We start from the raw sequence: 72,089 nt of genomic DNA on the forward strand, positions 1-72,089 counted from the left end.
ATCTCATGTCGGGTACACGTACAGAGCATTGAAGACAGCTACATCCCAATTACGAGAACACTTGTAATACTAACCTCGAGCCAACCGCGAGTAATCGGTTACATATTACTAACATAGATAATAAGAAAAACTGTCAAAATATTGAACTCACGGCCTCGTCTGGCTAACGCCATAATAACGCCTGAATAAAAATATATATTTTGGAAAAAAAATTACCAACAAATCCGAACATATTTCTTGATTCACGCAAGCACTCTTCCAGCGAAAAAAATTAAACATTATTCCGCTTTTCATTTCTCAGCACTTTTTAAAACAATGTTTCAGTCAAAGGTTTCGGAGGCCCTGAAAAGGGTCGATGGATGGTTGTAGAAGCAACTGAAGATAGTTGATTTATGCTTATTGTAAAGAAACAACGCTTCAATTTATATTCTAGTGAACTTGTATTGGTAGTTATCATACACTGCATGATTACTGCACTGCATCATAAGTGTATGTGCAAGCGTTGAGCGTAAAGAAATGTTTTTGTATTTTCAAATGTCAAGTTTCTATAAGACCAGTTGCGTTTTCCGTAGTTTTTAGTTAGTTTGAATAATAAATCTGGGAAAAGCCGAAAGGAAAAGTGCTCACAGATAGAGAAAAAGGACAAATCTATGCATTTCACCAAGAAAATGTTGGAATTAGAGAAATTGCTCGTCGGATTGGACAATCCCATCAAGTAGTTCTCAATTATTTGACGAATTCTCAAGGATACGGTAAAAAGAAGAGAGTTCCACGTAAATCGAAGCTGTCTGACCGAGATAAGCGAGAAATAATTAGAACAGTTTCAAATACTTCAAAATCGCTTTTGAAAATAAAGCAATCTTTGAATTTAAATGTTTCACGGGAGACAATTCGTCAAATTTTGGCAAATTTTGGCCCTTACATAAAGATGGCTAAAAAGCTTAAAGTTCCTGATCTTACACCATCTCACATCGAAAGACGTCTGAGTTTTGCCAAAGCTCACATGAATCAACATGGTGGGACATGGTATGTCATGACAAAAAACGTTTTCAAAAGAGTAAATTTTTCTATATACTACAACGGAAAGTTCTACAATTATTTTTTGACTTTTTACTATGCTAGGTTATCTTCATGGGGAAGAAGTTCAATTTAGATGGTCCTCAAGATGGTCCCTTTAGATGGTTTCAACGGGTACTGGCGTGATATACGGAGGAAGGAACAGTATTTTTCAACCAGAAACTTTGGTGGAGGCTCGTACATGGTTTGGGCGGGATTCTGTGCTATCGGAAAACTCAAGATAGCTTTTACATCCACTTTACATAGCACGGATTACATACATGTTCTGGAATCCTCTCTCATACCGTTTTTGCGTAGATATCGTAGCAAAAAAATCACATTCCAACAAGACAATGCCGCTATTCATACCAGCAAGGGAACTTAGCAGTGGATTAAGGCCCAAAAACTTGATTTATTTTTTGAAAATCTTTGAGGAATCCTAGTACGCAGAAGTTACGCTGAGGGAAAGCAGTACACCGCTGTTGATGCAGAATTTGATAAATAGTATGCCAACACGAATTTTCCAGGTTATTAACCGAAATGGCAAAGTTACCAATTATTGAAATGTAAATCTGCTGTTTGTTTTGTATTTTTCATTGATAATGCTTATGAATTTGGAAGTGGCCTTATAGAAACTGGACAGCTGAAATGATCATATTTAATCCCAATAAATGAACAAACGACTCTTTTGAACGAAATTGATGTTGAATATACTTTATTCTAAGCATTTAACAATGTATGGAAGTATCTTGTTAAAATACTAACTGTGCTGCAACGACAAATATTCGAGATGGCCTTATACAAGTTGGACAGAGTGTATAAACCAACGCGGTACGGTATTCAATATTTCTTTTTTTGCTTTGCTTCTGGCCATCAGTGCAGGCTCTGCACTATGGTTGCTTTGTGCATATTCTGATAATGAATTCTTAGACGAAAATTTTTGCACGTCCGTTCAACACAATAGCAAAATAGAAACTGAGGTTGGCCAAGACGAGAACAATATTTATAGTGCTTTCACTGCCGGTGACAATTCTGAAACTAGCTATTGGGTCAAAAAGTAAAAAACATCACTCATAAACAATTCATCTTTTAACTTAATTTCTTAAAAATCCGTCGACCAACTGCAATTCGAAGCAAATTTTTTTCGCGCGCCGGATTCGAAGCGGTATATAAATATTTAATGTTCCTTGTTGATACATTAGTTGGTTGTTATTAACACGTTAATATTGGCGGGTAGGTCGTTTAGATAACGCTTAAAATTTCACAGTTGTTGAATTGTTTATCTCAGGAAAAATAACATTCTATTCATTATGATAGATGCCTAGAAATATTTCCTATCAATTGATGCAAACATCTTTCCGATCTATTGATAAATCTTCGAATTATAAGCATTCGAAATCATTCATTTTTTCTTACATGTTCTGTGTTTAGGTTTTCATTCTACCCTCTCCATATATTCCGTTTAGACATAATCTTACGTCAAAAGTACCGAGCCAGTCGGGCTCGAGGGTATTATGTTCTGAAAACGGAGAAGGTGCGCGTCGTTCATTCCGGGGAAAACGGACTTTTACAACCCTAACTGAAAAACGTAATCCTACATCATAAAAAAGTGATGATTTCCTAGGTTTTCGTGATTATTACACATACAAAATGGTTTAGAATAAAATAAAACCAGGTGGACCAACCAGAAGAGGCTGAGTATAGCTGATCTAGACTGTCTTCTGGAAACGGGAATATTTTTTGTGGTTTTTCATAAATGAATAGATTTCGTAAACATCGTCTCGTACAAAAGTGTGTTGTATGAGTGACAATTGCCAGAATTTCAAAATTGTTATTTTACAATAGATCGGGAGAATATGAAGGGTGATCCATGACACAAATCAGTTTTTTCATCAAAAATTCACGAATTTACGAGAAAATTTCACGAAACAAAATTTAATATTTGCTCTTTGTTCCATTGTATTTCTACGACACAAGCACAAAACATGCTGTCATTAAAAACTGCGTAACTTTTTAACCTGTCAACCGATCTACATAAAGTTGGCTGCGTTTGAAAGGTGAGATCTTTACCTTTCTAATGTTATCGACGTTCAACAGATGGCGTTAGGTATTCCATGATTTAAATAAAAAAGTCCCCTTATTTATTGAACATACTGTGTAGTGGCAAAAGACTAAGAAAACTGTAGCTACAAAAAGCCAAACAAATCTCCAAGACTAGCATGCGTTGCTATAACTGGAGCAAAGCACACCCTCAAAAGCATTGGAAGCTATCCTACACCTGTCCTACACCTTTGAGTCAACATGTTCAGCTGAAGACTAAGAAAGGCGCATTAAAGCTAAGAAGATGGAAGAAAATATTCAAGAGTGACAAAACTGGTCTCTTGAGTATCCTGAATTCTCTTACATGTTGGACCACGCTCAGAGATGAACAGTGAATGGATGTAACCTAGCACTAATTATGATATTCCGTATAGAGTGATCGAACATTCTCGTTCAGTATGGTATGAAGGTGGTCCCAACGTTCGTAATGGTTCAATCATGTTCTAATTACACTGATGGGTCGAAAATGGGAATCAAAACAGGTGCCGGAGTGTATGGTCCTAGAACAAAAATATCTGTAGGAAACTGGCTAACCGTTTTTTTCAGGCAGCAATACCTGCAATAATAGAATGTATAAATGTCTGCATCAAAGGAATATATATATAGACATGCTAGCATCTGCATCTTATCAGACTGTCAAGTGGCACTTAACCCTTTAACGGGTACTGGTAACCACCAACAAAAAATATTCTTTTGCTGCACGTGGAATATTATTTCAATATTTTGCTAAGCCAAAACCTTCTGAAGATATCTGACAATCCCCCAATTTTTTTGGGCTGCTAAAAATGTACGATATTAATTTAGGAGTCACTTTTATGTAACAAAACCACGATTTTAGAGCGCCAGCAGATAATTCGTTGAAAATGCAACAACTTGAAAAGTTTTTCACTGTAAACGTACTAATTAGAATCTACTGTTTGAGATAATGCACTTTTTTCCATTAGATAAATATTCGATTGAATTCGATTCGATTCGATTGATTCGATGAAAAAATCAAATTTAATTTTTTTTTTCTGAGACTCTATAAAAACATGTTTTTTCGCTGCACTAGAAATATTTTTGCATAACCAAAGGCGCAATAAAGTGAAGTGTTTTTGGGGTTAACGGGCAGTGGCAACTATATTGCCGCTAATTTCTTCAACTGTTTCAATAGTTAATTTTTTTTTTTCAAAGGTAAATATGTGTTCTTCCTCATGTAAGGATTATGTTCTCTGAAGTTGAAGTCGATCCCTTGCCTAGTTCTCACGGTCCGTTAAAGGGTTAAGGATCTCAATGCTTTCAAGCGCTCTTTAAAAATTGCCAGAGAATGCATTTTTCTTTTACGGCAACTAAGTCAGATAATAGGGAAATGAACAAGCCAGAAGTGGCTCAATCTCACCCTTCACTGGTATTTCTGACTGTGTGTAGAAGAGTGAACTGAAGAAATGGGGAGACCGGGTTGTGATGGCCAATCGGATAGCTTCTAAAACTTAATCAGTCAAAACTAATTATCACTTCGAGTATCCAAATTACTCAACAATTGCTGAATCTTAACAGAAAAGACCTCAGTAGCAAATACCATTTTCGAAACATAGGTTTAGTACAAGATGATATTTGTTGCTTCTGCAATGCTGAAAGCGGAACCTCGGAGTATTTGCACTGTAATTGCGAAGCTCTAACAAGACGGAGACTTTAACAACTTGATAAGGTTATTCTTGAGCCCAAAGAAGTGCTGTTTTGTTTGGCGACAAGTTTGTGTTGCCGATCAGGATTATAAATTCAATCACACAGATTATTCCGGATTGGCATCTTACTATAGCTTTCAGTCTACTCCTCATCAATCATTTGTTTTTTTTTAATTTCGAAAAGGAATGTTGTTTGATATATTTCTGAAACTGAATCTTAAATGCGTCCAATCATTAATAAAACTAAACTTTGAGTATTACACTTCTTTTATACATAAAAATTAATACCCAACAAGATAGTTTGATTCACCAGCACTTTTGAAGTGGGCCCTACCATTAGGTCGCTCGATTTTCATGACCACCCTTACCAAAATTCGGACCCACTCCCCCGCTGGAAAGCGTTACATTTCTTAGCACAAACTTCACTCGTTCGCGAAAATGGAAAACGATTCTCTCCCGACCATTGGTGGGCGAAAAAAAAACTAGGAATGTGACTGCAATTTCGTTCGTTTCCTGCCTTCCATGCGACGCTTTAGATGTTTCTCCTGGGCCATGCTTGAATAACACTTTTAATAAACTCACACCCCTCCCGCGATGACGCGGGCTAGTGCCACGAACACCTCATCTGGTGGAACTGAGCGTCATTCACACATAAACCACAATTAGCTTCTTCTCGAGAAATGGGATAATTGTGAATTATACGATAATGTATTGTGGGCTAACTTCCGCGCCCGCCCACCTTCTCACACAGCCCGAAAGCTTCAGAAGTCCAGAAGTGGGGCTCGGCAAGGCTTTTCCGGGCATTTGTGCACTCCTAAGAAAATGCTCTCTCCCTGTCTCACATACACACTCGCACACACACACACACACACACACACACACACACACACACACACACACCTGAATCGGGCCGCAGTTTCTGCAAAAAGGGGTTCAAAAATTAAAACAAAATTAATTCACTTTTCTGCTCCGTTTCCGGTAGATAGAGAGAGAGAGAGCGAAAAAGAGATATGTAGTCTAGAGCAAACAGTAAATTAATTTATGCGATTTTTTGCTTCCTTCGCTGGGCGGGCGAAGCCAGCGATTGGTTGGAGATCGCAAAGGACACCACAGGAGAAACACTTTCTTTCTAATTAACCGGTAATTGTATAAATATGTATTCTCAATTGGGTTGGGCTCGGTGCAATCCGAAGGAGTTGCGGCCAGCAGCATTTCGTGCTGATTTATGAAGATTAAATTTAGATGAAACACAGTATCGTACTTAATCCTTCCAGGAGATATGCTGATTTGTGGTTCTATCGGCAGAGAAATGTCTGTTCTGTTTGAAGTATCATTGCGTACCGAGGATTTATTGTTAAATTTCCGGAAGATTATTTCAATTCAAATAATAATCCCTATATTTCAAGCTATTACAATCGTTGTCCAAACAGGTCGAGCACAGCTTGGTCCTTTTCCGGAAATGCACACAAACCGGCATATTGGCATAGATGCAGCCCTTCACCAGTCGATGATTGCCCACCTTGATCTTCATGCACTGGTAGCCTTCGTTTCTTCGTGGTTCAACCAGTTCCTTCTTCAGCCGCTGAAGGTACCGGAAGTGCTCGGCGGCGTTTTCTTCGCTGCATGTCACACGCTTTCCAACCGCGTCGCAAGCTTCCTCCAGAACGTCACTCTTGCATTGTAGGCACTTGATCGGGAAGGCTAAAAGTGGAATGTCACGATCTGTCAAAAATTCACGTTTTTACTGTCCGATTTACCTGTTTGAGCGAGCGAAATAAAAACGAACGCTGAAATCCACAACCAGCCAGATAACATCCTTCCTATGTTGTGTGCCAAACGGGAAAATCAGTCGTCATGCACAGTTCAATGGGTGCATCAAGGTCATCCAGGATCGATAACGCAGCTATGGCTTGCATGCACGTAAATGTCCACAACCATGGGGTGGTTAATCCTACCGATTTGACCCCTCTTTCTGGCTGCAGACTGGCAGCAATCCATTCGTGTCGTATTATTTTGCTTTACAACCCTATGATGAGAAAATTATTAATTCATACAATGTCTTATATCTTATATAGCGTAACAAATTGTGCGTATTGTATTTGTGATTCAATAATTTATTTATAATTTATTATTGGTACATGGTTACGACCTTTTATACGGCCACATATATGTTCCATGCTAAAAAAAACCTCTCGTCTATTGAGGCGATCCGAAATGAATGAAGGTCCAGACACTATCAACTTAAAGTGAACTTGTTCTTTTATATAATTTTTGGACACTCAATTTTACGATGGAAATGTTCCATGAATTTATTGCCGAACTGTTTTAGGCGTTTTCCAAGGTGTTTTTTACTGAAATTAAAACACTTTTAGGAAGGGTGCCAAATCAGAAACAGGTCACGTTTTTATGAAATAAAGTTGACGTTGAAAACTATTTTCACAGTGAGCGAATTCTGATGATTTGCATACCAATCGAATCGAAATTCTCTAAGATTTGTTTGATATGCTATACATTACAATTCCCCAATCCCTAAACAGTATAAATTGATGAAAACTGGAAGCTTTCCCATTTTCGTATTCATTTGTTCTGCCGATTTGTGTGCCTACCTATCCGTACCGTTAAAAGCGAGCAACGAACACATTCGTTTCTGCCCGTTTTCAACTTATTTGGTATAAATAAGCCATCCACGATTTGAAACCACACCCATTCTTTGTGTGGACACCGACTGGACAACATCGTTGCTGGACGAGCTGGCGCGGCATCGAGTGCCTTTCTCAAGGCAATGAGGGTGGAGGTGTAGTGCAGGAGTTAGAGTAGAGTTGTCCAAGGGTCTTTCTCAAGGCTAGAGACGAATGAACTGAAAAGTTTGAGTTCTATAATACAAAACCATTCCATTCCATGAAACCACACCACTTCTCGTTTGGTGGTCATCGAAGAAACATTGTTGCCGGCGAGCTTCGAGCGGAGGTGGTTTGTTTTTCTCAGACAGGTGAAGGGGAAAGATGGAGTAGAGTTTGCTTTCCATAAGGGCCCTTCTCACGGCTAGAGGCGAATGGACTGAAGAACTGCTCTCAGCCACCATATCATATCATACTAAATACTTTATCCAACGATGTCATAGTTTACATTTTTTCTAAACGAATTTTAATGTCTAGTGAACTTTTTCACGAATGTATACGGAGTTTCCATGAATAAAAGGTAACGATATTCGGTATAAACAAAATATTATCAGCGTAGAAAGATAAGAAGATCTCTTTCAAGGAAAATTAACTCCGACCGCAAAGGGTTAAACGCCCCTAAAAACAAAAATGAAATGGAATGAAACCACAATTGTGAGCGAGCTAGCAAGCATAACACAAGGAACGGACATTCATGCCTAATTTTGATTTCACACTCATACACAAGAAACAAGAATGAAATGAATGAAAGATATGGCGAAACACATTCACTACGCGCTGATAGCTTTCGACGATTCTCTTCATCATTAATTTGCTGTAGAAGAACCTAAATATGCTGATACACGAGTGAGGCACGAATCAAATACTGAAGTAGTTAAGTCAACAAATTCAAAAAATTTGATGCATTCTAAATTAATATCCGAAGAGATACACAAGCGGACTGAATAATATGATTCCGTAGCAGTGTTGCCACATTTTAATTTATACCTGAGGGGTTAAAAATCTTTCTCACCTGTACTTTTTCTTCAAATAATCTGCACCATCGAAAATATTCGTTGTAGAAAAAATATACTTTATTAGAGTGAAAAAAGAACTCATTTATTTACTAAAAATACTACTTTTACATTTGCAAGTCAGTCGAGTGTTTGATGAGGCTTACACAAATCCATTATGTTTAATCAAATCTTTTGGCCTCAAAAAGTGTTCATCGTATCGTTGCTGAGTCGATTTCGAAGCTTATTTTCGTTGTGAAAAAAATGCAACTCGCGCCAGCTTTTTGACGTTCACTCGTAAACAGACTAATCAGTTTTGTGAGGCCTAAAATGGAATAAAGGGTGTGTCACATCAAATTGCATCACGGAAAAAACGCTGTAGAAATTTAATGTTTAGGAATTATATCTTCAGCTTTCGCTTATAATCAGATAAAAGTGTATAGATCACGTTGGCCATGCTTCACTGTCAATTTTTCGTAAATTTGGAAAAATGTCGTCGAACGAAAAAGAGCGTCGGGAATTAATCCTGCGCACTCATTTCGAGAATCCGGAGTTGTCACATCGGGACATCGGTAAGATGCTGGGAATCGTCCAATCCACGGTCAGCAGAGTACTAAAACGATACTTCGAGAACCTAACCATCGACCGGAAGGTGAAGAACGGCAAAAATGGATGCTCCGTCAGTGAAAAAGATCACAAGCGCGTAGTTAAGCAGTTTAGACGTGATCCGAGAAGTTCGGTCCGGGATGTCGCCAATAAGCTGAATTTGTCAAGTTCATTCGTCCAGCGGACCAAGCAGCGGGAGGGCCTGCGTACATACAAGGTTCAGAAGGCTCCTAACCGCGACGAAAGGCAAAACATGGTGGGGAAGACGCGAGCCCGGAAGCTGTACACCGAAATGCTGACGAAGCCGCATTGCCTGGTAATGGACGACGAAACCTACGTCAAAGCGGACTTTCGTCAGCTGCCGGGCCTGTTGTTCTTCTCCGCAGAGGACAAATTCAGCGTTCCAGAGGAAATTCGCAAGCAGAAACTATCCAAGTTTGCCAAAAAGTACATGGTGTGGCAAGCGATCTGCTCTTGCGGAAAGCAGAGCAGATCGCTTGCCACACGGAAAGCCCTTCGTGATGACCGTCACGGTAAACGGGCAGGTTTACCTTAAGGAGTGCCTACAGAAGCGCTTACTACCACTATTGAAGCAGCACGAGGGCCCGACCATCTTCTGGCCGGATCTCGCTTCGTGCCACTATTCAAAAGACGTGTTGGAGTAGTACGAAGCCAACGGGGTCACCTTCGTGCCAAAGGAAATGAACCCGCCCAACGTGCCGGAGCTTCGCCCAATAGAGAAATATTGGGCGATTATGAAGCAGGCCCTCCGGAAGAACCCAAAAGTTGTCAAATCGGAGGCGGACTTCAAGAGAAAATGAATTTCTGTTCAAAAAAAAAACTACAACCTGACGTTGTACAGAACCTTATGGACGGGGTAAAGAGGAAGGTGCGAGCATACGGGCTTGGGCTCGAAGTATGAATAAAAAGAAAATGCCAAAAGTTGTTTATTAGTTTTTATTTTACTGTCTAAAATTTTCAAAAGGATCGGTCTACTGGGTGAATTTCTACAGCGTTTTTTCCGTGATGCAATTTGATGTGACACACCCTTTAATCGTTCTATCGGATGTCCGGAGCAAATAAATGAAACAACTTGCGGAATAACATTCCGATCTTCAACTTCGTTTTTCTCGAGTTGATGTAAATCATATTCAAAAGAACAGTTCTGCATCTATTCGTAATTTGGCCAAGAATTTCAAAACCAGTGTTGGAATGATTCAGCGGATTAAACAGAGACATGGTCTTAAGACCTATAAAAAGCAAAAAGTGGCCAAACAAACACCGGAGCAGCAAGATCGCGCTAAAATGCGATCTTAAAAGCTATGTGATATATATATATATATATATATATATATATGTGATATATATATATATATATATATATATATATATATATATATATATATATATATATATATATATATATATATTCCTGGATTTCTGTCTGTCTGATTCTTATGGACTCGGAAACTACTGAACCGATAGACATGAAAATTGGCATGTAGGAGTTTTTGGGGCTGGAGAAGGTTTTCATTATAGTTTGAGACCCCTCACCCTCTCTAAGAGAGGGCTGCCATACAAATGAAACACAAATTTCTGCATTACTCGAGAATTAATCAAGCAAATGACACCAAATTAAGCTAAACAATTATTTCAATACAATTCCATCCAACGGTTCGATTTATTCTAATGAATTATCCGAAATAATGAAAAGCAAATTGTGATTTATAATTTTTTGCCGGGGGGAGAGCGTGAGGAATGAGGAGTTTTTTTGGGGCTTATTGTTTGGTTGCTTTCCGATGGATTATTCAAACATCGCGAATAAATGCATTGTTTCCGGGTTGAAAGTGGCTTCAAAATACAACACATTGAAAGCCGGATGGAAAGAAGGATTTTTCCAGTTGTGAGAGCTTTGTGAGCTTGTTGGTTGAAAACTGAAGGTGAAAATTCGTTCCACTGCGATTACTATAGCTAACACCATCACAATCGATTTCGAGCTTTCTGTTGCCGTTCTGCGAAAGTGTTGCATGGTATAATTTGTGGATTATTTCTTTGGGAGTGATGTTTTGGGAGCGTTAGAGATGTAAATTTGCGAAGAGATAACTACTCGGATTTTCGATAAGTTATTTGAATTAATTGTCCTAGATCCTCGACATTACACACCGCCTTGTTTCCTATGGAGCGGTTTTTCACATGTGAAAATACTGCATTCGATGTCTTTTGGCTGGAGTTCATACGGGTTTTTATAAATGACGAAATGAAAGGGTCTGCCGTACACTATAAATAACACTATTGGCTGCCGCTAAAAAATTTAGAATTACATACTTGAATCTTCTAAATATGAGTATCGTGCTCCCGTGGCCGAGTGGTTAGCGTCAGACCTAACATGCCGGGGGTTCGGGTTCGATATCCGTTCTGGTCGGGGGAATTTTTCGTAAAATAAATTTCCTCCGACTTGCACTGTGATCACGCGTATTCTAGAGCTTGCCACTCAGAATGCATTCTAGGCATGTTATTTAGCATAGGAATCTCAACTATGTACTAGTAAAAATGACGCGGTAATACTACGCTGAGACGGCGAAGTTCCTCTAGGAACGTTAGTGCCATTTAAGAAGAAGAAGAAGAAGAAGAAATATGAAATATCATGTGGTAGAATTCGGCACATTATTAAAAATGCAAATCCCGAAAAGCCGCCGATACAGAATGGGGGATAATATTTTTGTAACCCCCTTCAGTATGAGCATCAAAAGAAAAGACTGGGTTATTAGAGTACAGTATACAGTAGATAGACATTCCAAATCCAAGATGGCGTCCGAAACATACTGGCGAATAATGGAGTTTCGAAAATCAATACATTTATAACCTCTGTATAGATATCTAATCCAAACTATATAATTTTTCATCTTAAAATCATTATGAGAAGTGTTAAATAAGACCGAATTAGTCAATATGTAACATACAAGGTGCTAAAATATAATGAACTAATAAACAAATAAACTATCATAATTCATCATACAATATTCGTCCGGAAATCATGCATTTTCTAGCTCTACTTTATTATGGGAAAGCTAAAAAATGCTACCCTTAATTTTATCGTTGTTTTCCGCTGTCCACAAAATGACAGAAAACAAATGGAAACATTGTATACGCCGATGTTGAGTGTTATGTATGGAGTGGAGTCTATGTCTTATCTTATATCTTATGTCTTATACTCGCCAAGTATTTTTTGTAGATTCATAATAAATAAATCGGTTATAGTACAAGTACTAATGCACTCATTTCTGGTTTGGAAGAACGAACTAATTCGCGAAAAACTAAAAAAAAATGTAAGGGGTTGTATCTAGGATACGACCGCATATATTCGACGTAGAACTACGCAATTATATTATGCAATCCACTTGTTTACCACTTCGAATATTATATTAGAATGCAAGGACTACCTTAGCTTAGCAATCATATGTTTGTATTGATTGAATGAAACAATTTCCGAATACAACTGAATTCAATTTATTTGCTTTGTGAGTAAAAAGACTGAATAAATGCCATGTAAGGTCAATTCATACATTGTGATAGATTATGTTCTCCGTTACAATTAAATTTAGTGACAGCCCTTTTACGTTTGGTATGATTCCTAGGACAAAATATATGAACGGAAAATTTATCAAACGATTATTTTATTTTACATTTCCCTCTGAAGTTTGCATCTCTCAAGTGTACGTTCTTCTCAAACCGCGAATTTGCTGGATTTGATGAGCTTCAGGCACTCATTTTAAATTCTGACATGTGCGTCGAACGCATATTGTTTAATCAATAGTCGTTATCGCAGCAAACGGTTATCAACATTTTGCCTAACCATCAAATGGTATGCGTAGAAATGAGTAGAGGAGTAGAGGATATGAAGGCATATCCTTCAATGCAATCTTGAATAACCAAGCCAAAGCGTTGTGTTCGTAGCCGCTTTTGTAATCCGTGTTTGAAGAACGCTTTTTGGAGTACAAAACGAAACATGCGAGTGCAGAAGTTCCCGGCTTGCATGAATCAACAACTTCAATTCTACTTTTTATACAGATGCTTTAAACTTGAATGTTTATTCGCCTCTAGTGTCTGCACGATTTTCCCACGTTCCTAAGTTTAGAAGACCGTGTTAGGGAAACATATTCTAGACTGTACGAAGGCAAGCGAGAATAAAAGTGCTCGCATTTTGCATTTATTTGCAAAGCCGATTTCCCCAGACATCTTGCCAATTTTCGCACGCTCCATGTATTTGAAGTCTGTGTTAGGGAAACACATTTCAATCGGAACAAAAATACTCCCGATCTGCATGAATTTGCAATGCCTATTTCCCCCAGGCACCTTAGCTTTGGAATCTCTGTTAGGGAATATATTTCGGTGGGAACAATAGCTCTCCCTACTTTCATGTAGTTGCAATGCCGATTTCCCCAACGCTGCTTGGTTTTAAGTCTGTGTTAGGGAACATACTTCAGTGAGAACAAAAGTTTCCCTACTTCCATATATTTGCAATGCCGATTTCCCCAAGGCTGCTTGGTTCTGACGGCTGTGTTGGAGAAACCGTAAATCGGGCCAATCTAAACGAGGCAGTTAGGGCGTTTAGAAAACGTTTAACATTTTACAGTTATTCAATTGTTTATCTAATGAAAAATAACATTTTATTAATTGCGATAGATGCGTAGAAATATACCCTATCAATTGATGCAAACATCTTTCCGATCCAGTAAGAAATGTTTGTGTTTCGAAATCTTGCATTTTTTCCTGCATGTTCTGTGTTTAGGTTTTCATTTTACCCCCTGTATATTCCGGTTAGACGTAGTCCCACGTCAATAAATTTGATGAATGATATGATGTTTGATATGATGTCTAGGACTACCAAAATATGTAAACGGAAGGATTGTCAAACGATCATTGTATTTTTCATTTCCCTCTGAAATTATTGCACATCTCATGTTTACGTAGTTCTCGAACCGCGAAAGTTCATTCACCTCTAGTATCTGAAATGGCGATTTCCCCAGTCTTCTCTGTTTAAAAGTACATTTTAGGGAAACATATTCCGGTCTGCACAACGACAAACGAATAAAAAGTACTCAACACCAAAAAATACCCCCGACTTGCATGGTTTGACAAAGCGGATTCCCCCAGGCACATTGATTTTGAAGTCCGTGTTAGGGAAACACAGCTCGGTGGGAACAAAAATACCCCCGATTTGTATGTATATTTGCAAAGCGGATTTCCACAGGTACATCGATTTTGAAGTCTGTTTTGGGGAAACTGTAAATCGGGCCAATCAAAACTTGGCAGTTAGGGCGTTTAGATAACGCTAGACGTTTTACAGTTATTCAATTGTTCATCTCATTACATTTTATGAATTGTGATAGACGCGTACAAATATTTCCTATCAATTGATGCAAACATCTTTCCAATCTGCTAAGAAATGCATTCGAAATACGGGTAGGGTTAGCACACAAAGCGGCAGAACAAATGAATGGGAAATAAGGAAGTTCTTCCAGTTTTCATGAATTTAAACCGTTTAGAGATTAGCGAATTGTAATATATAGCATATCAAAGAAATCTTAGAGAATTTCCGATTCGATTGGTATGCAAATCATGAGAACTCGTTCACAGTGAAAATAGTTATTAACGTTATCTTTATTTCATAAAAACGTGACATGTTTTTTGATTTGGCACCCTTCTTGAAAGACGTAGTTCTACGTCAAAGAAGTTTAACAGAACACTGTACACCTTGTTACTGAATGCCTAATAACATTGATATTTATATTATGCAAAGGTGTTGCAGATCACTCCCTTCTTCATAAAACGATGTTTCTATGCATAATCTTTCGCCAAAACACTTATTGTTTGTTCCCAGTATTTCAAAAAACAACATCAAGTTCAATTGTCCCATGTTGATATCCTAGGTATAGCTGTCCCACTATGAATTTTTAAACTTATAATCAAGCTTGATTGATTTAATTGAGGAGAACTTTTCACATTTGATTAGACAATAGGTTACTGCTCATAAAAAAACCCGGTGTATTGCTAAACTGAAATGCTTAAAGCTTCTGGTAGACAAATATGCTAAAACACTTTGATTGCGTTTTTCTCAGTTGTTGATTTTGGAACATGGGACAACTATGCGTAGAACGGCAGCAAGGTACCCCTAAAAAATCGTGTTAATTGGGAAATTTGCGTGTTAAAAAACCTGGGTGTATTTCCATAGAGTTTTTCTCTCTACCTTCTCCGCCGTTGGTTGTTAGAATATTTAAAAAATTGAAAGGGTATTCGGAATTCTGAAATCAGGATGAATCAAATTAAAATATTTAGGTTCATTCTTTTCTATTTAGATATTATCTAAATCTAATTTTGTAAAGAATGTGAGATTTTTTTTCTTTTAATAACAATTCAGTAGCAAATAAGCTTAATTTTAACAAGATTCAAATTCAACAAAAATCGTAGCCGCTCCTCGTACATAAAAAGAGCACTATGGATATGACAAGCTGCAATGTTTGATCAACGTGTCATAATGTATCTGCAACACCTCTGTACCATAAACCATCGGCCTGGAACTGCCCGGAACCCGAAGAAAGGGTAGACACGACAGCTAAGTGAGCAGATAATTGCATATTTGAATCCAATCCACTCCTGGTTGCAGCGATGAAGTCAATTTCGGTGCTCCCCATGTTCGGAAATGGTGTTGAATGCGATTCCGATAGCGTCCATGGCGTGTCATCCCCGTCATTAAATATGTAGCTGTTCATTTCCACGGGAGACCATAGCGGACAACCGCCAAGCGGCGGTCAGTTCAATATCTGCGTGTACCCTTTTTTGCTACCGGAGCAGGTGACTACATATGGGATTCCGAAATCGGCGCGAACGGGATAAATTGGATTTGATCAAATTGATGCGACCAGGGAGGATACACGGATAGAATATTGGACGGATGCACAAGCAAGTTGATTGTTGGGAGCAAATTTGATTCATGATTTATGATTTAAAATTAAAACTGGTAAATTGGTTTGTGTTGGGAAAAACTCGTGGGAAGGGTCAGATTGAAACATCGATGGTCAGCGACAGATTGAACGTGCGTTGTTGTGTTTAATCGAGTGAGGCGTCAGCTGTGAATAATTGAGCATCCGATTATGGGAACTTTATTCGCGAGGGATTATATGAAAACGTCATGCATCATTGATGAGGGCGATTGAATGACACGGTTTCATTGGGCAACTAATTTATATATACAACAAATCGAAACGTATGCTGGGCTTCTATGAAACTTGATTTTTTGACACGGGTCTATGTCTAACTTTTAACATAGGGATCAATTTCAATATTCCGGGTGAGAAAACTGTATAGATTTTGAACGTTCTTTTCTTTTCAAATAATTGATGGATTGTGTTTCCAAATACACAACTCAGTAGACAATATCTCCAACAATTTTTTGCCCAAGACACATATAGTGAAAATAGCAAATCAAGTAAACGATGTAACGAATAAAATAGGTAGGATTTTACACGCCGCTCACATTCCCCTCCAATGCAAGAAGTGACATTTTTGCATGCAATTCAGGCGTTAGCTTCCATGGTATGGTTTCTTTCTTCGATGTCACGTTCCATCGAGCAAGAGGTATAAGTTTTTGACGTAGGATTACGTCTTTCGGGAACATGTTGGGGTACAAATTGAAAATCGAAAATCGAGTACATTGTGAAAATTGACCAATTTCAAACGCTTATTGCTCAGTCATTTCATGATGGATTGATGAAATTTTTGCGTCAATCGATTTCGACACTCCATAACATTTTTTTATATTGATGAAAATAATATATGTCATGAAACTAACTATCGAACAATTGAAAAATCTCAACCCCTATCCTAACGGAAATACCGACTTCTGATTGGTCGAATTTGACGACACATGCGGCGGGTCCCTAATAGAGACATCAAAACCAAGCTGCCCGGGGGAAATCGGCATTGCAAATACATAAGAGTAGGGGGAATTTTTGTTGCTACTGAAATGTATTCCCTAACAGAGACATCTAAACCAAGCTGCTCGGGGGAAATCGGCATTGCAAATACATGAAAGTAGGGGGAACTTTTGTTCCTACCGAAATGTGTTCCCTAACAAAAACATCAAAACCAAAATGCCCGGGGGAAATCCGCATTGCAAATATATGAAAGTAAGGTGAGTGATGCGATTAATTCTAGCAAATGAAATATAAATTTGGAACTTTAATGTTGGTTGCTTCGTGAAATTTCATATCAATGACTAATCGTGTATTGTGAAAAATTTAGCACAAGTGTAAGTATAAAATTGTATGTGGTAGCAGTTGTGTTAAAAATGACTTGATATATGAAAAGATTTATTTCAATTTTCATAAATAAAAACCAAGGTGTGTTCCCGCTCGAGAACGGGTCGTTTGGTTTAAGCTGTCTGTTTTTTTGTGTTCATTTTCACCCAATGAAAGTTTATACGGCGAGAAAAATTAGAAAAGTGAAGAAATATTAGAAAAAGTGATTGCTCTACATATAGCATAAGGTTGTGTTAGTCCAATTAAAATTCGCATTAAGTTGAATAAACACACAGAAAGTAGACATTATAAAAGAAAATTATCTTTTCCATTTCAAATATGTTTTCTCTATATTAGAGCAACATGTTTTCAAAATTGATAATTATATTCGGTGTTGATAATTATCTTATATTACATTGGTGAGCTCTTTTTCTCTTTATTTAATCCATACATAACACAGGAGGCATCTCGTCTAGGATCACAGAAAGCGGTTTTCGTCATATCTCGTTCCACTTCAGTATCTTTTATCTAATACGCACCATCCAATGACTGATTACCATCCTTCTGTCATCATCATTCCGTAAACACTGGTGGAGTGAAAAAACAAAACCCATCAATCAAACAAAACGGCCCTTTTCAGGAGGCCACCAAATCATTATTAAATAGTTTAATGATGTAATTCTTCAAACATATCCAAAATCAACAGATAGCCTAACGGAATCCTACGTCAACTATGCAGTCGTGTCTCGGACACAACCCTCCTGTGACTTTTTCGCTCTGTAGTTTAGATTTTTAGTTTCACTAGAGACAGCGATCAGCCAACATTATGTGTTCAAGCTGAGAGTTAATTTGGAAATAATGCTATTGTGCCGATTACTCGTGCCACTCAGTGGAAGCATTATGTGCAATGAAATATGCGTTTGTTGAACAGAATAAGGGACTGTGCTATGGAATATGTTTGAGCGAGAGGCATGAATTATTTTGCTGTATCGTTTCAATATTTGGCAGCATTTACAATTTGGCAGTCTTCCAGCTAACAACCAGTCGGCGGCGGCGACGAGGGCACCCATAATGGCCTTTCTCAAGGCGGAATATTTAGGTTCAGTTTAGCTCCATGTGTTAAAGCTAAGAATAGATTTGAAATTCATTAAATATTACAATGTAAGCTCCGTCTGTTTCTAACTGAGCAGGCAACATTCTTTCCTGATACTGAGAGGTTTTACATAGCTTGTGCCCGATTCATAGGGAATATTGAAGAAAATGCAAACAGCGGTGCAGTTTTTTTCCATGGGAGCACCCGTTCGACTTTCATGCTGTCTGCCGAGAGCGTATTCATGCATGACACGCACACGCACATTGTTTTTATGCGTTGCCAAAGAAAGATTGAAGAGGCTAAGAAATGTGCAATGGTGGTGCTGGGAGCCTGTGATCGAATGTGTCACCGATTGTCGTAAGAGCGTTCGCCATGAATACTGCATTGTTGAATTACTATAAGGCAAATTAACAACTATATTGATAACAATACAACCATTCCATACATAACCAATATAGTTGTTCTCAGATTTTCGTGAAAATTTGCAGTTCCTTATCGCAAGATATTCGACCCGTTTTTTTATTTTTGACGTAGAACTACGTCTTTCAGGAAGGGTGCCAAATCAGAAAACAGGTCACGTTTTTATGAAATAAAGTTAATGTTAATAACTATTTTCACTGTGAACGAATTCTCATGATTCGCATACTAATCGAATCGGAAATTCTCTAAGATTTGTTTAATATGCTGTACATTATAATTCACTAATCTCTAAAGGGTTTAAATTCATGAAAACTGGAGGACCTTCCTTTCTTAATATTTCTTAACAGATCGGAAAGATGTTTGCATCAATTGATAGGAAATATTTCTACGCGTCTGTCACAATAATAAACTGTTAGTTTTCATGAGATGAACAATTGAATAACTGTAAAATGTCAATCATTTCCTAAAAGCCCTAACTGCCAAGTTTTGATTGACCCGATTTACGGTTTCCCCAACACAGAATTCTAAATCGATGTACCTGTGGAAATCCGCTTTGCAAATATACATGCAAGTAAGAGGTATTTTTGTTCTCATCGAGCTGTGTTTCCCCAACACGGACTTCAAAATCAATGTGCCTGGAGGATTCTGCTTTGTCAAAACATGCAAGTCGGGGGTACTTTTTGGTGTTGAGTACTTTTGTACTCGCTTGTCGTTGTGCATACCGCAATATGTTTCCCTAAAACGTACTTCTAAACTGAGAAACCTGGGAAAATCGTCATTCCAAATACTAGAGGCGAATGAACTTTCGCGGTTCGAGAACTACGTAACCATGAGATTTCATTAATTTCAGAGGGAAACGTAAAATACAATGATCGTTTGACAATTTTTCCGTTCACATATAGGGTTGGGGAAAAAGAAATGTCGTATTTCTGATCGAAATTTAACGCTTTATTTAACATACTGAAAATTATCCTATTCAAATCAAATATGCACCGTTTTGTTCGCAAACTTGTTGCCATTTAGAAGGCAACTTCATTATAACACTACACCAGAACGAAATCGATCAGACCAACGCTGTGCTGTGCGAATCGTTACAGTATCGGGTCCATAAACTACACGAATTTTTTCGGCCACCTTTGTTGCAGTTTTACCTCGCAGGTAGTAAAAACGTAAAATATGACAAATTTCTTGCTTGGTGGACTCCATCTTTGACGCGCTATAACTTGAGACTGATAAGGACAATCACAACACTGTCAAAACGACACTTGTAGCCCAGATTGTCGTCTTTAACTAGCCCTATAGTATGACCCGATGCGATAAGTACAACACATGATATGTTTAAGTGTTGCCATATGTTGACAATATACGACATTTCTTTCTCCCCAACCCAATATTTTTGTAGACATAGGCATCATATCAAACGCGAAAGGACGTTCATCAAATTTATTTGTAACGAAGAACATGATCTGTTACATAAATTTCGATGCATTCTAAAATAATATTCGAAGTGGTAAAAAGTGGATTGCATAATATAATTGCGTAGTTCTACTTCAAAAATATGCGGTCGTGTTCTAGATACAACCCCTTACAATTTTTTCCTTAGGATGCAGATTTGGTCCGCAAAATCATTTTTTCCACTTTTTCCAAAGATTTTTTTCTTCAATTCATGGCTTTTGAACGACTGTACCAATTCAGATGATCCACATATTAAATCCACATCCAGATGATCCACAAATTAAATTCAATTAGAAAATTAGTCTTTTCTAAAAAACATGATTTTTTGGACCATCGGCAACTTTGAAATATTATAACTCAAAAACGTAATAAAACCTCGGCTTCCTCGGCGATCACACTGAAGAAATTCGTGACGCAGTTACATCGTACTTCAAAAAGTTGGACACTATGCACTTTGCGCTCGGAATAGAAAAACTAGTGCAAGCTATGAAAAATGCCTCGAACGTTACGGTGATTATGTAGAAAAATAGGAAATAAAACGTAGATTATGAAAATCATCTTGTTTTTTGTCCTAACTTTATTTTTCTGCGATTTCTGAGGCACTGAAACTTATTTTTTGAACGACCCTCGTATGTTTTGTTTTTTTAATATAAAAGAACAATTTAATTTTTGATTCATCCCCTTAACCTATAAATGCATGATGATGTATATGTACATAAGTGTTTTCTTCCTTACATAACACTTCCGTCACCCAGAGCGGTTCGGTCGAGTTTCTTGCGGGCCTAAATTCAACTCTCGGTGCGCTCGAGAAATAAGCGGGCAACGATAATAATGAATTCGGGTTCGATTCAGGACTACTTTTCTGTTGAATCCGAATGAAATCAACGGAGTGCTGATTAGATATGGATTAGATATGGAAATAATATATATTATATATATATATTGTATATATATACATATATGGATTAGATATGGAAACAATTTTTCAGCCAATTGTAAAGTTTTACCAAAGAAATTCAACCGAACGTACTTGCTCTATATTATGAATTCGATGACGATGAATAACTGCAATTTTATTGGAGAACTAGGTGACCCGGCAAACTTTGTCCCGCCCAAAATTTGGTTTTTGTTATCAATACCTTCAAACATTCACGTTTTCTTACTAAGCGCAAGTTCATGAGTCCAATCGCAGAGCTGTTCATTGATTGATCTTCTAATCAACCCCGTTGAATTTACCTTTTACTATAAAATTCCTAGTACTTCTACCAAAACTCATCTTTATAATATCAGATTATTTTCAGACATAATTCTCGTTCAAACTTTTTCAACCACTTGAAAATAACATGTTTCTCCGTTACATGGAATAAATGTTTGATACAGCAAATATGATAAAATGAAGACATACCCCTCCCCTCTTCTCCCCTTAGACAGGGGGGAGGAGTGTCTATTCACCATAGAAACGTTTCGTGCCCCTAAAATCTTCACATGCCAAATTTGGCTCCATTTGCTTGATTAGTTTTCGAGTTATGCGGAAATTTGTTTTTCATTTGTGTGACAGCCCACCCTAAGAGAGGGAGGGAGGAGTGTCGAACCACCTTAGAAATGTTTCTTCCTCATAAAAACCCCACATGCAAAATTTAGTTCCGTTTGCTCGATTAGTACTTGAATTATGCGGGAGTGTATGCTTCATTTGTATGGCAGCGCAACCGCCACCCCCCACCCCCCTCAGAGAGACGGGAGGAGTGTCTATTCGCCACAGAAACGTTTTTTGTCCCCTAAAACCTTCGCATGCCAGATTTGGTATTTTCTTGATTAATTTTCGAGTCATGCAGAAATTTGTCTTTCCAAAAATCTGTATGGTAGCAAACTAGCTCCCCCGTCTTCCACCATCCCCCCACCCTAAAAGAAGGAGGGGCAGTATCTAACCACCCTAGAATCATTTATTGCACCCTGAAACCTCCATATGCCAAATTTGGTTTCATTTGCTTGATTAATTCTAGAGTAATGCAGAAATTTGTGTTTCACTTGCATGGCAGCCCCCCCCCCCTTAAAGAGGGGAGTAGATTGTCTAACCACCATAGAAACATTGATTGCACCCTAAAGCCTTCACATGCCAAATTTCGTTTCATTTGCTTGATTAATTCTCGAGTTATGCAGAAATTTGTGTTTCATTTGTATGGCAGCTCCCCATACAAATGAGCAGAGGGGGGGGGGGGGGTATCTAACCACCATAGAATCATTTATTCCATTCTAAAACCTCCTATCTTGGTTGCATTTGCTTAGTTAATTCTCGAGTAAAGTAGAAATTTGTGTTGAATTTGTATGGCAGTCCCCCCTTAGAGAGGGGGAGGGGAGACCTTCCCCGGCCCCAAAAACCCTTACATACCATTTTTCATGCCGATCGGTTCAGTAGTTTCCGAGTCCATAAAAATCAGACAGACAGACAGACAGACAGACAGACAGACAGACAGACAGAAATCCATATATATATATATATATGGATGGTTTGTAACTTATATATATATATATATGTATATATATATATATATATATATATATATATATATAAGTTACAAACGCAAGCAACCAACAACCCGAAACCAGCAACGATTCACAGACGGACATCATAGACCGCATCCAACTCCAACAACAACAACAGAAAGTCATCGAGTTGCAACATCAGCAAATACAAATAGCGCGCGAACTTGAGCACTATTCCCAGAACGCGACGACGTCAGCGTAACGGACGGCGAGCGAACGAGCGTGTGAACTGCAGCAGACGTAACCAGACTCTTTCCTGCCGGCAACGAACTGGAGTGGATAGAATTTGCTGAGGTGTTAGAATAAGCGAGGGACTGAGACCAGGTAGCGACTCTTTAGACAATAATAAATTCATTATTAGTTTTACCACCGAGTAGACCGGTTCTAAATCTTGTATTCATTCCTTTTTTAAAAACTCCGAAAGTCCGGAAGAAAATGTAAGTGGCGCAGTCGGCGCGGATTAGGGAAGTGAGATCAATCGCAGTAGTGCTTCCACGAAAGAATATCGTCGGAATTGTATTGTTACCCCTCCCGAAACCGCGAGAACCAATTAATCGAAAACGCGAATGAAAATAAGCGGCGCGAGTGAACATCGTGCGTTGAATAAGTGAAGAGAAAAACAAAAAAAAATAGTGAACGAGAATAAATTAAAAGCAATATAAAAAAAAAGTGAAACACACCACCAATTAAAACAAATCAAAAAGAATCAATTGAAAAGTGACACAGAGGAGCACTAACGGAACACTAAAAAAATAAAAAAATTTGCGTTTTGCGTCCAAATAAATTCCAACGAAACAAAAACGGTCACCATACCTACTATTATTCCTGAAGGAGATTTTCTCATATCCAACGAAATAGAGCTTCTACCGAAAATCTACATTCTGCCTGGCATATACAGCTGCAAAAACAACATTGCAGAAATCTTAGTTCACAACTCCGACGCGATACCCAGACAGGTAAATTTATATGGAACAATAAACAATGAAATTAACCATTTTGATGTGTGTTCAAGTGAACCAACATATGAAACACAGGAAAAGGAGCTGCCTGTGGAACTTCTCCGACTCCATGACCTAAATCACGAAGAAAAAACAAAACTACTAAAGATCCTTTCCAATTTCAAAGACACCTTCCACCACGACGATAACAAACTTTCATTTACCAATGCTATACGCCATAAAATTACCACTAAAGACGAACTTCCAGTCTATGCGAAGTCTTACCGCTACCCCTTCTGTCACAAAGAAGAGGTTCAGCGGCAAATAGACGAAATGCTAGGACAAGGAATAATTCGAGCCTCGAATAGCCCATATTCTTCACCAATATGGGTAGTGCCGAAGAAGCTTGATGCTTCAGGCCGAAGAAAATGGCGATTAGTTATCGACTACCGTAAGTTGAACGAGAAAACGGTAGATGATCGATACCCGATCCCGAACATTACCGACATCTTAGACAAACTTGGCCGATGTCAGTATTTTTCAACGCTAGATTTAGCTTCTGGATTTCACCAAATCGAAATCCATAAGAAAGACATTCAGAAGACAGCCTTTAGTGTCGATGGTGGGCACTACGAGTTCGTCCGAATGCCTTTCGGCCTAAAGAATGCCCCCGCTACGTTCCAAAGAGTAATGGACAACATTCTCAGGGAACATATCGGTGTGAGATGTCTGGTCTATATGGATGATATAATCATCTTTTCGACCAGCCTGCAGGAACATTTAGTTAATTTAAAACTTATATTGGAAACCCTCAGGAAGTACAATATGAAAATTCAAATCGATAAATGCGAATTTCTTCGCAAGGAGGTTGCCTTCTTAGGTCACGTGGTTACTCCCGAGGGAGTAAAACCCAACCCTGAGAAGATTAAAGCTATCCAGGAATGGCCATTACCAAAAAACGAGAAGGAATTAAGAGCCTTCTTGGGAGTAATCGGCTATTACCGAAAATTCATTAAGGATTTTGCAAAAATTGCAAAACCTTTAACCGAACAATTGCGCAAAGGTGAAACAATCTGCCATACACCCGACTTCATTTCAGCTTTTCAACGTTGTAAAGAAATTCTAACTAGTAGCCACGTTCTACAGTACCCCGATTTTTCAAAAAGATTCATACTCACCACAGATGCTTCTAATTTTGCGTTAGGCGCGGTATTGTCTCAGGGGCCCATTGGGTCGGACAAACCCATTGCCTTCACTTCCCGCACGTTAACCAAAACTGAGGAAAATTACTCAGCCATCGAAAAGGAACTTTTAGCAATCGATTGGGCGTGCAAATATTTTAGACCCTATTTATATGGGCGTAAATTCAGTCTTTACACAGACCATAAACCGCTGACCTATGCTCTGAACCTCAAAGGATCAAATGATAGATTGGTCAGATGGAAATTGAGGCTCAAAGAATACGACTACGACATACACTATAGACCGGGAAGACAAAACGTTATAGCGGACGGATTATCCAGAATACCCCCACAGATAAACTTCAACGAGCAAGAACCCTCTACTTCACCCAGTAATGACAACAATGATGACAGCAATAGTAGCGACGATAACACCGTACATTCAAGTTCATCCGATGATACGCAATTTATCCGAATGACAGAAACTCCCTTAAACTTCTTTAAAAACCAAATTCTGATAAAAAGAGGAGATAACAATACCGAAAGTTACGAAACAATATTTCCAGGAGTTTACAGACGCACGATAACACGTGCCACATTTGGCGTGCCCGTGGCGGTAAGAATATTTCGGGACTATATGAATCCAACGAGAGTAAATTGCATCCTCTGCCCGGAGGAATGGCTAAACATTCTACAAATTATTTATAAAAACCACTTTGCACGTGCCAATTCTTTTAGAATATTATTAACACAGTCTATTTTACAGGATATCCAATCTGAAGAAGACCAGAACAAAGCAATAGAGGAAGCTCACAGCCGAGCCCATCGGGGAATTAAAGAGAATTACGAAGCGATTGCCCGACACTTTTTCTTCCCTAGGATGAAAAATAAGGTGACAACCTTCGTAAATATCTGTTCAATCTGCCTCGAAAATAAATACGAAAGAAATCCATATAGAATCAAATATGCTTATACTCCCACTCCCAACAAACCACTAGACATACTTCATGTCGATATTTTCATTTCCTCCCCAAACCTATTCCTATCTGCTGTCGACAAACTATCCCGCTACGCTATTCTAATCGCTCTTAAATCCCGATCTATACCCGACGTAAAACGCGGATTGACAAAACTAATCACTACATTTGGCACCCCAAAAATGATTGTGTGCGACAATGAGGTTGCGTTGAAATCAGTTGAAGTACGAGGTCTCCTACAGAGACTGGATGTAGAAACATATTACACACCTTCAGACCACAGTGAGGTGAATGGAATCGTCGAACGGTTTCATTCAACTCTAAGTGAAATCTTCAGATGTATTAAAAGCAAATATCCGGAGCTTACAAACAAAGAAATTTATAAAATAGCAACAACATTGTACAACACAACCATTCACTCAGCAACACAACTTAAGCCTATTGAAGTGTTCTTTGGAATTAAGGAAGGCGACGAAAGGCCGCTTAATCTTCAAAGGATACTTGAAAATAGAAATGAATTGTTTGACGAAATAACTCAAAGATTGGAACTCCAGCAAAAGAAATTAATAGACTCCCACAACAAAACCAGATCAGATGAACCAAATTTTCAACCTGAGGAAGCAATCTACTACAAACTTTCAGGCATACCAGATAAAAGAAAGAGAAAATTTAAGAGACAGGTTGTAAGATCCAATAGAAGGAAAACACTCATAGATTCAAGGAATATAAAACTACACAAAACAAAAATTAAAAGAAAGAGGAAATCCTAATTTTCAAAAATTCCTTTCTAGGTTACCTTCCTGTTCACCACCATACTTCCTTTCCTGACCGTATCATCCAACTTGTCCGTTAGAAACCTCAATCAAGACCCAGTGCTTCTACTAAAATTAAGAGAATGTAAAATTCAGACGGGTACTTTAAAATTAATACATCCGATAAACTTAACCGTCATCCAGAATTCAATAGATTTCCTAACTGCATCCATTTATGATAAGATAGATAGTAGGAACCCGTTAGGAGATATAATCAAACAGAAAACAAGAACACTGTACAGCAATTTTATCCAAATACGACCACTAGAACATCACAGAACAAAACGATGGGATCTACTAGGAACCACATGGAAATGGCTGGCAGGATCACGCAAGACCTGCGTATAATCAATTCTACACTTAATGAACTTATCTCGCAGAATAACCAACAATTCAACATCAATAACCAAATCAATACGAGAATCTCTGAATTAGCTAACAGTATCGACAAAATTATTAATAATATGAAGACGAATGAATTAGCAAACGAAGTTTCAGCTGTGATCATGATAATAAACATCGATATAATCAACAAACTCCTAGAAGATATCCAAGATGCTATCATTTTATCAAAAACGTCCATTACCGCCAATAGAGTACTGTCCCTACAGGAAATATCGTTCATAAGAACCCTCTTGCAAGATCAAGGTGTGAAAGTAGATCTTCCTGACGAAGCTCTTCAACACGTCAGCCCGAAAATTGCAGTAAGCCAGCAAACGCTCTTATATATCCTCCATGTTCCTCGACTAGAAAATGATACATCTTCCATAATTCAAATTCATCCTATGGCTAACAAAAACCAGATCATCAACAGTTATCCAGAATACGTTATCAAAAAGGACAATATATTGTACTCCACCAGCAATCCGAATGAGTTCGTACAAAAATCTGCATATCTTAAAGAGATATACGACTCTTGTATTCGTCCCCTAATATTTGGGAAGGAATCTATATGCAACTCTACATTTACTAATGAAACAACGCAACTACTAATAAATGAGAATACAGTCCTAGTTCAAAACGCTAACAATAATACACTGAAAAGCAATTGTGGACCAGACGATCGTACACTATCGGGGAATTTCCTGATAACATTTTCAAACTGCTCCATCTCCTTCAATAACCAAATATTCCAGAACAAAGAAATCTTACAACACACAGATATCATTTATGGAGCACTCCACAATGTCAAAATAAATTGGAACCTTCATCAGAGTTTAGACATGGCTACAATTAACAACGAAACTCTTGGCAACAGGAAAAGGTTAGATCACGTCTACCTGGAACAGTACCATCTAAAATTCAAATTTTGGACCATATTTGGAGGCCTCTCTCTCACGTACATCATCATTATATTTCTCGTCTTCATGATAATCAGAGATTGGTGCAAGTCTCAACTTCAGGGAACGGGACGCCCCTTACTTGCGGGGGGAGTAGTTACAAACGCAAGCAACCAACAACCCGAAACCAGCAACGATTCACAGACGGACATCATAGACCGCATCCAACTCCAACAACAACAACAGAAAGTCATCGAGTTGCAACATCAGCAAATACAAATAGCGCGCGAACTTGAGCACTATTCCCAGAACGTGACGACGTCAGCGTAACGGACGGCGAGCGAACGAGCGTGTGAACTGCAGCAGACGTAACCAGACTCTTTCCTGCCGGCAACGAACTGGAGTGGATAGAATTTGCTGAGGTGTTAGAATAAGCGAGGGACTGAGACCAGGAAGCGACTCTTTAGACAATAATAAATTCATTATTAGTTTGACCACCGAGTAGACCGGTTCTAAATCTTGTATTCATTCCTTTTTTAAAAACTCCGAAAGTCCGGAAGAAAATGTAAGTTATATATATATATATATATATATATATATATATATATATATATATATATATATATATATATATATATATATATATATATATATATATATATATATATATATAGATATGGAATATTCTGTTCAATCGATCGACTGTGAATATATTATACACAAACTGTATCACACACCCTTAGAACATCCATATACTAATACACAGTATTTGACAGCGTTTTACAATTTGCGACCACTGTCACTCGCAAGAACTGCCAAATTCTCAAGTTGGTGTAAATCAAGGCGCTTCGAATACTGCCTGGTGAGTCAAAATGTGAAAACCTAAAAGCTATACAAAACCAAGACGATTAAGCACAATTTGTGAACTATATTGATACTTAATTGCATATTTATTACTATATTCATTACATTCATTACGTTTTACGCTGCAAGCGTTTCGTCTATTGTATTGGCGTTGATGGCACCATTTGCCATTTGCCATTGCGCCATTTGGAAAACGAAATTGATAATGAATTTTCAGGGTGAAACTAACACGCTTCTAAAATAAAAAGTAATGAATAAAAATTTACTTTTCTGTATCGAATATGTATTCCATATGATACAGTATTACGTTACCTCGCCAATTGTGAAATAATATGAAATTGAAATTGTGTCTGATGCTGATTTAATAGTATAACTAGCTGACCCGACGAACTTCGTCCCGCTCAAAATAGATTTTTTGATTTGAATACTTTCAAACATCCACATTTTCTTACTAATTGAACTTTAGTAAATCCAATCACTGAACTATTCATTGATTGATTACTCTTTTTCAGTTACCTTTTCCTAGTACTTCTACAAAAATTCGTCCTTATAAAACAGGAAGTGGGTTATATCTATGGTATAACCGCAAGGGTGACGTAGGACTATCGTTGATTTAGAGATCATTTGTTTGAAGTTGAATCTAAATCCATCCTGATTGAATGAATAAATAAATATTTGGGTGACTTCAAAAACGAGAGTGTTACGTTGGAGACTCAAGGTTTTATGCATCCAATATTGGATACAAAAAACCTTGTTCTGAAGAATAATCTTCAGAAGCTTTCCTGCTAACTGCACTTGATTGACAAATCACAAAACCAAATGTATGTGGTCGCAGTATTATATGGATAGAAAACATTAAAATAAACTCGCTTGAATGTAATTTTCAATTCCAAGGGGAACTGGCAGATTATTTTTCAGCAACGATCATTTTTTTCCAGGTTTCCTCTCGATAACCAGCAAACGAAAAGAGTGGCGCGCGTGTATGTGTGTGTGTGGCGGCTGCTTCTATGTCTTCCCGAGGAACCGTATTTCGATGCTGATACTCTCTTGGTCACGAGAGTATCAGCATCGGCTTTTCTGCGCTCCCTCACAGTTAAAACAAACTGATTGCATTTCAGGTCAGGTCAGGCCAGGTAATGAATCCCTCGATCCCTCGCCGTTCAGCTCGTTCAGTAACGATGTTGTCTTGTCGATGTCCTCAGGCGTCGTGCACAAATTACGTAACGCTAAAAATCCGAATTTTGAACCACCTCCCCCCCTTCGTAACGCAATTTCCTATCTCTAATAAACAGAAAGTAACGCAACATCTACCCCCTCCCCCCTTATCGCGTTACGTAATTTGTGCACGACGCCTCACGAAAAATGAATCGGTTTCACCACCAGAATATCATTTCAGTATGCTTTTCGTGCGTGATTGAATCGAGAGAAGGTGTGGTTTACGATGGCAATTTGGAAGGCAAACTAGAGGAGAATGAACTCTCTGAGTATGAAAATTTCGGCGACTGAGCAATAATCGATTGAAAATTATATAATTTTCGCGATACGAAACATTTTCCGTTTTTCATGTTATGCATCCAATATTGGATACGAAAATATCCTACTGATGGGAAAGAATAATCTTCAGAAGCTTTCCAGCTAATTACACTTGATTGAAAAATTACGAAATCAAATGTATTTGGTCGCTGTGTTCGCCATATAATTAGAAAACATTAAAATAAACTCTTTCGCATGGATGTATTCTTCAATTCCCAGGGAACTGGCAGATTATTTTTCAGCAACGATTAGATCTTTCCGGAATTTTCTCGATGCTGTATGGCATCCAAACGAAAATTCTCGATTCAGTTTGGCCTGCAAAAAACTTTTCTAAACTCTAATCCATCAAATTTGGAGCCCTGAAAAGGGCCGATGATTATATGCTAAGCTAATATAGCACCCTCTCCTTGGATTCGATGGGCCAGCTGAATGTCCTTGGGCATGATGTGACGCGTTTTGCGTGGATAGCACACAAATTTGTATCTTCGAATAAGTCTCCTGCAGCGTCATAACCGCGGAACTTTGGAAGCGCAAGTCGGTTTTGAAGTCCTGAGCAATTCCACGATCCAAAAGCTGCAAAGGTAGCTTGCGGATCAGCAATTCGGTCGACTTCCGATAGCGATGAATTTCACGCAAAGTTCCCGGTCGATAGCGATGTGGCTTCTTCACCTATCCTGCGGCTGGTGCGCTTATCCGAGCTGCTTTCATGTGCCTTACCACCGAAAGACTAACTAGCTATCTGCTTGGTCCCAAACAAACGAGTCGTCACGGTGCGAGAGTAGAGTAAGAAATGAACGAAAGCAAAGGAAGCGTCATTTTATAAACCATAAAAGTATAGAATCTAAACCCCACCCTTATTATATTCGTTGCTTACCCTGAGAGAGAAACGAATAACATCGAAGTAAGTATACAGTAATGTATTAGAATCCGGACACTTTGCGTTACATTTGATACCATACCGCAGCCACAACATTTTCTGCATGTTGAATTAATGCAATTGATAAGTAACTATCAAGAAACTATCAGTAACTATATTAGCAACTATTAATCGCATAAATTCAACATGAAAAAAATGTTATGGCTGTGGTATGATATTGAATGTAATGCAAAGTGTCCGGATTCAAAAGCATTACTGTAAAAAAGAGTTAACTCGACTGAAATTTTTTCGGTTCGGCCTGCAAAAACGAAATTAAGAGCCCCCGCCGACTGCAGACTGACTTGTCGACCGATAGTTCGGTCGGCTTCTTAATCAGTACGGAGAAAAAAAGTCTGTAGTGTACAGCATAATGCATAGACGTAAGTATGAGCTTCCCCATCTCACATTCCAATAAGATTAATGGGTTTCCAAGTGGGCGCGCTACATACGGATACGAATGACTTCAATAACCTGTTTTCGAAGCTATCATTAAGCTATTGAAACAATTTTTCGACTCAATAAATAGCAATCATATAACTCTTGCACATTTTATCTTTTGTATGAAATGATTATCATACTGTTCCGTTGATCCGAAGCAGAATGAATCACGCTTAAAGAAGGAATGGATTTTTTCTTGGAATTTAGTCAGCAGAAATAATGCCCTTTCCCAACAATTAAAAAGGACAAACGGTAAACAGTTTCATCAAAGTGATTTCTTCGATATGGGGATATATTCACTACATCATGTCATATATTTCATGTTTTTCATTATAAAATCCATATCCATGGCACCTATCGGTATCGAATTATCATCGACACCACGATTTTCGCTAAATGCTCCTTTCAGTTCGGCCTGTAAAAAACTTTTCTGAACTCTAATCCATCAAATTTGGAGCCCTGAAAAGGGCTGTTGATTATATGCTAAGCTAATATAGCACGCTCTCCTCGGATACGATGGGCCAGCTGGATGTCCTTGGGCATGATGTGACGCGTTTTGCATGGATAGCACACAAATTGGTATCTTCGAATAAGCCTCCTGCAGCGTCATAACTGCGGAACTTTGGAAGCGCAAGTCGGTTTTGAAGTCCTGAGCAATTCCACGAACCAAATGCTGCAAAGGTAGCTTGCGGATCAGCAATTCGGTCGACTTCTGATAGCGACGAATTTCATGCGAAGTTCCCGGTCGATAGCGATGTGGCTTCTTCACGCTTCCTGCGGCTGATGCGCTTATCCGAGCTGCTTTTGTGGTGCCTTACCACCGAAAGCCTAACGAGCTGTCTGCTTAGTCCCGATGAAACGAGTCCTCATGGTGCGAGAGTAGAGTAAGAAATGAACGAAAGCAAGGGAAGTGTCATTTTATAAAACATAAAAGAATCGAATGTAAACCCCACCCTCTTTATTGTACAAGCTTACTGTATACTCACGAATATAATAAGGGTGGGATTTAGATTCTATACTTTTATGGTTTATAAAATGACGCTTCCTTTGCTTTCGTTCATTTCTTACTCTACTCTCGCACCGTGAGGACTCGAGCTCGTTAGTCTTTCGCAGACAGCTCGTTAGTCTTTCGGTGGTAAGGCACATGAAAGCAGCTCGGATAAGCGCACCAGTAGCAGGATAGGTGAAGAAGCCACATCGCTATCGACCGGGAACTTTGCGTGAAATTCGTCGCTATCAGAAGTCGACCGAATTGCTGATCCGCAGCTACCTTTGCAGCATTTGGATCGTGGAATTGCTCAGGCCTTCAAAACCGACTTGCGCTTCCAAAGTTCCGCAGTTATGACGCTGCAGGAGGCTTATTCGAAGATACCAATTTGTGTGCTATCCATGCAAAACGCGTCACATCATGCCCAAGGACATCCAGCTGGCCCATCGTATCCGAGGAGAGCGTGTTATATTAACTTAGCATATGATCAACGGCCCTTTTCAGGGCTCCCAATTTGATGGATTAGAGTTCAGAAAAGTTTTTTACAGGCCGAACTGAAAGGAGCATTTAGCGAAAATCGTGGTGTCGATGATAATTCGATACCGATAGGTGCCAATGATATGGATATCATAATGAAGAATATTAAATATATGACATGATGTAGTGAATATATCCGAAGAAATCACTTTGGCGAAACTGCATTATAAAATTATTTGTGTACGAATGCCGCAATCGATAGTCGACTCTATTTTGCGCTGGGTAATTTCCTCGGAGGACTCAATTCCTCCTTTGAGCATTAAGAAACTCTTTCTGGTAAAACGAAGTGGTATGAATCACATTATTTGAATGATAGAATGAAGAAGTTTTCTGCCAATTTCCTTAAACCTCCAAACATATCTTTCTCCCGTTCGTCGTTTTCGCGTTCGCTAATCCTTTCTCACAACACCCATTTCTCGTTTGAGAAATTGTTGAGTAAACATTGTTTGCCAGTGCGCGTAGAGCGGGAATTCCTAAAGATTCATTGCACCTCTAATAAATTGCAGAAAGACGTGGTCTTAGGTTGATCGCACTTGATTGAAAAAATCCAAAACGAAATGTATTTGGTCGCAGCATTATATGAGTAGAAAGCAAATAATCGCTCGAAAATGACTTGATTTTCGCGATGATGTTTCACGTTTTTCATGTTATGCATCCAATATTGGATACGAAAGTTTTCCACTGATGGGAAAAAAAGAAGCTTTCCTATTAATTGCGATTGATTGAAAAATCACAAAACCAAATGTATTTGGTTGCAGTGTTATATGGATAGAAAACATTAAAATAAACTCTTTCGCATGAATATATTTTTCAATTCCCAGGGGAACTGGCAGATTATTTTTCAGCAACGATGATAGCAACGAGAATTCCGCGCGTGTATATGTGTGTGGCGGCCGATGTTTCAAGCGGAACCGTGGCATCACTCTCCTCCTGATGGATTCCCTTCTGGCCTTAGGTGCACATACAGGCTCTTGGTGACACCGTTCATTAGCGCTTTCATGATAAACGAAAATAGCTTCACAACACAGCGTCAACATGCTCAAATCACTGTTCAATCATAACTGAGGGGGTTTACGAGCGGCGCTCGCTTATATACCGATTGGTGATTTCAATAGCCTGTTTTGAAAGCAATTTTAAGACTATTGAAACAATTTTTTGGATGAAAAATTTCAGCGGATTTTATCGGCAGTAGGACAGGTTTGCAGCGAAAGACGGCACTGAATTTCATCAGACAATATCGAAAAGATCTTATCTATAAACGAAAATTGAAAATGATTTGCACTGAATATTATTGTAAATTTAAATTTTTTAAACACCTTTATTCAGTTAACAACTCTTTGGACAGAATTTCGAATTGAAACAAATACAAGAAAAAAATCGTTATTCTGACATTCTGACAGAACAAATATTTTAGTTTTTCAATTAAAAAAAAAATCCAAAACATGAGTCTTCGATTTTTATCCACTGAAATTCAACAAGTGTTATAACAAGAACTTTTAAACAAGAGCATTGTGATTGTATTATAAAACTTGATTTTTTTCAAATGAGCCTTTTTCTATATCGATTACATGGATATTGCGCCAAATATTTTCATTCTATCCTTGTTTTTATTTTTTATTCCACTGATTTTTATCACACATCATTTAACACGTTGGTCGCCCCGTCACCCAGAGATGGGTGACACCTCCGTCGTTCAAATTGAATAAGATTTTCAAAAGGAATTTGATAGAATAGGCACTGAATGTAACTATAGGATATTTGAAAAAGTAATAAAATTATAGCCATATCATTATAATGTTTATACTATGCTTTTAATAATTTATAGTACGGATGGTTTGTATTGCAGTTTTTGTTGAAACCCGTAGAATATGACTTTGGCATGTGTTATTGTTGTCAATTCGTCTTCAAATTGAGAGAAATATTACATAATCATATAAAAGTTGACTACAAACTAAGTTTGATCTTCATTTAATAATTTATCCGCAAATTGAGCCCCGCGAGAAACTCAGAAATGTCGCTTTAGGCGACGAAAGTGTTAATGAAAACTCCGTATACTAAAAAAAATTCAAAAGAAAGCATACATGGAAGGTGCGCATCATTTTACTAAACGCTTTGCGATAATAATAACTGCTGGAACATCCATGAAAGCGAAACCAACCCAGTACCTCCCAACAGCGCAAGTGAATATTCGCTTAGTTGCTCAACCATCCTAAAAGAAAATGGAACGCTGACCACACTCAAAGTGACAACGTTCATCGTAATCAGCATGATATTGATCAATTTTTTTCTTGTCTAAAATGGTTGAAAAGAGTTTTAGATATGTGTTGGCTATCTGTTATGCTATATTACATACAGTGCTGAATCCCCTGAAATGTCCCAAATCGAAATAATTCTGCACTCCTCTGGTCATCAAGTACATGTTCGAACCAGCCGTCAGTAGTCCGAAGGATGGGATAGATTCCTTTAGTAATCCTATACAACTGATGAGATAGATCGTGACCAAAAGTATATCGGCTGATTGCCATAATCTTCTCCTCACACCCACTATCTTTTGCTTGAATCTTAAAGATGTACCGCCAATCCTTAACAGTTTCTCATAGCATAGTATACCGTAGGGCAGCATATTGTGTCGCATGAATTCATCAAACGTATTATACATCCGGCCGTTCATATCCAGATAACACACCTCACCCGATCTCCTCATCGTTTTGAACAGCACAGATTCGTATATACGATGTTTTTGGCTCAATTCCAATGAAACGAATACAAGCGGAATGATTGCAAACCTCGAACTGTCCATAGCATTCACCACCTTCTCAAGCAAGATGGCTGTTTTTCCCGCTATGGTTGACCTCCCGGGAAGCAACATTCCTCTTTCTGTCGAGCTGTCATTTGTACTAGCAGTGGGGGTTGCGTCAAGCACTTCCATCAGGAAATGGACCGCTCGATCTTTATACGGTACCACATAGTAGGAATTGTCATCCACGGTCACAGAGCACTTCTGGGTCGCCACCCGCAATCGATCGTAGAACCTGTTCAGTCTGCATCGCACCAAACCAAAGGCGGGCGACGATACGAACTCCTCGATAGTAGCCCTCAGCAATTCATTCATCGTCAACAACTGACTGACCGACCGAGCTGTCGGGGATTTTTGTTTGTTATTGTGGCTTATCTATTTGCTCATGCTTCAGCGCGTAGAGGAGATGTGTCTAAAACGCGACTGCCGGGCTATTTGATCCGCCAGATTTCCTCGTAAACCAGCAAGAATAGCAATGCAATGGATATAGGCAATCGTGCTAGTCAATGATAGAATCCTACCACGCAAGTTTTACATTTGTAACATGTTTTTAAAAAAATGAGTGGGTTATATCTATGATATAACCGCAAGGTTCACGTGGAACTACCTTAGCTTAGCAATCATTCGTTTGTATTGATTAAATTCTTGATTGAATGAAACAGTTTCCAAATTCAATTGAGTTCAATATATTTGCTCTGTGAGTGAAAAAAATGAACAAATGCCGTGTAAAGTCAATTCATTTATTGTGATTGATTGTTCTTCGTTACAAGTAAATTTAATGACGGACTTTTTACGTTTGGTATGATGACTAGAACAAAATATATGTACGGAAGAATTATCAAACGTTTGATGAACCAGCCTAAGGCTGAAAATCTTTCCAATAAAGACAACAAAAAAATATCAAACGATTATTTTATTTTACATTTCCCTCTGAAGTTTACATCCCAAAAGTGTACATACTTCTCGAATCTCGAATTTGCTTGAAACTGGGAAGTTCATTCGCTTCTAGTGGCTGCACGATTTTCCCAGGTTCCTAAGTTTAGAAGATCATGTTAGGACAGACATATTCCACTCTGCACAAAGGCAAGCGAGGACAAAAGTACTCGCAGTTTGCATTTATTTGCAGAGCCGATTTCCCCAGAAACCTCGGTTTTGAAGTCTGTGTTAGGGAAACACATTTCAATCGGAACAAAAATACTCCCGATTTGTATGAATTCGCAATGCCGATTCCCCCACGCTTCATGGATTTGAAGTCTGTGTTAGGGAAACACATTCCAGTCGGAACAAAAATACCCCCGACTTGCATGAATTTGAAATACCTATTTCTCCAGGCACCTTGGTTTAGAAATCTCTATTAGGGAACACATTTCGGTGGGAACAAAAGCTCCCCCTACTTTCGTGTGTTCTTTTTCTTCTTTTTGGCTTTAAGAGGGTTTAAACTTTTCAGTTCACTCGCCTCTAGGCTCTTTCGTGTGTTTGCAATGCCGATTTCGCTGCTTGGTTTTAAAGTCTGTGTTAGGGAACATTTTTCGATGAGAACAAAAGTCCCCCTACTTTCATATATTTGCAATGCCGATTTCCCCAAGGCTGCTTGGTTTTGATGGCTGTGTTAGGGAAACCGTAAAACGATGCAGTTAGGGCGTTTAGATAACGCCTAATATTTTACAGTTATTCAATTGTGTATCTAATGAAAAACAACATTTTGTTAGTTGCGATAGATGCGTAGAAATATTCCCTATCAAGTGATGCAAACATCTCTCCTATCCAGTACGAAATGTTCGAGCTATAAGCATTCGAAATCTTTCATTTTTTCCTGCATGTTCTGTGTTTAGGTTTTCATTTTACCCTCCATATATTCCGGTTAGACGTAGTCCCACGTCTAAATAAGAAAAATAATTTTCTTTGGAAGCGACTTTCGGTGTAATTTTCTACATCATTTCTATAAAGTTTTTGTTGCTTGCAACCTAAGTGGTGCGGACTCAATCCACTTCATTTTCAAGCAAATTCATGCATGTTTTCAATCGATTTCTTGCATTGAATTCTCAGACCACCAGAGATGCCAGATTTACAAATATGTTTGTAAATTTACAGACATATCTGTAAAACACATTTTATTTTTGTTGCAGACTTTTTGGATATAATAATATTTCACAGGTTTTTGAAAACTGGCTCTATTAATCACATCAAAGATATTTGATCACCGTATGACATTTTTCCATAGTTACATAGTCATAGTCACATAGTACAGAAAAGTGATTATATTTAGTTTATATTAATACACATGACGTTAGCCCAGTGATATTCATCCTGCGGCCCGGCTGTATTTCTGGTTGGTCCATCTGGTGTGTATGAAGTTTTTTAATTAAAATTAACAACACAGATATTGACATGGAAAATCGTTCGGCCGTGACATATTCACCTCAGCTGAGCAAAATATTCAATGCTCTTATTAATGTTAAGTTTTGTGGTTCGATAAAGAACAACACATTTGCAACAACGAAATTTATATTGATTTTCTTTATTTAATTCGTCTACTTTACGACAAAAAGATATTCATTTTTTCACTTTACATTTTACGTTCAAGCGATCAAACATGTCAGATTCGTAAATGGAATATCGGGAATAGAGTACGAGGAATGGTTTGCGTTTTTTTTTTATTTTTGTTAGTGATCGTCGACTTGGCGGTCTATTCCTCGGTATGTAAAACACAAGTATGAACACAAGAGTCACAAACATTTCACGTATGTATGTGTAGATCGTTAGAACATTTAAACACACTTACAACACATAAGTTATTTTTTATTTTACAACTAACTTATTCACTAGAAATATTTTTTATGGCAGAACAACGTTTGCCGGGTATATATACAGCCATTCCATGCAAAACCGATATAGTGGATCTCAGATTTTCGTCAAAAGTGGTATTTTTGTTCTTTATCACAAAATATTAGGCCCGTATTATTTATTTTTTCATTTGAGTGCCCATTTCCATCTTGGGGTGGTCCGAAAAATCATTTTTTTCCACTTTTCCCCAAAAATGACAAATGAAAATTCTTTTGAATCACTTAACCAATTTAGATGATTGACATATCAAATTGAAGCTAATGATCTAGCCTTTTATTCAGAAATATTTAACTTGCGAAAAAAATAATTTTATTTTAGTAATTATTGATTGTAATCGTTTTTTATTTTTTTTATGACTTTGGACTAGAGGGTGCTATTTTTTATATTTTTTCTTGAAAGATGAGAGGCTTTTACATAACATACCTCGATAACAGAGATGCTATTTTTTCGTTTTTTAGATATGTTTTTTCCATGTATACCGGTGGCTCGAAAAATCATTTAAACCATCACGATATTTCTAAATCATGTTCGTTAAATCTCGCAAACGATTATTTTCACATACTTGACCTCAGTATGTTTCCACAAAATTAAATGTCTTCAAAACGAAAACATGTCTTCACATCTGACATCTATACTATGTGCTCAGAGAAAACAAAAGAGCGCGGACTGGAGAATTAATGCACGAATACTGGAAGAACACGCTCACCGGAGAAACAGTTTCCTCTCTTCGCTGGTGGGCATGAAGTGAATGGATTGGTGGAATCTCTCATTCATACAAGTTGTTTCTCTGAACTTTATAGTCTCTGAGAGAAACAGCTTATGAACATACTATACTTCTGCTGAGCCATTGACCACCGTGTGGTTGAAAAATATAAAATTTGGGCGCCTCCCGAATAAAATTTGTGGGAATGAAAATGGGTTATGGGGGTGAAATTGAGTCAAAAATGGAGAATATTACTATTGGAAATATCTTGACAAATATTGCGAATATTTTTGAAAGCTGTGAGACGTTTAATAGGAGACATATATCCACAACTTCCAATGCATAATACTTAACTGCAGTACAAATAGTTATTATTTAAAAATTCATCGAAGTTTGATGTGTAAATAGCCATCAAATAACACCTCAGAAAAAATCTCATGCCCAGCATGATACAGAACTCATAAAATTGTAAATATTGGATAGAATTATTCTTTAAAGTATTGCCAGATGAGTCATTACTGATTTTGAACATCAATTTTTTTGACTACGTTAGGGGACTACGTCTAACCTTTCAATATAGGGGCCCATTTCAATATTTCGGTGTAAAAAAGTGTTCAGTTTTTGAACGTTAATACCTTCTCAGGTAATGAATGGATTTTGGTTCCAAATACACTAATTGATAGGAAATATCCTCAGCAATTGTTCATATGCTACACATTACGGGTTTTCAGCTCATATAAAGTTCAAATTGATGAAAAATTGGAAGAAAGAATTCCCTACTTTCCAATATATTTTGTCTGCGCTCCCGCAGCTAAGAGCTATTCATTACAAGCAACCACGGGTATGAGCGAACCGTATGGACAAAGCGAAAGAGGGAGACAAAAAAGGAGATTATAAATAAATATAGGCGGTCGCTACCAAGGCGCTTATATCAATGTGTAACAGGTGAAGCAACATCATCACTTCAATAAGAAGGCTATTACGGTTTGTGGAGCGGGGGTTGTTTGTTTTGTTATTGCTAGGATACGCCATTTTTGCATTTTCACATGCGAGAGTAGTGGAAATGAGAATGAAATTCTACAAAATCAGCCCCCCTTTTTCACATAAATTCGCAAAGGTGAACATAGTAGGCATCGTTCGAATGAGCGTCGTATCAGTTTGTAGAGAGCCGACGGCAGCGTTCTGATGCTTGTAAACAATACGCGACTGCCGGGCTATTTGATCCGCCAGATTTCCTCGTAAACCAGCAAGAATAGCAATGCAATGGATATAGGCAATCGTGCTAGTCAATGATAGAATCCTACCACGCAAGTTTTACATTTGTAACATGTTTTTAAAAAAATGAGTGGGTTATATCTATGATATAACCGCAAGGTTCACGTGGAACTACCTTAGCTTAGCAATCATTCGTTTGTATTGATTAAATTCTTGATTGAATGAAACAGTTTCCAAATTCAATTGAGTTCAATATATTTGCTCTGTGAGTGAAAAAAATGAACAAATGCCGTGTAAAGTCAATTCATTTATTGTGATTGATTGTTCTTCGTTACAAGTAAATTTAATGACGGACTTTTTACGTTTGGTATGATGACTAGAACAAAATATATGTACGGAAGAATTATCAAACGTTTGATGAACCAGCCTAAGGCTGAAAATCTTTCCAATAAAGACAACAAAAAAATATCAAACGATTATTTTATTTTACATTTCGCTCTGAAGTTTACATCCCAAAAGTGTACATACTTCTCGAATCTCGATTTTGCTTGAAACTGGGAAGTTCATTCGCTTCTAGTGGCTGCACGATTTTCCCAGGTTCCTAAGTTTAGAAGATCATGTTAGGACAGACATATTCCACTCTGCACAAAGGCAAGCGAGGACAAAAGTACTCGCAGTTTGCATTTATTTGCAGAGCCGATTTCCCCAGAAACCTCGGTTTTGAAGTCTGTGTTAGGGAAACACATTTCAATCGGAACAAAAATACTCCCGATTTGTATGAATTCGCAATGCCGATTTCCCCACGCTTCATGGATTTGAAGTCTGTGTTAGAGAAACACATTCCAGTCGGAACAAAAATACCCCCGACTTGCATGAATTTGAAATACCGATTTCTCCAGGCACCTTGGTTTAGAAATCTCTATTAGGGAACACATTTCGGTGGGAACAAAAGCTCCCCCTACTTTCGTGTGTTCTTTTTCTTCTTTTTGGCTTGAAGAGGGTTTAAACTTTTCAGTTCACTCGCCTCTAGGCTCTTTCGTGTGTTTGCAATGCCGATTTCGCTGCTTGGTTTTAAAGTCTGTGTTAGGGAACATTTTTCGATGAGAACAAAAGTCCCCCTACTTTCATATATTTGCAATGCCGATTTCCCCAAGGCTGCTTGGTTTTGATGGCTGTGTTAGGGAAACCGTAAAACGATGCAGTTAGGGCGTTTAGATAACGCCTAATATTTTACAGTTATTCAATTGTATATCTAATGAAAAACAACATTTTGTTAGTTGCGATAGATGCGTAGAAATATTCCCTATCAAGTGATGCAAACATCTCTCCTATCCAGTACGAAATGTTCGAGCTATAAGCATTCGAAATCTTTCATTTTTTCCTGCATGTTCTGTGTTTAGGTTTTCATTTTACCCTCCATATATTCCGGTTAGACGTAGTCCCACGTCAAAATAAGAAAAATAATTTTCTTTGGAAGCGACTTTCGGTGTAATTTTCTACATCATTTCTATAAAGTTTTTGTTGCTTGCAACCTAAGTGGTGCGGACTCAATCCACTTCATTTTCAAGCAAATTCATGCATGTTTTCAATCGATTTCTTGCATTGAATTCTCAGACCACCAGAGATGCCAGATTTACAAATATGTTTGTAAATTTACAGACATATCTGTAAAACACATTTTATTTTTGTTGCAGACTTTTTGGATATAATAATATTTTTGGACAGCAATTCCAATATGGCTGAAAGTGCATTTCATATGATTGTTTCACCTGGTATAAATAGAGGCGCCTTGGTCGCTACAACGTTAACTATATGGCTATATAAAGTGAGCGATGGTGGGGCTTGGCCACATTCTATCATCGGATGCCAAGCAGGAAAGACGCTATCTTGAAATTGATTTTCAGCATAAGAGATATCGCTGCATTTGCCGGCGATGTATGCGGTGCGATACCGCAAGAGTGAAAGATAGGAGTTTCAATGGGATATGGAGCAGGACAGCAATCGAAGTGTGTTAAAAGCGGTGGAAGCGTCGCGCCGGATGAATGAGTGGCTAATCGCGCTCGATTTGATAGAATGCTGGAGTTTTCAAACGGTTTTATTTAGCAGTGACATATTTGTATGTTTGTATGTAACATGTTTGTCTATAGCACTGTACCACATTAATTGAAATTTGACCCCTTTCCTGTTGACCGGTTGAACTGAAATTTGGAACACACCTTTATCTCTGCAGTCATTATATAACTGCATATTTCATGATATTGAAATCCAAGATGGCGACCGCTACAAAATGGCGGATTACATATTTTCGCAAAGCCCCATCAATATGGGTATCATAGAAAGGGATTGACTAGTAGATCACAGTTATTTATGAAAAATGCAAATCCAAAAGGGCCGCCACCACAAAATGGCGGATTACATATTATATATGGGTATCAAATGAAGAACTTGACTAGTAGAACACAATTATGCATGAGGAGTGCAAAGCCCAATTATATCACGATACTAGACGGTAAATTCCAATTACGATATGTTTGCCATCAAGTATGTGTTCGTTGCCGGCTGAACAATAACCCCTGCAACGTTTGCACCGCACAACATTTGCACGACAAATTTTGATTTTTTCGTATTTGAATCTTAACGTTTGAGTGTATGCTGAGTGCTGAGGTTTTATTTTATCCTTTGATTTTTTTTTCTGTAATTTTGTACATGAAAAGTTGATCATTCTGGGATCTGTGCTCCATGATATTCGAATAATGGACACCCCTTGGTGTAGTTCACCACTACCTACGTCTCTCCGGTTATGTCCCCGACATTACCCACCCGTCTTTTTCCATTCGATTATCAATATTTTCGGAAATAAACTCTTTTTTACACTGATTGAGGGTGAGAATGGTACAAGCACAAAATAGAATTCCATGCCAAACCGATATAGTGATTATCAGATTTTCATGAAAATTGGTAGTTTTATTCGTCATCGTAAAATATTAGACCCGTATTTTTATTTAATTTTTTATCAAGGTGGCCATTCCCATTCCATGGTGGTCCGAAAAATCTACTTTTCCCCGTTTTTTTTTTCTTCCAAAAATGACCTATTTCAATAATTCATAACTTTTGAACTACTGCACCGATTTAGATGATCGATATATCAAATTAAAAGGAATGAGCGAATCAAGTGTAAATTTAAAAAAAAATATACTTGGAAAAAACCAGATTTTGTTTTCGTAATTATTGATTGTAATGGTTTTTAATAGCTTACATGGTTTCGGAACTAAGGTCACCATATTTTTTGTATTTTTTCTTGAAAGCTGAGGTTTTTTTACATAACATATCCGAATATCAGAGATATGTTTTTTTTCGTTTTCGAGTGATTTTTCGAAGTTAACATGTTTTCAGTTTTCGTTCAATATTCCAATGCGATTGGACAACATCTATGCGACTAGAATCCAATTTTTATGCATATGTGATATTTCATGTGCCTTCAAATTGGTATATCGATCTCTGAATTTGCCCGGTTATGGATTTAAAAAAAAACTTTTTTGGAAAAAAAGGAAAAATGATTTTAAGAAAATCTCAGCTTTCAAGAAAAAATATTAAAAAATATAGCGCCCTTGGTCCCGAGACAATGTAAACTATAAAAAAAAATACAATCACTAAATACAAGATCTCTGCAAGTGTAATCCTTTTCAAAAAAAAAATTAGCTTTAATTTGACATGACGATCATCTGAATCGGTGCAGTAGTTCAAAAATTATGAGTTTCTAAAAAAATTTGGTACAGTAGTTCAAAAGTTGTGAATTTAAAAAAAATCAGTTTTGGAAAAAATGGGGAAACATTGGGCAACCCTAAAATGGAAATGATCACCCTAGTAATAAAAAATACGGGTCTAATGTTTTGCGATAAAGAACAAAACTACCACTTTTCTCGAAAATCTGAGAACCACTATATAGGTTTGACATGGAATGCCTAGGAATAAACATTTCCATCGCACTTCTAGGTGGATTGACACTATTTTCGTAACTTGAATAATCATTCAAGACACTTACATGTTGTTAAATTATCTTGAATTTATTGGTAATTGATTTATAAACATAATTTTTAGTAGAAATGAATAAAGGGTGTGTCACATCAAATTGCATCACGGAAAAAACGCTGTAGAAATTCGCCCAGTAGACCGATCCTTTTGAAAATTTTAGACAGTAAAATAAAAACTATTAAACAACTTTTGGCATTTTCTTTTTATTCATACTTCGAGCCCAAGCCCGTAAGCTCGCACCTTCCTCTTTACCCCGTCCATAAGGTTCTGTACAACGTCAGGTTGTAGTTTTTTTTTGAACAGAAATCCATTTTCTCTTGAAGTCCGCCTCTGATTTGACAACTTTTGGGTTCTTCCGGAGGGCCTGCTTCATAATCGCCCAATATTTCTCTATTGGGCGAAGCTCCGGCGCGTTGGGCGGGTTCATTTCCTTTGGCACGAAGGTGACCCCGTTGGCTTCGTACCACTCCAACACGTCCTTTGAATAGTGGCACGAAGCGAGATCCGGCCAGAAGATGGTCGGGCCCTCGTACTGCTTCAATAGTGGTAGTAAGCGCTTCTGTAGGCACTCCTTAAGGTAAACCTGCCCGTTTACCGTGCCGGTCATCACGAAGGGGGCGCTCCGCTTTCCGCAAGAGCGGATCGCTTGCCACACCATGTACTTTTTGGCAAACTTGGATAGTTTCTGCTTGCGAATCTCCTCCGGAACGCTGAATTTGTCCTCTGCGGAGAAGAACAACAGGCCCGGCAGCTGACGAAAGTCCGCTTTGACGTAGGTTTCGTCGTCCATTACCAGGCAATGCGGCTTCGTCAGCATTTCGGTGTACAGCTTCCGGGCTCGCGTCTTCCCCACCATGTTTTGCCTTTCGTCGCGGTTAGAAGCCTTCTGAACCTTGTATGTACGCAGGCCCTCCCGCTGCTTGGTCCGCTGGACAAATGAACTTGACAAATTCAGCTTATTGGCGACATCCCGGACCGAACTTCTCGGATCACGTCTAAACTGCTTAACTACGCGCTTGTGATCTTTTTCACTGACGGAGCATCCATTTTTGCCGTTCTTTACCTTCCGGTCGATGGTTAGGTTTTCGAAGTATCGTTTTAGTACTCTGCTGACGACACTCTTCGTTCGACGACATTTTTCCAAATTTACGAAAAATTTACAGTGAAGCATGGCCAACGTGATCTATACACTCTTATCTGATTATAAGCAAAAGCTGAAGATATAATTCCTAAAAATTAAATTTCTACAGCGTTTTTTCCGTGATGCAATTTGATGTGACACACCCTTTATTCACTACTTTGACCCATTGTCACCTCCTCTAAGGGGTGAGATTGAGTCAACTTTCAACTAATCAGTGAACGTTCAGTGAAACATTAATATTATTCAACAATTCCTCGAACACATACGCGTGTTCATCATTAGAGAACATTTCTACGTAATCAGAATTGTGTTTTACTCTAATTTACGATAGTTATTCAACAAAAAGTTCGAAAACTACCTTTTTTGACCCATTTTCACCCCCGTCGACGGTATCTAAAATACATAACGATTACAGATGACTGAGGGTTAACTAATCTACGTACTGACGTAGTTGTTAGCTTAATTTTTAAGAGCACGGTCAAGATAAATCCATTCTCCCTTGGGGGGGTGCGTATTACACACTTCGCCTATACGTGTTTAGATGAGAACTGTATCTGCATCTGTATCTGCACTGTAAACGAACTCACACTAATAGGGCGCTTGCAGAGTGCATGTGCTTTAGTCATCTGTTGGGCAGGCAAATGTGATATCTGCATAGAATTTATATGGATCGAAAAGATTGAGCTTTGTTTGAATAATTATTACAGCGGAATAGTCACCAAAATTACGCGCTACTCTATACCAATAACATGCAAACATACAGTCAATCTCAAAATTGAGTATAAACCTCTTGCTGGTTTGTTATTTATGCGTTTTTCAGGGTTGAAAAGTAATTAGTTAAATACGACTTATATTCATCGCAAATTCGATGCATTTTACTCTCATGTAGTGATAAGAAAAAAATGAATTGTTCACATTTCTACTTCGTATTTGAAATACAAACAAAAAATCTCTAATCGAGATGTGGGAAAGTTGAGTGTACAGTTCAAGTTTTTCTTAAAAAGAAAATTGAAATCAATTCAGAAAAGTTAACAGATAACAAAAATCAATCCCCTAGTATTTGGTATGGCCCCCCTTTGGCGTCCAGCACTTTCTGTAAGCACCGAGGTGAGATTTCTGGTCACTGTAGACGGAAGTGCCTCCCAGATCTCCGTAGTCGTCGTTTTGAGTTTTGCTTCGTTCCCCAGTTTTTTATTCTTCAGATGGTTCTTGAATCAGACAGACAGAAATCCATTTTTATACAGTGGTAGACATTCGTTTAGCCGCACCCTATTTTTCCTCAATATTTTTAAAATTAAGTCAATTCTTTGTACAGTTTTGCTCATAAAAGACTGGAAATGACTGGAAATGTTGTCAAATTGTCATCCGTTTGCATAGACCATCTCGGCCAAGATTTTCCATAAGTTCTCTATGGGATTGCAATCGACTGCCAGCTGGTCATTCAAGAAGCGGAATGTCCTTCTCGGCAAACCATGCCTTCGATTTCTTGGAAACGTGGATCTATGCATAATCCTGCTGATAAAAAATGAAATCCTCGGTAGCGTTATTCTCAATATGGCCAATCAAAACGTCCTCCAGTAATTGAAGATACTTTTCGGAGTTCATTCGGGTGAAAATGAAACAAATGAGAAGCTTGGTGTGATAGGAAACGGCTCCTCACACTGTCAAACTTATCAAACAAACAAACGCCCTCAAAGTTTCGCTTCGATCTCACGACATGCCGTTGAATTATATTGTACCAATAGCAAATGTAACAGTCCGGACCATCCAAATTGAACTTTTTTCGCCGGAAAATACAACATTTCTCCATTCTAGTTTCCATTCCATGTATTGCCGGGTTTTTCAATCTTGAACGAAAATAATTGATTGATATTGTTTGTTCTTTTTGAGTTCGTAATACTCACTCGACTGTTACTCGACTAGTATTCAAATTATTTCTATATATACACCAACAATTTCACCATCGTAATAGAAAATCCTTAACGGAAATGTTCTGTTCAATACTCCTTGCAGAAAACATGATACTCTATCAAGGGATATTCATAAAATTTAAATCATAGGTCATTATTTTCATGTAAAAATGTGATTAGGCGTCGTTCACAATTTACGTACCGTTCTGAATCATATTTCGGACACTTTGTTCTAATATCTTGAAATGCTTAATGCACTGATGACATAACTATAAAACAGGAAGTGGGTTATATCTATGGTATAACCGCAAGGGTGACGTAGGACTATCGTTGATTTAGAGATCATTTGTTCGAAGTTGAATCTAAATCCATTCTGAATGAATGAAATAATGAATATTTGGGGGACTTCGAAAACGAGAGCGTTACGTTGGAGGCACAAGGTTTTATGCATCCAATATAGGATACGAAAAACCTTGTTCTGAAGAATAATCTTCAGAAGCTAACCTGCTAACTGTACTTGATTGACAAATCACAAACCCAAATGTATTATATGGATATTTTATGGATAGAAAACATTAAAATAAACTCTTTCGCTTGAATGTAATTTTCAATTCCAAGGGGAACTGGCAGATTATTTTCCAGCAACGATTAGATATTTCCACATTTTCCTCGATACTGGAAGCCCACCAGTGGTTAATACTAACTCGATAACCACCTGTTAATAGTACTTGATTGAAAAATATTTGGTCACAGTGTTACATGGATAGAAAACATTAAAATAAACTCTTTCACATGAATGTATTTTGAAATTCCCAGAGGAACTGGCAGATTATTTTCCAGCAATGATTAGATCTTTCCGGAACTTTCTCGATGCTGTATGGCATCCAAACGGAAAGAATTCTGCGCGTGTATGTGTCGATCCTTCGCCGTTCACCTCCTCCAGCACGTTAGGCAACGATGTTGTCTTGTCGATGTCCTCACGAAAAATGAATGTGTCTCACCACCAGAATATCGCTTAAGTATGCTTTTTGTGTGTGATTGAATCGAGAGAAGGTGTGGTTTACGATGGCAATTTGGAAGGCAAACTAGAGGGGAATGAACTCTCTGAGCTCGGAACTTTCGGCGACTGAGCAATAATCGATTGCGGGCGCATACAATATTGGATACGGAAATATCCTACTGATGGTAAAATCACAAAACCAAATGTATTTGGTCACAGTGTTACATTGATAGAAAACATTCAAATAAACTCTTTCACATGAATGTATTTTTAAATTCCCAGAGGAACTGGCAGATTATTTTCAGTAACGATTAGATATTTCCACATTTTCCTCGATACTGGAAGCCCACTAGTGGTTAATACTAACTCGATAACCACCTGTTAATAGTACTTGACTGAAAAATATTTGGTCACAGTGTTACATGGATAGAAAACAGAACACAGAACAGAACTGGCAGATTATTTTCCAGAAAAGATTAGATCTTTCCGGAACTTTCTCAATGCTGAATGGCATCCAAACGGAAAGAATTCCGCGCGTGTATGTGTGTGTAGCGATGTTTTCCCGGGGAACCGTTTGTGGCATCACTCTCCTCCTGATGGATTCCCTTCTGGCCTAGGGTGCACAACAGGCTCTTGGTAAAAAAGCGTTCATCCGCGCTTTCATGATAAACGAAGAGCTTCACCACAACAGCGACAACATGCTCCAATCGCTGTTCAATTAGAACTGAGTGGATTTCCGAGCGGCGCTCGCTTATACACCGATTGGTGATTTCAATAGCCTGTTTTGAAAGAAATTTTAAGACTGTTGCAACAAGTTTTTGGATCAAAAAGTAACAAGTATAGAACGCGTAGACATTTTATCTTTCGAATGAAGTGTTTATCATACCATTTCGTTCAGTTGTTTAGGAGCTATTAACGCTCAAAATCTCGGTCTCCGGCGTAACGCTTTCGTTTTCGAAACTTTGATTTTACACCCCGGTATAGAAATGAAAGACGTAGTCCTACGTCAAAATTAATATCACAATTGCTTCTTTAGAGTAATCCCTTGGTTTCACTATCATTTCATATGAGAACTACATTTGAATTTTAACATAATCGGCAAAAATCGTGAAGTGAAGGATATTTGGCTCAAGGAGAATGGTGAAGACGCCGTGAGGTGCGGAACAAATGACTTTGCACTGAATCTCGTCAAAGCAGCTGTTGCTGCGTTCTCGGGAAAATACAACGTGGAAATACAAAAACTGCTCAAGCCTAGAATCAAAATCATCGGCTTCTTCGAGGATATGAGTGAGGAAGGTGTAGTAATAAACCTGAAAAAGCAGAACAGCTTAGATGATCAGTGCGAATTGAAAGTTGTTCGAATGACGAAAAACGAGAAACGAAACCAGATGACAGCCACTATTGAAACAGATGCCCGTGGTTATGGTATTCTGATGAAACTTCAACGCGTAAATCTGGGATGGGAATCTACACCTTTCCCACCTAATCGACACAACTAATGCTCTTCGTTGTTTTCATTGCTCATAATTCCGGCACAAGGCAGTGAATTGCAGAAAACCAGCGTGCTTCCCGAAATGTGCCGGCCATCACATGGCAGAAGAGTGCAAACCAGACTTTGTAAAGTGCATTAACTGCCATCTGGAAAATACCAAACGAGCCACAGGCGAACTACTTAATATCAGAGCTGCAATCCATCACCGTCAATGTCATAAAAAAGCTGACCATAGTCACTCAATTCCTCTCACGGCACGTGAGATCCAAATATTCAGTAGTGATACTCACTATTTTGTTTCTGACACCTAACCAAATGACGGTTGGTTCCAATCTAGGTAGTGCGGACCAAGATGCTAAACTATAGGTGTTTCGTTCTTGACACTTTCATGACAATACGTGAGACGAGTTGCGAGACGTAGCTTTCTGCATTGTTTACTTTTTGTTTGGTTGTGTCGTTATGGTTTCATATCAACTCGCTGAGGAAAACAACTGAAGAAAGAAATAAGCAAATATATATTCGTGAAAAATAGTGTACTAGAGCTGCAATAAGGTATTTATATTACATATTATTCAATAGTTTTGGGGGACAGTGAGGATTTGAAGAGCTTGTGAGTGTGATTAAAGTGCTATAAGTCTAAGAAATCTGTTGTCCAACTCCTCCACAGATAATCGTTCATCTCGCGGTTCTCTATCATGCCAAAATTATATTGTGAATATCTTATTTTCTTCAGATGCCGTATTATTGTGCAGTAAAAGGATGCGGAAACAAGGTCCGCATAACGAAAAACAACCCGGACATTGTTTACCACACTTTCCCCCGAGATGGAGATAGACTTCATAAATGGATACTTTTCTGTGGCCAATTACTTTCAACAACTTTTTCCGGATCTTCTGGCGTGATCGATAGTCGTGATTCCAACAGTTTATTTCACCTGTAATATATTAGCAACACAAAAGTCCACTAATTTGAAAAATAAACACGAACCTGTTGCAATCATTGTCAACCTCCTTTTGCTCTAGCAAAACCAATTACTTGTAACAGCCCTTCCGGATCTTCTGGATCTGGTAATCTCGCAATCAGCGCTATTTCTTGTCACCGTCGCCGTAAGTACTTTTTTCCTCGCCGATAGGATCCAAACAGAAGTACATCTTGCTTGGAAAAAAAGCATTGATTGCGCGGCTAGAAGCTAAAACATACTCAAAACATCCTTCTGCACTGTTTTTAATTCGACCGCTGATTGTAGATATCTGAAAAAGTAGAAGCAATTATGAGAAATTGTTATACGAAAAAATCCAGAACATTACCTACCTACAGTAAAGCGCGAGCAGCTATTTTGCCGACGAATGAATTTGTCACCAAAAGATATGATATGTTTTGTAAACAAATTTGTTTTTTCACGAGCAATGGCCGAACAGCAATTTTGACATTGCGGTCCACCTATAGTATAGCACCTTGGTGCGGACTGAATCAAAACGGCTGTCAAAAAAGATCCAATTGAAATGTCAAAAGAGATCCAACGATCAGGAGTGTTATTTTTCTTATGATAATCAACACTATAAAAGAGGTATTGTTGTCAAGGGCAAAAATAAGTAAAATTATAAAATGAACGAACTACATTTTTCCGTCAATTGTTTAATTACCATTGCATCTCTAAAAGACCATCTCAGCCTTTCACTGAGCAACGCATTTTTAATGTCCCCTCTCTTTGTCATAACGTTTTTCCGAACGTAATAAAAACAAACAAAGTCAGAGTCACGTAAATGTTTACTCATGCGATTTGGAAATATTCGATAAAAAGTGGAAGGAAGAGCTGCCAGATGATTTTTAAAAAAAGTCTGTAAAAACATGTGAATGTCTGTTAAAAATGTGGAAAAGTCTGTAAAAGTGTGCAGATCTATAGAAATGTCTTTTAACGTTAATTTTCACTTATTCATTAATACTTTGTACATCACGATGCACGTAAGATTGTATTCTGTATATATATATATATACAGCCATTCCATGCCAAACTAATATAGTTGTTCTCAGCTCTTCGTCAAAAGTGGTAATTTTGTTCTTTATCGCAAAACATTAAACTCGTATTTTTTTAATTTGTCATTAGGGTGCCCATTTCCATTTTAGGGTGATCCCAAAAATCATTTTTTCCACTTTTTCCCAAAATGACTTTTTTCAAAAATTTATAACTTTCGAACCACTCAACCGATTTAGATGATCGACATATCAAATTTAAGCCAATGAGCTTTAATTGAGAAAAATTTAACTTGCATATAATATGGATCCTATTTTTAATATGGATTGAAAGCTGAGAACTTTTGCATAAAATATATCGATATCAGAGATGCTATTTTTTTCGTTTTTGAAATATGATTTTGCAAAACTAATCGATGGTTCGAAAAACAATTTTTCCCCATTTTTCCCACTACAAAAAGTCATAACTTTCGAACTATTGGACCGATTCATATCAACGACATATCAAATTGAAGCTTACAAGATATATTTTTTAAAAAAATATTACTTTTGCGAAAAAATTTAATTTTGTTTTTGTAATTATGGATTGAGTTAGTTTTTCATAGTTTTCTCGGTTAAAGATAGGAGCGCTATATTTTTTTTATATTTTTTATGGAAAACTGAGGAGTATTTACTTAACATATCTCGATATCAGAGATGCTATAATTATCGTTTTTAAGTTAGAATTTTGTAAATTTAACATGTTTTAAGTCTTCGATCAATATTCATATGTGACTAAACTAGACCTATGCTACTAGAATCCAATCTTCCCGCAAGTGTGAGTTTTGCTTATTGGCTTCAATTTAATATATCGATCATCTAAATCGGTTCAGTAGTTCAAATATTATGATTTTTTGCAGAAAATTATTTTTGGACAAATGGGGAAAAATGATTTTTTTTTAAAATCATATCTAAAAAACGAAAAAATAGCAACCCTGATATCGAGATATGTTGTGTAAAAAATCCTCAGCTTTCAAGAAAAAATATAAAAATATATAGCGCCCTCTAGTCCAAAGTCATAAAAAAAATAAAAAACGACTACAATCAATAATTACTAAAATATAATTATGTATTTCGCAAGTTAAATATTTTTTTTATAAAAGGCTAGGTCAATTTTATATGTCGATCATCTAAATCGATTCAGTGATTCAAATGTTATTAATTTTCATTTGTCATTTTTGGGAAAAAGTGGAAAAAAATGATTTTTCGGACCACTTAATAACTTATGTGCTGTAAGTGTGTTTAAATGTTTCAACGATCTACACATACATACATACACATACATACACAAACATACGCGTTGTTAATTTTTATAAAACACAGTATTTCTCCGTTGATATATTGGACATCCACCAAGGCTTGCGGTCTTGTCGTTTTTATTTTTAAAAAAATGCAGTGTATATTTTCCATCCGCCATGCAAGGCTATACAAGTTTTAGACCACCACACGGCCATGAACCATGTCTGTCGTAACAATATCGAACAGTAACCCATATTTCGTCATAAGCAGACCCGAAAGCAAATGTAAGTTGTTGAAAATAGAATGAAAATTTTTATTCGATGTTGTTTAAATACATAGGTTGCATAGTCCTGACCCTAACTTAACTATTTTTCAATAAATCTCCTTGCATTTCAGCAAAACAATCTTGTCTAGAACAGAAAATAATTATCAGAGACAATTTTCGTTCAAGATTTTTCCTCACCTGCAGAGAATGCAATTCTCGCGTAACTTTTGAAAAGGTCCTATGTAACAAATGTAAACAAATCGAGTTAATGGATGCACGCTATTAGTTTTCAATCATTGAATGTATTACAAAAACAATCGTTCACGTATCTATCTTCTTCATCTTTTTGTCGCCGATATAAAAAATATCCAATGTACAGATTCGAATTTTAAGCACCCGGCTATTACTTCGGACGCCACTTTCCTCCGACGGCCGAAACGTCCGAAGTAACAAAGCAGTCAAAACAACTCGCAGTCGTACTTCGGTCGTTTTGGAATTTGTTTCTTACAGGTGTTGTTATCGATTTCAGTGCAATTCAACGAGTGATAACAATAGTAATCAGTCTTTAGAACGAAATGCTGATATTTGGATTGTTGTTTATTAGTTAGTTTCAAATTTTTATAGTGCAACGTAACATGTCCAATGTGCAAACGCGGGCAGTCAAAACGTCCAATGTAACATTTTTCGCTCCGAGGCTTCAACCTTAATCTCAAATCACGGAACAATAGTTACGATTGGTTTTACGAAGTTATTCTTGACAGCTAGTGGTGAAAACAGTGATAAAGATTGATAGCTTTTAAGACAATTCGCAAAATAATGTTCGGGTCTTCAACTACGTTTTTCTCGAGTTGGCGAAAATGTTACATTGGACCTTTTCAAAAGTTACGCGAGAATTGTTCATTAATTGTGAATAACCGTATCCTCTTTTTCGTCTGCAATGATGTCAAGGCAAAAGTACTTATGTGTATGAGTTCCAAACATCATACACACCAGATGGGCCACCAAGAAGGACTGCCGGGCCGCAGGTTGAGTATCGCTGGTCTAACGTCATGTGTATTGATATATACTAAATATAATAACTTTTCTGTATTAAAACTATGGAAAAATGTCATATGGTGAGTCAAATATTTTTGATGTGATGAATAGATGTGATGAATGTTTTACAGATATGTCTGTAAATTTACAAACATATTTGTAAATCTGGCATCTCTGGTGGTCTGAGAATTTATTGCAAGAAATCGCTTGAAAACATGCAAGAATTTGCTTGAGAATGAAGTGGATTGAGTCCGCACCACTTAGGTTCCAATGCCTCTCACTGCCGATCGCTCTGTTTACAACTTTACGTTACGAGAGCGGTGGTTGTGTCGTATGATGGTAGTAGAAATGTGAGTGATCAGACAGTTCCAATCATTTTGACGTGGGACTACGTCTAACCGGAGTATATGAGGGGTAAAATGAAAACCTAAACACAGAACATGCAGGAAAAAATGAATGATTCCGAATGCTTATAACTCGAACATTTCTTACTGGATGGAAAAGATGTTTGCATCAATTGATAGGGAATATTTCTACGCTTCCATCGCAATTAATAAAATGTTATTTTTCATTAGATAAACAATTGAATAACTGTAAAATGTTAAGCGTTGTCTAAACGCCCTAACTGCCTCGTTTTGATTGGCCCGATTTACGGTTTCCCTAACACAGCCATCAAAACCAAGCAACCATGGAGAAATCGGCATTGCAAATACATGGAAGTCGGGGGTATTTTTGTTTCGACTAAAATGTGTTTCCCTAACACAGACTTCAAATCCATGGAGCGTAGGGAAATTGGCATTGCAAATACATGCAGATCGGGGGTATTTTTGTTCCGGCTGAAATGTGTTTGCCCAGCACAGACTTAAAAACCAAGATGTCTGGTGAAATCGGCTTTGCAAATAAATGCAAACTGCGAGTACTTTTGTACTCGCTCGCCTTTGTGCAAACTAGAATATGTTTCCTTAACACGGTTTCCTAAACTAAGGAACCTGGGAAAATCGTGCAGACACTAGAGGCGAATGAACTTTCATTTAAATCCTCTATAGTATAAAATCCGCTATAGTATAAAAAGTAGAAGTTGAAGTTGTTGATTCATGCAAGCCGGAGGTACTTCTGCACCTGCATGTTTTTTTGCACTCCGAAAAGTGTTTTCCTAACACGGATTACAAGAACGGGTACGAACATAACGCTTTGGCTCGGTTATTCAAGATTGCATTGAAGGATATGCCCTCATATCTTCTGCTCACTGAAATGATTGCTAAGCTAAGGTGGTCCCACGTCAACCTTGCAGTTATATCATAGATATAACCCACCCATTTTTTTTTGACAATCGCGACGGTTGTTTAGATTCGTTTGTTGAAGTAGAAATTGTTGTTGTTGTTGTTAGAGATGTCTAAATTTGTCGTTTATTCGATTATCGATTAATCGTGGGGCCAATATTCGATTCATTCGAACAATTGTCTTTCAGTATTCGATTAATCGAGCGAATATTTATTTCTAGTAGTTAAAATGAACAGACATATATAATAAAAAATATTATGGTGTCATGGTTTTAAAAGTTACATTGAATATAATTTTCAAATGAACATGGTGCAGCATAATGGTTTTTGAATGAAATGGTATTTAAGCATATTGATAAATTTACCATTTCATAATTATTTTGCAGATAATGAAAACGATCCGATTGATAACCGACAATGCGTGTTTTTGTTTATTTTGAGTTAATCATTACCAGAACTATTGAAGTTTAGTTAATAAACGTGTGATGAACACAAACATTTTATTTTTTCATAAAACGAAAGAAAATTGCGATCTCAAAGAATCGCTCAAAAATCATCCACTTGCATTGAGGCTTTATTGAGAAACTTCTTATGCCGTGCCATTAACTGCGCCACGAACAATTCTAGATGGAATATATGTTTGCTTCCTTGCTGCATCCGGTGTTCATAGTACCCGGCAAAATTCAACGTTTGCGTCTTGAGACTCGTCGCAATTTTTAACCAGATTCGGTACCAATCCACAGATTATAACATTCGATAGAACGCCTCGGGATAGCAGTTCGTATAGCTGTTTCCTCACCACTTCCAGCTTCTGTGGACTTTGTTCGAGGACAATCTGATTGGCGGTTTCTCGAAGGAATATTTGCCTGTCGATTTACGGCACCTCTTAGTTGACCGTGAACGGTTACAGTTGTACCTTGCAAGCTTCCAGCATGAGGATAGCGTAATTCTTTTCGTTAGCTCCGAAGGAATGTGCTGAAATGCAAATGGTGTTGTTACATTCAAGAAACCAACAAATGACAATCTTACATACAAAATTTCAAGAATATCCTCCTAAGATAGAGCCGGCACTCTTACTCAAGCAACGACTCCTAACCGCGGAATAACCCGCGAAGTAGAATTGGCGCACAAAATCAATCTGCACGTAGACAAATACTTTTCAATGGTTCTTCTCAGCGCATCCTGGGTATCTTTGGTCAGCTAATCTACTTCGGACAAGACGAGTCTCATATTCGCTCTACCCACTGGGATCAATTTGCTTGATCAAATTCGACACGACCACCCTGTTATATATCACGGCAACCGATGAATTCAACTCGATGTAGTAATTACTGCTGATGCTCCTGATTTCCACCTTCCGGTTCGAGGGCGTTGTGAAATTCATTATCTCATTGCGTAGCCGTTCCGCGCCCGGTTGGTAAAGTTTCCGCAGCAGACACATGATGCGAGTTTTGTTACTGGCCTGGAAGGGCCGTAGAACATGCGGGAAGTCTCCCTGGGAGCAAATATTGATCAGATGCGTAAGTTGCGTTTTGTGGTAGTCCAGTTTGGATAGCTGGCGCGGTCTGTAGCGGTCAACCCAGAGAGCCATTGTACACAAAAATATTTAATGTATAATGTATACAAAAATACTTGGTGACTTGTTGTTTTCGTGTTGGCCTTTGTCAAAGTAAATGTCATCACCTCCAGAGATGCCAGATGTTTTTTTGAAAGTCTTCGACATATATTTTTGTAACCGCGAGAATAGCAAAGCAATATATAAAAAAGGGGTTATTAGCGCAGGGAATCAAGTTATAAAGAGTAGAAATGCCATATCCCTGCAGCCTGTAACTGAAAATGTATGTCTGCAACAGGATAGGCAGGACATCAAACATCAGTAAAATTGCGAACATGTCTACAAATTTAGCATCGTTGCAATGATGAGAATCAAATTTGTTAAAAAAAAATCGAAGTCGAACGGGTTTCAAAATGCATCATTTTGCTAATTTCAAACCCGATCGGGATCCGCAATAGAGGGGATAATCAAGGCGTGTCATTCCACAAACTAAGTACTAATACAAATGACACGTGTATTAAATACTACGTAGAGTCGGCAAAGTGCCACTAAAAACATTAAGGCCATCTGAAAAGATGAAAAGAAAATACATGCCTGAAAATACAATATTCTTCAAAATGTATTTAAAATGAAACTGTACATTCACATCTGGCATCTCTGGCCGTAAAGAACGAACACAAAGAGGCGAATGTTGTGAATATCGCCAAACACCAAACCATCAGCTAGACTTTTGAGTATCGCACTATTCTGACATTTCAGCAACAGGACACTCACCAAAGAGCTCGGAATTCTACTGTCATATAGAAGCTCACCATGTGTTAGTGTTGTGATAATACTCTTCTCACACTATTGAACTGGCTTTGAGATGGTCACCAAAGATAATCGTAGTACAAAATTTGTTGATTAGCTTTGTGTGAGTACCATCACTTGATTCTCACGACAAATCGCAGCTCTGCTTAATATTGCCCATGTTGCCTGGAGTAACGAATGTCCACTTAACCGTAAACGTCTGAACAAAGCGAGACAAAGAATCGACTTTTAAGCTAGCAATCCATGAATGAAACAACCGGCGAGGGTTCTTCGTCGTCGATGGATATGAATCACCAGCTTGAAGACCCAGCTGGTCCAGGTAAATTCTTGATCAGTATATGTCCATCCGAAGCGAAAAAAAATGGGTAGGTTATATCTACGATACAACCGCAAGGTTAACGTGGGACTACCTTAGCTTAGCAATCATTTGTTTGTATTGATTGAAATTTTGATTGAATAAAACAATTTCCGAATTCAATTGAAATCAATATATTTGCTTTGTGAGTAAGAAGATTGTATAATGCCATGTAAGGTCAATTCATGCAATAGATTATGTTCTACGTTACAAGTAAATTAAATGACATTTAGTCCTTTTACGTATGGTATGATGACATCTTGGTTTTGATGTCTGTGTTAGGCAAACACATTTTAGTAGGAACCAAAATAACCCCGATTTGCATGTATTTGCAATGCCGATTTCCCCAGACACCTTGGTTTAGAAGTCTTTATTAGGTAAACACATTTCAGTCGGAACAAAAATACCCCTGACCTGCATGAATATGCAATGCCAATTTCCTCAGATACCTTGGTTCTGAAGTCTGTGTTGGGGGAAACACATTTCAACCGAAACAAAAATGCCTCCGACTTAAATGTGTTTGCAATGCAAATTTCCCTACGCTCCTTGGATTTAAAGTCTGTGTTAGGGAAACACATTTCAGTCGGAAGAAAAATACCCCTATATGCATGAGTTCGCAATGCCAATTTCCTCAGACAGCTTATTTCTGAAGTCTCTGTGCTGAAGAAATACATTTCAGTAGGAACAAAAATGCCCCCGACTTGCATGTATGCCAATTCCTCCACGCTCCATGGATTTGAAGTCTGGGTTAGGGAAACTCATTTCAGTGGGAACAAAAATACTTCCGACTATCATGTATTTGCAATGCCGAATTTCTCTAACACTACTTGATTTTGAAGTCTGTGTTAGGGAACACATTTCGGTGCGAACAAAAGACCCCATACTTTCATGTGTTTGCAATGCAGATTTCCCCAAGGATGCTTGGTTTTGATGGCTGTGTTGGGGAATCCGTAAATCGGGCCAATCAAAACGAGGCAGTTAGGGCGTTTAGATAACGCTTAACATTTTACAGTTATTCAATTGTTTACCTAATGAATAATAACATTTTATTAATTGCGATAGAAGCGTAGAAATATTCCGTATCAATTGATGCCAACATCTTTCCGATCCAGTAAGAAATGTTCGAGTTATAAGCATTCGGAATCTTTCATTTTTTCATGCATGTTCTGTGTTTAGGTTTTCATTTTACCCCCCATATACTCCGGTTAGACGTAGTCCCACGTCAAAAGATTCTGCACCTGTTCTCAGAGTAATTCAACCATTCCAGCTTCTACCGGATAACTCAATTGACCCGCTTTCACCGATTGATGTAATCTTCCAGCTTGATGACTCGGCTGGTCCAGGTCCACCCGCACTCAGAGAAACTCAACCATTTCAGCTACTATCGAAGGACTCGCTTGCTGGTGACCACCCACCCACATTTGTGGGTATACATTGACTGCAATGCCCAAAATGTTTGCCTTGGCGTCGTGTACATCCCCCCTGATCAGGCTAGAAGTAATTCCACTATCGAGAGCAGGGATGGTAAAAAATCACATTCAACGATCAATGAAGGGGGGTCTCCGTAGCCACATTGGTTGCGCGTTCGCTTAGTAAGCGATCGATCGTGAGTTTATAACTCAGGGCCCTCATTGACCATCTTTGTGTTGTTACAGAATAGCTACGTCCACGCAACAATCATCAGCGATGGAGATCGATCCACGGTCGAAATAAGATCGATTCATCCATACAACTGCTCTGCTCTGCCAGACACATCGGGCTACTGTTCTATAAATAATTTAACAATGATCATAACAACTGTCTCCGCTGTCCGGTGGTCCAACTGGATAATGGAAGAACAGAAAGAATAACTCTTACGCCTAAATGGCTACTGTGTGAATGTACCATATGTAATGGTATAGAAGGAATACTGGCGAATGGCAACTGCGTAATGTGCTAATTATAGATATGATAATCATGTGACATGTACACGATTAAAATTCGGCTCTGTTACAGCTAAAATGCTAATGAGCCTTAAATAAATAAATGGGATAAAAAAAAACGATCAATGAATAAGTATATCCCTCTAGTCGGATATTTTTAAATCACCCCCAGCAGGCGATGCTCTTTTATTCTTCATATGTACACAGAGAGAATACTTGGAACGGTGAGCTACCAAGATCTCAAAAAAGCAATATGAAAGCGGAATCCCCACTGCTGCTTGCGAATGGCAACTGCGTAATGTGCTAATTATAGATATGATAATCATGTGACATGTACACGATTAAAATTCGGCTCTGTTACAGCTAAAATGCTAATGAGCCTTAAATAAATAAATGGGATAAAAAAAAACGATCAATGAATAAGTATATCCCTCTAGTCGGATATTTTTAAATCACCCCCAGCAGGCGATGCTCTTTTATTCTTCATATGTACACAGAGAGAATACTTGGAACGGTGAGCTACCAAGATCTCAAAAAAGCAATATGAAAGCGGAATCCCCACTGCTTGCACTCTCGAAACATTACTTCTACTACTCAAGTTTTATCGTGAGTGCAAGCCACAAACGGTTAATCCCATTCCATAGAGCGGATGATGAGTTCTTGATCGGAAAGTGTAACAAGAGACGATCAACTGAAATCTTACGACACTCGTCGAGGGATTTTTAATTCTCAATTGCATTGTCCGCAGTGAGTGGCTGACTCAGTTTCGTGTCGATTTTATTTTGCTGTCGTCTCCCGCCCGATGAACAGCAGACGGGTAATGGATGCAATTGATTAATTTTTTTACCAGCAGATTTGGGCGAATCTCATCCCGCCCAAAATCGTTTTTAGACAACAATAATTCTGAACATTCACAGTTCTCTCCAAATAATTTTTCCAATAGTAATTCAATTAGTGACTTCACGAAACACCTTTCGAATTCGATTGAATTTCAGACCCTTTTTTATTTTGTAGATGAAACGGATCACATATTTGATTAATTCAATTCTGTGTGGTTACGTTCTTCGTTGCGAATAAATGTAATGAATTAGTATGGACGTATTTTATTCATATATAGTGGACTTCCGACATATCTGGCAGTAGATTTATCGAACGACTAATGTTTTTTATATCCCTTCAAAATTGTTGCATCTCTCAAGTGTACATACTGCTTTGACCGCAGATTTGCATGGTTAAATCTGGTTAATTTCAGGTATTCAGTCTTCATTTTGTCGAATGAATACTGTTGGAACAATAGGTATCGCAGAAAATGATTATCAACATCCTACCTTATCATCAAACGGTATGCGAAGAATTTCAGTGAACTGACGGCATTGGAATATATGCTTTGTGAGGACCACACAATTATTATCAGAGCTGATAAACACCCGACTGGAAGTCATGAACATCAATTCAATGTGCCCGAGATAAATTTATCCTTTGAAGGTCATTAACCTTTCTAAAGATGATCAGATGGAATATATTCCAATGTCGTCTGGAATAACCTATCCTACACCTTATGATCGTAATATTGTTTTTGCTATTATTCTGATGTTTCATAACACGGCACTCTATTGATTATTCGCCGAAAATGAATAAAAAATATCCTTGAAGTTAGCCTACGGTTTTAGTAGCAGTGCAATATGGTGAGCCAGTCTCAGAATAAGAAAACATTTAAAAATAAACCTTTTTTCTTGAATGAATCAATAGTAAAACAAAACGTCAAAAAATTTCTCAGCTTTGTGATAGCAGAGAATCATTATCCATTTGAGTTGTTGAGTATTCACCTTATAAAATTAGTGATTTGAGGGGGACTATTGTTTGTAGTCTCTTGTAGATTAATTTAAACACCATCTGAGAAATCCTCTGTGAAACATTAAACATTAAAGTCGTCCTATCTGCTGTAGCGCATTTTTTTATTTTACCCAGTTTCATCGAAGTAAACGCACTCGAAAGGAAAATTGAACGCCAGAGAGCGAGAATCGTAAAGCGTACGTCATAGAGACACTCATTCCCATGGAGCAAATTCTTGTTAGGAGTTGTACACAAAACGAGAACGGAGAGTAACTCAATTATTCGAACTAGTTTCAGTCTAGCAATGCTTTGGTCAACTCAGAGTTACCAAGAGAAAATCATTTGGTTATGATGGGTGAGGATTAATAGTTTTTTTTTTTTTGACGTAGGAATACGTCTAACCGGAAGATATAGGGGGTGAAATGGAAATCTAGGCACTGAACAAGTAGGAAAAAATGCAAGATTTGGAACGCTTATAACTCGAGCATTTCTCAATAGATCGGAAAGGTTTTTGCATCAATTGATAGGAAATATATCTACGCATCTATCATAACGAATAACATTTCATTTTTCTTGAGATAAATAATTGAATAATGGTAAAATATCAAGCATTGTCAAAATGCACTATGTGCCCATTTTTGATTGGTCCATTTTGTGCTCCTCAAATCGTACCGACCAAAACGGGCAACCAGAGCAGCAGCGAAATAGAATGAAGCACGATTGGAAAGGAAAAAGAAAAAAATGAACGAAACATTGGTCGCAGACTCACACATGCGTAATTCTCGAGCCAGCCAGTCAGCTTAAAAATCCCCGCTCCGCTGCCGTAACGATCATTCTTTGTGTGGACACCGACTGGACAACATCGTTGCTGGACGGGCTGGACGGCGAGGGATCGAGTGCCTTTCTCAAGGCAAGAGGGCGGAGGTGGTAGCGCTGGAGTAGAATAGAGTAGAGTTTTCAAAGGGCCTTTCTCAAGGCTAGAGACGAATGAACTGCAAAAGTTTAAAGTCTCTATAATACAAGACCTTCCTTCCTTCCGTAACGATCATTCTCATTCAAACCGTACACCACATCGGTTCGCATCACAACAAATCAACAAACCAACCCAAGCAGCCATGTCTGGACATGGTAAAGGAGGAAAAGTGAAGGGAAAGGCAAAATCCCGCTCGAACCGTGTTGATCTGGAGTTCCCCGCAAGGGTAGCTAGGCCGAGCGCGTTAGTACCAGTGCACCAGTCCACCTAGCCGGCGTTATATAGTTTCGGCCGCCGAAGTGATCCAGTTAGCTGGCAAAGTTGCTCGCGATGATAAGAAAACCCGCATTCAGAACAGAACACATTCGGTTCGGTGGACATCAAGACAACAGGCAGTTGCAGCGAGTGGCGAGTGGCAAACGCAATCGCAAAACGGCATCAGGTAGCAGAAGAAAAAAGTTTGTTCTTTATACAAACTGCTTTGGTGGCAAATCCAGAACAAGGCGGCATCGAGGGCGTTCGAAATGGTTTTTTTCAAAACCACGAGTATTAAGTTTTCTAAATTGGAACCATTCCATAAAACAAGGCGCATTTCAGGGCCATTAAACCTTCCAAAAAAGAGTTTAGGAAATACAGTTCAATGCTTTCTAAAACATCATCCAAAATAATAATAAAACACAAATTGATTTTTTCATAAGTTGTTCTGAGCTTATTGATTTTCATCAATTCTTAAATTGCTTCTAGATTGAAAGTACAGTAATTTACACTTATCTCGACATTTAGCTAATTGGACGGACCTGTAATGCGACATATTTAGTTGGACATTTTTGTAAACATAGAGTTCAGGGTCCATATTATGACCCCACGTTGAAAGTCGACACTGTACCACTGTCATCGCAAATGTTCAATTACAGGTTAAAATTACCTCCAATCCGATACTGAGTGGTGGTAATGCGACGTGCCATTGAATGTAATTTACTGTAAAATATGTCACAAGCTGGACGGGAAGAAATTTTCCAACTGTGAAAGCTGTGGCGAGTGGCAAATGCAATCGCTAAACAGAAAGGTTTAGCCGAACAAGATGGGGATATCGAGTAATAACAAAACAATAAACTCTTCAGATTGAAGATAATTTTGTGATCCTGAACAAATCGTAATGAATGTATTTTTTTGCCATCGCTCCCTTTTAACGCTCATTCGTTCGTCTCGTTGGACTCGCCCCTCTGGCTGAGTCTGCCGATTTGTCTCTATCCTGTGAGTGTGTACCGCTAGAGTATAAAACACGCGGACCCCAACAAAATATCTTCGCAGAGACGAATGAACTCTCAGAGTTTAAAGTCTCTCTAATTCATTACCGATTACCGAAAATATCTTATTTTCTTTCAAACCGTATACCCGTGGTTGTACGGCATCGGCATCGTGGACGTAACAAAGGAGGACAAGTTAAGGGAAAGGCAAAGTCTCACTCGAACCGTGCAGGTCTCCAGTTCCCTGTTGGTCGCATTCACTGATTGCTCCACAAGAGTAACTAGGCCGAACGGATTGGTGCCGGAGCACCAGTATACCTAACAGCGATTATAGAGTTTCGGCTGTCGGAGTGCTCGAGTTAGCTTGCAAAGCTGCTCACGACAATCAGAAAACCCGCATCAAGAACAGAGCAGCTTCAGTTCGGCGCTCATCAAGGCAACAATTAGTTTCAGTGAGTGGCAAAGTGTTTCTCCGGCACGTCGCATTAAATGTAATTTACTGAACAATATGTCACAAGCTGGATGGGAAGAAATTTTCCAACTGTGAAAGCTGTGGCGAGTGGCAAACGCAATAGCTAAACAGGAAGGTTTAACCGAACAAGATGGGAATATCGAGTGATAACAAAAACACAACACCAAAGGTTCTTTTCAGAACCATCAACATATTCATAAAGAGTAAAAAGTAAACTAATTCATTTTTCAGGTAGATAGGTAGGTATTCACGTAGGAGAATAAAATAAAACAATATATTTAAAATATATATTTAACAAAAGCTGTCCCCTTTGTATAGTCCTACGTCACTCCGGTTATGTCCCCGACATTACCCACCCGTCTTTTATTTGTTTGATTTCAATGTGAGCTGTAAAGTTTTCCGTGATCGAATTTTCAATGTAGTTTAAGTGTAGTATTCATGTAGACCTTGAAGTCCGATGGATGAATTGTAAAAAAATAAACAAAAATCTGACAACACTATTCATTATCGCAGTTGATTATAAAATATTATCAAGTGTAATGTAATTTTCATCCAAAAAAACTATGGATGGGTTATACCTAAGATATAACCGTAAGGTTGACGTAGGACTGCCGTTGGCTTAGTAATCAATTGTATTTCTTCAATTAGCAATAATCCCACCTCGGATGATTCTCATTGGGTGCGATATTGTCGCTGCGCAGTGCTATCTTTTGTGCATTGATTAAATTATTTATTAAAATAGTGAATGAATGAAGCTATTTACGAATTCAATTGCAAACAAATCTCAATTTAAGTCAATTTATGCATTATGGTAGTAGTTATCGCAGTAAACAGTTATTAACGTTTTGCTTAATCATCAAACGGTATGCATAGAAGTTTAGTGAGCTGGCGGCATGAAGGGATATACAGTCTCGTCAAACCGAGCCAAAGCGTTGCATTTGTACCCGCTTTTGTAGACCGTGATAGCAAAACGAATTCTGGAGTGTTAAAATATTTGGGGGTATATAAATATTGCCGACTTGAATGTATCTGCAATGCCGATTCTCCCAAATTCTTGATTTCGGAATCTGTATTGGGAAAACACATTCCGGTTAGCAAAAATACAAGCGAGTACAAAAGTATTCTTCTTCTTCTTTTTCTTTGTTTACGGAGACTTTAAATCTAACAATTCATTCGTCTCCGATTTTCTTTTCTAATATTTTTATTATTTTTGTTTCAAATGTTCTATATTTTCTTGTAAAGTTCTGTTTCTTTCAAAAATTCAATTAAGTTATTCTCCTGAGTGTCATCATTACTTAATATGTCCCTTAGGTTCTGTCCAATATTATTCCTAATTCTAGCATCCTTCGTATATTGGCAATCCAGTAGCAAGTGACTTACAGAGATGGGAGCCTCGTTACAAGAGCATTGAGGTTTTTCTTTATTTAATTGAAAAAGATATGTATGAGTGACCTTTGTATGACCGATTCGAAGACGGGTGAGAAGCCGTCTTTCCTTACTGTTGTTTCTGTCATGCCATGGAAGAGTGTTGTTTTTAATTCTTTGAAGAAAAGTTGATCTGCTATTTCTCCAGGCTATGTCCCAACTTTGGCGGATCTGTTGTTTTACCCAAAGTTTCGCATCAGAGCGAGGAATGGGTATATTAGGGGGTTCTTGGGTTCTGCCCCTACCGGCTAATTTGTCGGTGGCAGTGTTTCCAGGAATTCCGGTATGAGCGGGAACCCAGCAGAAGGTAATATTTTTGTCAGAAGCAGCTTCTTCTATTGCAATGATTCATGGGTGAAGGTTTTTACCTTTTTGAAGAGCCTGGAGACAGCTCGCGGAATCAGAAAATACAACAGTAGGAAGAGAATCATGTGTGCACTCTTGGGTAGCGATTAGAAGCGAAAAAGCTTCTGCGCTAAAAATTGTGCATTGAGGAGGAAGCTTCTCAGTGTATTGGTTATCAAAAATTCCACAACCGACACCGTCAGTGCTTACAGAACCATCAGTGTAAACTTGATGTTCAAACTGGAATTTTGTTTCTACGAGGTGATTGAAACATGCCTTTACTTTTGATTGGAGATCTCCTGCACGAACTTCCTCGAGTAAATCAAGGTTGACGTTTGGCGGTTTCACATTCCAATTCCTTTCCATAACCGTCGAATGTACACATATATCGGGAAGATCCTGATTGGTGTGTTCTTTGAATCGGTCCTTCGCCCGAGATATTAATGGGACATCATGGTCGCGGTCAGGAATTGAAAGGTAACGGTTACAATCTTCGTAACGAGCCGATCGAATGGTAGCTGCCCACTTTCCGCCATAACAGCGAGAGTGGGACTTGTAACAAAGGCACCGATGGCTATCTTTATTGCCTTATTATATACCGGTTCGATCGTTTTAAGCGGTTTTTCGCCACCTCTGCTGAAGATGCTTACTCCATAGAGAATTTTTGGAATTAACCAAGCGTTTACTATCCTTAAAAGAGATTTCCTATGTCCGGAAACTAGGTTGCCAGAAATTGCAACAATTCAATAAATTTAATCTGTTTCGGGCTTCTTTTTTGATCGCCTGAGGATGTGGCATGAAACTAAGTTTCTTGTCAAAGGTTACTCCGAGTATTTTAAGAGTTTTGACTGAGGGGATTTGGGTTTCGAAAATTTTGGGGTTGGAAATTTTGAAGTGAGCTTTTGGACTGCATATATGAAGAACTTTAGATTTTTCCGGAGATATTTAGAAACCAAGATTTTGGGCCCAGTCTAGAACGGAATCAATTGCTCTCTGAAGTCTTTTCCTTGTTGCTGAAGCAGCGACGCTAACTGAAACTAGCACAATGTCATCTGCATAAACAAGGATTTTTACACTATCAGGAATTTTTGCAAAAAGGGATTGCATAATGACCAAGAAGAGGGTTGGTGATATAATCGAGCCCTGGGGAATTCCATTTTCTTGGATTTTTAGTGAAGATTTTGTGTTGTTGACTATGGTTCTAAAGGTTCTATTTTCTAGGAAACTTTTAATATAAAAACCTAGTCTTCCACGGATCCCCCAGTCGAAGAGACTCCTCAATACTGGGTACCTCCATGCTCTATCAAATGCCTTGCTAAGATCAAGTGAGGCCACATCTGCGTGGTGATCTTTCTCGATAACGTCATGCACAGTAGCCTCTAATTCTTCGAGGTGATCTTCTGTGCATTTTCCCGCACGAAAAGCGAACTGTCTTGGATCTAGTAGCTTATTAGACTCTAAGAAGGTCTTTAAGCGTCGATTAACTATCCTTTCTAGAACTTTTCCGACACAACTCAAAAGTGTTATAGGTCGGAAATTGTCAAGAAGATATTGGTTTTTGTCTGGTTTCGGAAGTGAAACTATCAGACCTTCTTTCCAGCAATTGGGAATATTCCCGCTGGACCATACCTTATTGTAAAGTTTCAATAAGACTTTTTTTCCAAGGTAGGTCAGATTTCTCAACAATGGATAGCTAATCTCGTCTGGTCCTGCAGAGCCTTCTTTCGCTCTACCAAGTGCCCATTCAAGATCGATGATGGAAAAATCCCTGTTGTAATCAAACTCAGAATCGGAGTTGAAGTCAACGAGTTCATTTTCACATTCGGCTTTTCTGGTTTGGAAAAGACATTTGTAGTTATGGTTGGACGAGGCTTTGGCAAAATGTTCTCCAAAAGCTTCTGCTATTGTTTTGCGGTCAATAGTATATTGACCATCAATAAGGAGATTGTATTGGTTTCTTCTCTTTTTTTCCGTTTAGCCTTCCAATTTTGCTCCACAACTCTTTTGATGACGTTTGAGGTTTGATGTCTTCGACAAACTTGGCCCAATTGTCCTGTTTGGCTCTGAAAATGGCAGACCTAGCTTCGCTTCGCGCCTTCTGGAATTCCTTCAACAGAATAGGCTTGAGCGGACTGTTTGAGTTGGTGTTCCTCAATTTTCTTAACGCCTTTCTTCTGCATTTAATAGCATTTCCGACCTCAGGGGTCCACCAAGGGACGCACAGGATTTCCAGGATTTCCACTGGTTCTTGGTATGTGCAATAAAGCAATTTCAAGGATGGTCTGAGAAAAGCTTTCTGCAGACCAATCCTGTCTGGTTAAGAGGCGGTTTTCAGTATCTAACTGGTAACTAGTCCAATCTGCGAATTCAAATTTCCACCTTGGTCTAGTGGGTACTTCCGGAGAAGACTTACCAAGGGAAATAATAATGGGGAAGTGATCACTATTACAGTTGTCTTCATAAACGTTCCATAATAGCTTCGAAACAAGTTGACTAGAAGCGATAGTGAGATCAATGGCGGTTGTGAGACCATTAGAAGAGTGTAATCTGGTATGTTGACCATTATTCAAAATGTGAAGGGAGTGATCAGAAGTGAAATCCTCAATTATCTCTCCTCGTCGATCGAGGTGTGTACTACCCCAAGTATGAGAGTGAGCGTTAAGATCACCCGTAATTATAAATGGGGGGCGAAGCTAGATGATCCAGTTGACCACCAAGTGTAGCCAAGTCAGCATGATGTGGGATGTACAGGCTAACAACTGTAATGTAACTGCAATTGGGAATTCAGATAAAATTCCTATTGCTTGCATTGAAGTGTTGAGTTTAAGGAGTTTATGGGGGGACCCGGTTTTAATTGCAATTGCAACCCCGTTTGAAGATGGGGTGGGGCCTTCCTTAAAATATGTTACATAATTTTTTATGTAATCTGAAGAAAAATTACCAGGAGTCATTGTTTCCTGAATACAAAGAATAATGGGATTAATTTCGGAAATTAATAGTTGTAAATCAGTAAGTCTACTTCTGAGACCTCTAACGTTCCATTGGACGGCTGAATTGTTAAAAATTTTCCAATTATTTTTGGTGGGATTGTTAGTCATTTATGAAGAGTTGTTTCTAGCTGGGGCAGATGTACTGTTACCAGAAGTGGATGGCTTTAGCGTCATTTTGTCAAAAGATTGGTCTATTTCCATATTTGTTTTCATTTGTGTGTTGCTGGATCCGATTATAAGTGGTTCTTTATTAGTTTGTTTCGTTTTTGGTGGAGTTTTCATGTGTTCTCTAGTCGGAGTCTTTTTTTGATCGTTTTTTGTTCATGTGTATGGTGTGTTCTGGTTGGTCAGTGTTAATTCCGATATTAGTATTTTCACAATCGCTTTCTGTGTCCATTTCGGTCAAAGATTCATTAGCACATAGCAAATCAATTTTTTTATTAAGATTTGCCAATTGTTTCTTGAGATCTTCGATCTCGCGATTTTTAATTTCGATGATTTTTTTGAATTCGTCATCTGTTTTGTGTTGAGTTAGCCTTAGTTGCGCTACTCCTGCATAGGTGGTTTTACCGCCTTTTGCAATTTTACGCGCTTCTTCAAACGAGATCCCCTTGACAATATGAAGCCGTTGGACTTCCTTTTCGTCCTGGTAAAATTGGCATTTTCTGTTGAAAGATCCATGCTCATTGTTTTTGCATCTAAGGCAAAAAACTGGTTTGTCGCATTTGGTATCTTTGACAATTTTGTGCTCTTCGCCACAAGTTCCACAAAGTGGTTCGTTTCTTGGGCAACGCAATTTTGTGTGTCCGATATTCCAGCACTTATAACAGAGCTTTGGCTCTGGTATAAAAGGTTTGGTTGCCACTCTTAGTAGACCATATTTTATAAATTGTGGAGGAACAGTACCCAAAACCGTCAATATTAAAGTAGGAAGAGGAATTACTTCACCGTCCTTACCCTTTTTAGTCATACGATGAATTTTCGTTACATTTTGATCGCTTAGTGAAGCCATAAGGTCTTTTTCAGACAATTCTATGGCTTCCCAGCAAGTAACGACGCATTTAGAATAATTGCGCGTTGGATGGTAATTGACATTAATTTTTGTACCGTCAATTAATTCCTTCAGAGAAAGAAGGATTTCAACATGTTCGGGATTTCTCACCTTCAACACGTATCGGGATCGGTTTTCTTCGGTGTGGGCGTTTTCAATATCACCCTTCACCGCATCTTGGATGGTTTTCCCAATTATAAACGGGATCTTTGGAAGTTTACAACCTTCCTCTGCCTGGAGCAAAAGGAAATGTGCTTGCCCGAACTCGCCATTTGGGTCCATAAAAAGTGGAACTGTATAATTATAATTGTTGCGCCTTTTATTTATATCAGGTGGTACCGCGCCACCACTGCTTTTAGCCGCGATAATGACGGCTGGGCTAATCGACCCACTGAGTTTTTAATATGGTATTTATTGATGAGATAAGATAAGAAAAATGGTTTCGCTTACCGCGTACCTGAAGATAACAACCAGTGATTAAACGAGATCTCTGGTTATCGCCGTAGAAACACCTCAATACCACGAAATGAAAAAAATAGCCTTCGAAGAGGCCCTCTGGCACTCACTAAACTGGATCACCAATATATTCTCTTCTTTTGGTTTCCTTATAACTTCGCTTATAATTTTCTTTTTATTTCAAATTCACTGAGTCTTAATACAGACTTTTGCAGCACTTTTTCTCACTCAAACACAGCACAACACAACGCAGCGCAAATTTGGCGGGAAAACGGCTTCTGAAAATAAAAAGGTAAGAAGAAAACGTTAGTGGGTAAAACTTGAAT

The 72,089-nt window shown here is 38.2% G+C and overlaps 2 protein-coding genes and 1 long non-coding RNA gene across 3 annotated transcripts; all 3 read right to left on the reverse strand.

Annotated features, from left to right (window-relative positions):
* Positions 1 to 6,195: 6,195 nt before the first annotated feature.
* Positions 6,196 to 6,642, reverse strand: LOC129774907 (uncharacterized). Its single transcript, XM_055778972.1, has 2 exons — positions 6,578 to 6,642; positions 6,196 to 6,521 (listed from the first exon to the last, which is right to left on the reverse strand). Exons 1-2 carry the CDS (start codon positions 6,633 to 6,635, stop codon positions 6,196 to 6,198), a joined length of 384 nt encoding a protein of 127 aa, XP_055634947.1. The 5' UTR covers positions 6,636 to 6,642.
* Positions 6,643 to 34,813: 28,171 nt separating this feature from the next.
* Positions 34,814 to 36,478, reverse strand: LOC129774384 (uncharacterized). The gene is made up of 2 exons (XM_055778116.1): positions 35,720 to 36,478; positions 34,814 to 35,658 (listed from the first exon to the last, which is right to left on the reverse strand). Exons 1-2 carry the CDS (start codon positions 36,476 to 36,478, stop codon positions 35,470 to 35,472), a joined length of 948 nt encoding a protein of 315 aa, XP_055634091.1. The 3' UTR covers positions 34,814 to 35,469.
* A 14,376-nt stretch (positions 36,479 to 50,854) lies between these two features.
* Positions 50,855 to 51,970, reverse strand: LOC129778687 (uncharacterized). The gene is made up of 3 exons (XR_008743477.1): positions 51,812 to 51,970; positions 51,488 to 51,750; positions 50,855 to 51,434 (listed from the first exon to the last, which is right to left on the reverse strand). It is a non-coding gene; the product is annotated as an uncharacterized LOC129778687 (long non-coding RNA).
* Positions 51,971 to 72,089: the final 20,119 nt, after the last annotated feature.

Source organism: Toxorhynchites rutilus, chromosome 3 (genome assembly GCF_029784135.1).
Source record: "Toxorhynchites rutilus septentrionalis strain SRP chromosome 3, ASM2978413v1, whole genome shotgun sequence".
NCBI classification, from domain to species: Eukaryota; Metazoa; Arthropoda; class Insecta; order Diptera; family Culicidae; genus Toxorhynchites; species Toxorhynchites rutilus.

Bases quoted from the DNA above. Each gene is read 5' to 3' on its own strand.
- LOC129774907 (XM_055778972.1), bottom strand. From the start codon at position 6,635: ATGTTATCTGGCTGGTTGTGGATTTCAGCGTTCGTTTTTATTTCGCTC. The intron at 6,522-6,577 runs GTAAATCGGACA...TTCCACTTTTAG, and splicing joins TATTTCGCTCGCTCAAACAG to CCTTCCCGATCAAGTGCCTA.
- LOC129774384 (XM_055778116.1), bottom strand. From the start codon at position 36,478: ATGAATGAATTGCTGAGGGCTACTATCGAGGAGTTCGTATCGTCGCCC. The intron at 35,659-35,719 runs GTATGTAATATA...CAACCATTTTAG, and splicing joins ATTTCAGGGGATTCAGCACT to ACAAGAAAAAAATTGATCAA.